This window comes from Erinaceus europaeus, chromosome 4 (assembly GCF_950295315.1).
Source record: "Erinaceus europaeus chromosome 4, mEriEur2.1, whole genome shotgun sequence".
Lineage (NCBI taxonomy): Eukaryota > Metazoa > Chordata > Mammalia > Eulipotyphla > Erinaceidae > Erinaceus > Erinaceus europaeus.
Window position 1 is genome coordinate 146,729,479 of NC_080165.1, and position 72,089 is coordinate 146,801,567.

A 72,089-nucleotide genomic window follows, 5' to 3' on the forward strand; every position below is an offset into this window, starting at 1 on the left:
TCTGCCCTGACTCTGCAGAGCTCTCTACCTCAGCATAGTTTCCTTCTGCCTCCCATGGTTACTGATTCTCCAGACCTTCCTTCTGTGTTTTTGCCCTCCTTTTCCAACCTCTACCTCACTTAAAATCATTTTTCTTTTTTTAATTTATATGTTCCTTCTCCAATAATGTTGCATTTTCATTTTTCTGTTGTTACTTTTAAAGTTTTACCTGTAATACCTTGTCTTGGAACCCAGATATACACCTCAGTGGACTAGAATTGCAAGTCCAGAAATAAGTCATCTCACCTACAAATAACTGGATTTTTACAAGAGGATCCAACTCATGAGGTGGAAAAAGGAGAATCTCTTCGACAAAGGATGTTGTCGGGGGAGAGGCAGGTGGTGGCTCACCTGGTTAAGGGCACACACTATAGAGCACAAAGACACGAGTTCAAGCCCCTGATCCTCACCTGCCGGGGGGAAAGCTTCATAAGTGATGCAGCAAGGCTGAGGTGTCTCTCTCCCTCTTTATCTCCTCCTCCCCTATCAGTTTCTTTCTGTCTCTATCCAATAATAAATAAAATTTAAAAATAAAAATAAACTTTAAAAATAATTTTAAAAAAACAACAAATGATGTTGGGAAAATGAGGTTGAAACATTTGGACAAATGAAACTAAAACACCAGATATCATTGTGCACAAAAGTCAACTCTAAGTGGACTCAAGCCATGACCATTAAACTAGAAACTATAAAAATAGATAGAAGAAAACTTTTACAGAACATTTCATGGTCTATGCTTCAGAATTGTCTTCAAAAACTCAAGTTCAAAAGCAAGGAAAAAAAATAAAGCAGTGGGTGACATCAGACTGAAAAGCTTCTGCATAGCAAAGGAAATCATCACCCCAACAGAAAGACACTCTACAGAAAGGGAGAAAATTATTATATTACATACATAGTAAGGGACTAGTAGCTAATACAGTGCCTGACTAAACTTAGCAGGAAAAAAGAAAAAAAAAGATAAAATAAGAGAAGAAAGAAAGAGAAAGAAAGAAAGAGAGAGAGAGAGAGAGAGAGAGAGAGAGAGAGAGAAAGAAAGAAAGAAAGAAAGAAAGAAAGAAAGAAAGAAAGAAAGAAAGAAAGAAAGAAAGAAAAAACTTTGAAAATGGGCTAAGGGTGGCCAGGTGGTGGTGCATACTCTACAGTGCTTAAGGACTTGGGTTCAAGCCCCCAGTCCTCACCTATAAGAAAAAGAGCTTCACAGTAGTGAAGCAATGACATGTCAGAAGTGGTCAGAATGTATTACACCAATACAGAAGACTCTGGGAACAGGTGGGGATGGAGGGGATGGAGAGAATGGAGAGGACAGAGAGGGCATTGAGATCCTGGAACCTGATGGCGTAAAGAACCTACGTTGGTAGTCAGAGCGTTTGCAGACATCTATCACAAGATGAGAAGTTGTGACAGTGTGTCAGCAACTGTGCTGTAAAGCATTAACCATCCTTCCCAAATGAAAGAAACAAACATTTTCTATGTGACAGCCTAGCAGGAATTTGAAGACATCATATCTAAGTAAAGACAGCCAAACGTAGAAGGATGGATACTGTATGATCTCACTCATAGGTGGGACTTAAGAAATCAAGAAAGGAAAAATGCAATATAAAATTTAACTGGATATCATCTGTGAAGCAAATCCAAGAACTATAAAGGAAGGCAGTAAAAATGGATGAAAAATGTGTGAGTATTCTCTGGTAGAGGTATGATGTGCCGATACTTATTATAGGGAGATAAAAAACATGGTGTGCTTCTGACAACCAAGGTCTTGTAGATTATCGTTTCCCAATAGCATAAACTATGAAAAAGAGATACACAGGAGCAGGCACTGGCACACCCAGTTAAGTGCACATATGACTAAGTGCAAGGACTTGCGCATGGATCCAGGTTCAAGTCCCAGTTCCCCACCTGCAGGTGGTATATTTCACAAGCAGTGAAGTGGGTCTGCAAATGTCTAGCATTCTCTCTCCTTCTCCCCTCTCAATTTCTCTCTGTTCTATCCAATAAAATGTTAAAAATGGCAGCCAGGAGCAGGGGTTTATAGTGGAGCATTGAGCCCCAGAGATAACCCTGAAGACAAAAATAAATAAGTAAATAAATAAAATAGAAATGTGTCATTCACCAATGAAAGGGAAAAAAATCACACAAAATCTGTAGCTTCTGCTGTGTGAATTTATAACAAATATGTAAATATAGGAAGCTTTCCTCAGTGGGGAAAATCAGTCATGCCTGAGATTCTATATTTCAGTATGAAATAGATCCCATACTTACTTTTGCTCTTGAACATTTGACAACAATCTTATTTACTGGAAGAATGACATTAAGGAGCAATACAGAACTCTAAACTTGAACTAAGATATATATATATATATATATATATATATATATATATATATATATTCTTTCCAAAGCCTATAATCCCAAAGTTTTATATAAAATTGCCCATAGTTAAAGGATCTTTGTGTTTATCAACTGTTATTTTTACTTATACTTCAAAACTAGGAGATGATATTTCACAAATAATGAAAAGTGATGTGCATATCGTATCCACTTACATCACAGAAATTTGATCCTGAAAGTGAAGTTGCACCCGCTTTCACAGAGTATATGAGTACTTGTTTGTTCTTTGTAGAAAGCTTTCATGGTTGTAACTGAATAGCCACATAGTAATTTTGACCTTAGAACTTCTTTTATGGTCTTTATGAAACATGAAGTGATTTACACAGTTAAAATTGGCATGTCTTGACTTAGTTTTATCTATAAAATAGGAAGTTTGATCAGAAATGTTTTCCTACATTCTACTTCCAATTGTATTAGGTATTTTTTTCTAAGAGTTTATTTATAAGTTAATGAGAAAGAGGAGAAGAGAAAGAAAATACCAGATATCACTCTGGTACATGTGGTTCTGGGGATTGAACTTAGGACCTCATGCTTGAGAGTCCAATGCTTTATCCACTGTGCCACCTCCCAGAGCACACTATTCACTTTTTTCTTTTCTTTTTTAAATTTTTTAATTTATTTTAAAAAAGAGACATTAAAAAAACCATAGGATAAGAGGGGTACAACTCCACACAATTCCCACCACCAGATCTCCATATCCCATCCCCTCCCCAGATAGTTTTCCTATTCTTTATCCCTCTGGGAGTCTGAACCCAAGTCATTGTGGGATGCAGAAGGTGGAAGGTCTGGCTTCTGTAATTGTTTCCCTGTTGAACATGGTCATTGACTGGTTGATCCATACTCTCATCCTGTCCCTTTCTCTCCCTAGTAGGGTGGGGCTCTGGGGAAGTGGAGCTCCAGGACACATTGGTTGGGTCATCTGTCCAGGGAAGTCTGCTCGGCATCATGCTAGCATCTGGAACCTGGTAGGTGAAGACAGAGTTAACGTACAAAGCCAAACAAATTGTTGACCAATCATGGACCTAAAGGCTGGAATAGTGCAGATGAAGTGTTGGGGGGTACTCACTACAGACTATTGTGTCCTTTTGCTTTCAGGTATATATTTAGCCCTAGTTTATGGATACATGTGAACATATGTTCTATCTTACAGGACCTATTCTATATCTAGGTTTTGGGACTTTGTTAGGAAGTGAACCACCTGGAATGAAATTAGAGAATACTATGAAAGGAAAGGTCTCACCCGAGTAATGGAGCTGAAGGGTTGTCATTCCACAACTGAAGTCTCTGGACACAGTCTGAAGTGAAGCATGCTGAGGTGGTACTTGTTGTGTTGATTAGGCTGGGATCTGCGGATGCAAAATTGTTGGTATGCTTCTAGTTCTGCTTCTGGGATCTAGTTCTGCTTCTGTTCCATTGCTTGACATTGTGGTCTATTTACATGGTCTTTTCTGTTTCATTGGTTTGGTCTCACTACCCCCATCTCCGGGAGATTTGGTTTAGCCCTTGCTAGTTTCGTGCTTCTTCCTTCTCCCCGCCCCCTACCGTACATACTTCCTGAGTTCCTCTCTGCTGCTGGAGGAGAAAGATGGAGGAGCATATTGTGTCCTACGTACTTCCTGAGTTCCTGACACTGCCGCTGGAGGAGAAGGATGGAGGAGCACATTGTGTGGTGATTAGGTGTTGGACTGTTTGCCCGCTCGTGAATAAAGATTAGACTGCGTTCTCTGCTCAGTTGTGTGTCCCTGTGGTCTCTGTCTACCTCCACAAAGCTAGCCCGGCATACTGGTGCCCCAAACTCTGATGACACAAAATTATTTGTTATGAGTTAAGAGAAGCATGCAGGAAAGTGTGCCCCACCCTAAGGTTCCAGGACTGGGGGAAATATAGGCTCTACAGTGGAAATGTGAGGTTCCTGCTGTTTTAGGGTTCAAGAAGACAATAGGTAGTTATTGTTATAATAACATTATTTGGTAATTGGGTTAACTTTGAAAAATCCCTTTGTTAGGATTTGCTGTATAATACCCAACATCAGCATAATTATGTCCTTTGACATTATTTGTATATAGCTGTGACACCGGTTGCTTCTGTTCTCCCTTGTCTGGGCTTTTGAGAGAGTCACCATTTAAATTACTCAGCCTATGTATTAAAAAGACTCAATCTGTGCTTTAAAAAGTTTGAGACATACAATCAATTTTACCCTCTCATATTAATTAAATAGTGATTTATATGACTACAAATTAGTAGGAGTGTACACCAACAACATTCCCACCACCAAAAGACTGTGTCCCATCCCCCCATCTTCCCACCTCACCCCCTGCCATCACCCCAGGAAGCTGAATATCCACCCTCAATCTCACCCCAGGGTTTTTACTTTGGTGCCCTACTCCAGGTTTAGTCAAATACTGCTTTTAATTTCCCTTTCTGTTCTTCTTTCTCAATGTCTGTTGATGAGTGGGATCATCCCATACACATCTTTATCTTTCTGACTTAGCTCACTTAACATAATTCCTTCTAGCTCTATCCAAGATGGGTCAGAGAAGTTGGGTTCATTGTTCTTGATAGCTGTATAGTATTCCATTGTGTATATGTACCACAGCTTTCTAAACCACTCATCTGTTGTTGGGCACCTAGGTTGCTTCCAGGTTTTAGCTATTATGAATTGTGCTTATGAACATAGGTGTACAAATATCTTTTTGGTTGGGTGTTATGGAGTCCTTGGGGTATATCCCCAAGAGAGGAAATACTGGGTCATATTGTAGGTCCATGTCTAGCATTGTGAGAGTTCTCCAGACTGATTTCCACAGAGGTTGGACTAGTTTACATTCCCACCAGCAGTGCAGAAGGGTTCCTCTGTCACCACAGCCTCTCCTGTATTTGTTGCTGCTGTACTTTTTGATGTATGTATTCTCACTGGAGTGAGGTGGTATCTCAATGTTGTCTTTATTTGCATTTCTCTGACAATCAACAACCTGGAGTAAATTTTCATGTGTTTTCTAACCTTTGGGATCTCTTCTATCATGAATGTTCTGGTCATATCTATCCTCTGCTCATTTGTGGATGGGGTCATTTGTTTTTTTGTTGCTAAGTTTGCTGAACTCTGTATATTTTAATGATTAGTCTCTTGTCTAATGTGTGGCATGTGAAGATCTTCTCCCATTCTGTGAGGGGTCTCCTTTTTGTGTGACAGTTTCTTTGGCTGTGCAGAAGCTTTTCAATTTCATGTATTCCCATTGATTTGTTTCTGCTTTAGTCGTCCTTGCAATTGGGTTTGTATTGTCAAAGATGTCCTTGAGATTTAGGTGGGAAAGTGTTCCACCAATATTTTCCTCTAAGTATTTGATAGTTTCTGGTCTAATATCCAGGTCCTTGATCCATTTGGAGTTGATTTTTGTTTCTGGTGAGATAAGGTGGTTCAGTTTCATTCTTCTGCATGTTTCAACACAGTTTTCCCAGTACCATTTATTGAAGAGAGTCTCCTTTCTCCATTTAATACTTTGGCCCCCTTATCAAAGAGTAGATGTGCATAGGTGTTGGAGTACATTGAGTATGGTGTTGGCTGTAAGTTTTCTATATATGGACTCCACTATCTTAAGGAATTTCCCATCTATTCCCATTTTTTGTAGAATTTTGAGCATGATTGGGTGTTGGGTTTTGTCAAAGGCTTTCTCTGCATCTATTGACATAATCATGTGGTGTTTGCTTTTGTTTTTATTGATGTGGTACATGACATTGATGGACTTATGTATGTTGAACCAGTCTTGCATTCCTGGGATAAATCACACTCGGTCATGATGAACAATCTTTTTTTTTTTTTTTTTTAATTTTTTGTTTAAGAAAGGATTAGTGAACAAAAGCATAAGGTAGGAGGGGTACAACTCCACACAATTCCCACCACCCAATCCCCATAACCCACCCCCTCCCATGGTAGCTTTCCCATTCTCTAGCCCTCTGGGAGCATGGACCCAGGGTCATTGAGGGTTGCAGAAGGTAGAAGGTCTGGCTTCTGTAATTGCTTCCCCGCTGAACATGGGCGTTGACTGGTCGGTCCATACCCACAGTCTGCCTCTCTCTTTCCCTAGTAGGGTGGGTCTCTGGGGAAGCTGAGCTCCAGGACACATTGGTGGGGTCTTCAATCCAGGGAAGCCTAGCCAGCATCCTGGTGGCATCTGGAACCTGGTGATTGAAAAGAGAGTTAACATATGAAGCCAAACAATTTGTTGAGCAATCATGGATCCCAAGCTTGGAATAGTGGAGAGGAAGTGTTAGGGAGGTACTCACTGCAAACTCTAGTGTAATCCTGCTTTCAGGTATATATTTTGCAGTAGTTTATGGATACGTGTGCACATAAGCTCTCTCTCACAGAAACTGGTGTATATCTAGGTTATGGGACTTTGTTAGAAAGTGAACTACCTGAGATGAAATTAGAGTGTACTATTAAAGGAAAGGTCTCACCCGAGTAATGAAGCTGAAGGGTTGTCATTCCACACGTGAAGTCTCTGGATACAGTCTGAGGTGAAGCATGTTGAGATGGCAATATACAAGATACTGGGTACTGTACAGCAAACCATAACAAAGGGACTTTTCAAAGTTAACCCAATTAACAAATAATGTGATGATAATATTAACTATTGATTGTCTTTTTGAACCCTAAGACAGCAGGAACCTCACATCTTCACTATAGAGCCCCTACTTCCCCCAGTCCTGGAACCCTTGGATAGGGCCCACTTTCCCATATACATCTCCCAATCCAAACCAAATAATATTGCATCCGCCGATCACAACCTAACCAAAGAACAATCTTTTTGATATGCTGCTATATCTGGTTGGTGAGGATCTTGTCTAATATTTTGGCATCTATGTTTATCAGAGATATTGGTCTGTAGTTTTCCTTTTTTGTGTGTCCCTATTGCTTTTGGTATCAGAGTGATATTCAGGGTCATAGAAGGTGGAAAGGAGTGTTCCTGTTTTTTTCGATCTTGTGGAAGAGCTTTACAAGTATAGGTATTAGTATAGGTATTATACTGTTTCCTGAAAGTTTTGTAGAACTCGTTTGTGAAGCCATCCATTACAGGACCTTGTTATTGGGAAGATTCTTAATAACTATTTTGATTTCTTTTTCTGTGATTTTGAATTTAGGTTTTGTAGCTCTTCTTGGTTTAGTTTTGGAAGGGTATATGTTTTCAGAAATTCTACCATTTCTTCTAGATTCTCTAGCTTGGTGGCAACCAAACAAAAGAAAAAGAAAGAGACAGGAAAAAAGGGAGAGCAAGAATAGACAATTATGCAATGCTACTGTCTACTATAAATTCTAGGGATAAAAAGGTGAGAAAGGGAAGTAGAAAAGACCCACACACAGAGTCCACTCCGAGTCAGATTTCTTCCCCTAAATAATTCACAAGCGAGTATCAGTGAATTCAGAAAGCTAAAGAAGGAGGAAGGAAGAAAAGAATAAAAAATAAAAAAGGAAGGAAGGAAGAAAGAAGAAAAGGGAAGAGCAGTGAAAGGAAAGATTTTTTTTAATTAGCTAGGAGGAGGGAAAAAGGAGAATAGAGAGAAGGGGTAGAGAAAAACAAGTTCCTCTCACAATGGATAGAGCAGATAGTCCCCTAGCATTGGAAAAATAAAAGGTTAATTTTGGTCAACTTGAAGAAGGTGGATGGAAAAGGGATACATGTATATAATAATAGTAGTAATAAAATAAAATAAAATAGAGTAGAAAACCCCTAACAGTCAGTCTGTAGCTTGGACTGCTCGATTGGCTGCAGATAGCCTGAGCAAAGACAGCCAATTGTGAGAAGAATCCAAAATAATAATAATAATAATAATAATAACCCTCCAGGTAGTCTTTCCCAGGCAGGGATGAAGTTCTGATTGGTCAGGTATTTTGTCACTCAGAGCTCCAGCCACTTAAAAGAGAGAGAGAGAAAGAGAGAGAGAGAGAGAGAGAGAGAGAGAGAGAGAGAGAGGAGTTAAAGGAAGAGGGTTGGATGACACCCCTGGTGAGCCAGGAATCTTGGTAAAGAAAATAGCTCAGCAGGGAGTCTGCTAGGAGTGGCTGAGCTGCCCCTGTGGGCTAGTACTGGGGTAGGAGGGTGAGCTCAGAAATAATCAAAGGACTTTCCTTTGTCCCCCTGACCTCTGTTTGTCAGCCCAAGAGAAAGTTATGGGACTGTATTTTGGTGTCACTCTGACCAGCCTGTGTTCCCCCTTCTACAGACTGCCCATTATCCTGCAAGATCCAGTGGATTCCAGCTTGCAAGCTGCTGCCTCTTGGCAGTTGTGGCCCCAAAGTTGCCATCTTGGCTCCCTTTTTTTCTTTTTTTAATTGTTCACCCAATTAAGGCACTTAGAAATTATTAACCTGTTAAAAATCTATTGGAAACAACTAATTCAGTTTTGGATATAATATTGCTCAAAGCTAAAATATATAGTTATTGAAAAATAATTTCATGCTAAAGATTTAATTATGCAGAAATGGATCTAGAAAGTGAGTATTGAATAATTGACATTTGCTAATGATATAAATGCATCATGGGCATGTTCTATAGTGATACAATTTATTGTATAATCATCCTTTGCCTTTTCTGTGTGAAAATAGAGCTTGGAGATAGAAATGTCTATGTTCTGAGAGATTTCACAACATAGTGAGTTTGAAATTAGACCTATGAATACATCCAGTTGCTTATGAAATCCTAATGTAACACATATAAAAAATTTCAAAGCAACTCATCTGGTGGAGGCAAATCTATAAGGGAGATATACAGCATCAATAGAAAAGTCTCAAAACTGAAAGAAAAAAGCAAAACTAGTGACTTCTTGATGACATAACACGTGACTTATTGCATGCCCAGTCCTATCTACTTTAAAGCAGAATTTTTTTTCACTAGAGCTGTGGAAAAGTCAATTCTTTCCACGTTAATATAAATGATCTGACTTTTACAAAGAAAATTGTAGATTAACAGTTACTTTTAACATCAGTCAGAGACAACTTTGTTATATATTTTTTTAACATAGCAGTGAAAGAATAGGAGAAAAGAGGTGCTGCTTAGGTCCTGGTATCTGCTCTTCTGTCACTTTGCTGAGCACTATCGCTTTAGTTTGATTTTGTCGATTATAGTTGACAGCTGACTAAAGAGAAGTGAATGTTCATGGCAGCTACTTATCAATAAGATTTCTCAGTCAGAAAATTGGGTCTTCTGGTAAATGAGAAATTTATCTCACAAGCAATTTTAGCACTAGAAGTGGCAAGTGTTATTGGAGAAAACTTTGGGAAATAGACTAGAGTGTAGAGGTGTGGTATTTTTAAATGCTACACTTAATTAATTTTGGTTATACTTATCTTCATTAAGTGCTTTAATACTTAGCCAACTAAACTTTTGAGAACAAAATATGTAAATTAAATTCAATAACAATAAATCCAGAGTGTAAAATACATATCTTAACATAGTCTTTTGAGCCTAAATAGCGTTTGTTTTGTATTATCTGTATTCTCACAATGAATTAGTATGATACATGAAAATTTAAAACTACAAATTTGAATTTATTTATATCCTTTGATCCTTCAACGTTGCTGTTCTTTTTTTTTAAATCTGAAAATATATGGCAAGCTATACACTCTGTCACTTGTAGAATATTTCCTAGCTTGCGCCAGATGAGCCATTTTACAGCATTTATCACAAAAATAGAATTTATATTTTAAAATTACTAAAATTCACTTAGCATAGGCAGAGTCTGTCTCCTGTTTGATACAATGACAATTGTAAGTAAAAACATGGAGCACCCTGGTATCAGCATACATTTTGTTAGATATGATAATAACAGATATAGAGGACAAAGGACCTACCATCTCCTTTATATTGTCGATTATACTCCCGGGACACACTGTTCATCTTTCCTTTATCCATTTAAAAAAATCACATCTGTCAAGAAAAATAGTTCTTATATCATCATTTATTGATTCATAACTGTGAGGAAGCCATTGAAACAAAAAGAGAGGGAGCATAAAATATGGGTACATAGTAAAATGTGAGCAACATCTAGAGATAAACAGAAAATTCATCATAAATTCTAAAGAAAAGAAAGTATCTTTGATTTGGATATAACGAAATTATTTGGGATTTGACCAGGTCAAAATATAGCAACTATTAAGATGTTTAATCTTGTATTTACAAAGTCTGTCTGTATGTATAACTATATATACTTAGTTGAAAATATTATTATGAAAATGAAAAAATTAAAAATTATTTTAATCATTTAAAATGCTAAACAGTTTATCTGTTTCATCAACTGATTTTTTATAGCTGATGTTTATGCTGCTGGAAGCAATCCTGGTGAACTCTATAGGAATGTAAAGGCTGCGTCTGGATTCACTTTGTGGACTTATTGCTTAATTTAATCCTGATGCCTAACTTAGTTTTGAGTAAAGAACTCAGTGAATACACTTGTATCAGTGAATGGAAAAAAAACAATACTCAATTTTGATAAAATATTATAATAAAAGTACTCAGGCTATTTGGAAAGGTTCTTTAAACAGGCTAAGTTATTAGGCTGGATTTCAGGTTACAACAATATGTTTGATTTTTATTTTTTTAACTTTATATTTATAAAAAGGAAACATTGACAAAACAATAGGATAAGAGGGGTACAACTCCACACAATTCCCACCACCAGAACTGCATATCCCATCCCCTCCCCTGATAGCTTTCCTATTCTTTATCCCTCTGGGAGTATGGACCCAAAGTCATTGTGGGATGTAGAAGGTGGAAGGTCTGGCTTCTGTAATTGCTTCCCAGCTGAACATGGGCTTTGACAGGTCAATCCATACTCCCAGCCTGTCTCTCTCTTTCCCTAGTGGGGTGGGGCTCTGGGGAAGCAGGGCTCCAGGACAAGTTGGTGGGGTCATCTGTCCAGGGAAGTTTGGTTGGCATCATGCTAGCATCTGGAACCTGGTGGCTGAAAAGAGAGTTAACATGTAAAACCAAATAAGTTATTGACTAATCCTGAACCTAATGGCTGGAATAGTGCCGATGAAGAGTTGGGGCGGGGGGTCTGATTTATAGATAGATAATAGGCCTATTCTAGTTATATTCCAAAGGGCCCATGACTATACTATTTTATTTTATTTTATTTTATTTTATTTTATTTTTCCTGAGCCTGAAATTTGATATGCAGGTGGATCCAAGTTATTTTCTGGGGAGATGATGTTATCATGGCTGACAAAAGGACCAGAAAGCTGGATCAGGGAAGAGAGAAGCTCCCAAATATGGGAAAGTGTAGGGAATTGTGAGGATATGGTAGAGCCCTGAACATAAAGAAATGACCAACCTCATAAGCAGATATGCCTCCACAGAAACATATATACCAGGGATAAGGTGCACTGTGGCAACACCTTCCCTCTAGCTGATAATGCAGGAGGAACATTGCAGAACAAATGAAGTAGTGCTGCAAGTGTCTCTCTGTCTCTCTCCCTTTTTAATTTCTCTCTGTCATATATATAAAGAAAAAAAAAAGGCCAGCAAAGTGGTGGATTTGTGGTGAAACTCCTATTCATGCAGGTAGTTTTACAACTTTCTGCCCATATTTGTTTACTTTACTAATTTGCAGAATTATTTTTCTCACTGAGGATTATGACAAGTCATCCCAATCTTTAATTTTTGTTCTAATAACTAAGTTAAACCACTTAGTTCTTGGATTTAATTTGAGTGGGCTTGGAAACTCCATATAGGTTATCATTTGATATTTCCATTACTGTTAGGAGCTTGGCTACTTCTACTATAGATTGTTTGTCTAAATCTAATCTCCAAGTGTTTGGGTGTATTTGGAGGTGCGGTCTTTGGGAGGTGATTAGGATAGGAAGGTAAAAGAATTAATATAAATAATATTAATGTTAATCTCATAATTAGGATTAATATTCTCTTAAAAGAGACCCCAAAGAACTCTTTTGCCCCATCTGTCAAGTATGGACATAGGAAAAAGGATAGATTCTTATTAGACACCAAATATGGTACCTTGAGTGTGGTCTTCCTAATCTCCACACTATAATAAATTAATTAATGCTTGCTGTTAATTACCCATTCTATTCTAACAGCCCAAACTCACATGCAAACCCCCTAATATTAGGTCAGAACAAGCAAAAGTTACTTTCTCTGTGAAACTTGATCACTGAATATTGATAAATGTTGGTTTTCTTTTTTGTTCAATTTATGGAACTTTATAATGTATTTTCTCCAAATATTTGCAATTTATTTACTCTCTTTTTTAAATGCTGAATTTTAATCTGATGGAAATGGAGACAAAGTTTATCTCTTTTAACCTCCCTCCCTCCCCTCTCTCAATTTCCACAACTAATACTGAAATTAAGCGAGATAAACACCAGAGAACTAGGTGTCCTCAGGTTCACCTGACTTGGCCCAAAAGAACCCCATCCTCATTTTACAAATAAAAAGCATAGAGTGGTGGTAGATAGCATAATGGTTTTGCAAAAGAGATTCTCATATCTGAGACTCTAAAGTCCCAGTATCAGTCTCCAGCACCACCACAAGCCAGAGTTGAACAGTGCTGTGGTCAAAATAAAGAAACAAAAATAAGAAAACAGGCATTAGACAGCATGAAGGTGGGCACAAAGATATTCTATTCCACATTCACTTCCTCCAGGGTCATTTGTTCCCCAGTGTCAATTTAAAACCACTTGTGCTAGGTTTCAGTTTTCTGCTTCTTGCTATCCTGCAAGCACTCTCTGGTGACCTGGTGTAAATGGCTTTGATGTTTTCACCTGTGGAGATTGGTGGGGTGGAGCCCCATTGCTGGAGGTTCTTTTAATCCTCTTCATCTGTTGGTATGCTTCCAATTCTGCTTCTAAAACCCCTTCTGTTTCATTGGTTTCATCCCCCCTGCTTAACAGCAGTATTCTATTTACATAACCACTGTTAACTAAGCACCGCCCTGCCTGCAGGACATTGGTTTAATCCCCACTGGTTCAGGATGTCTTTTTGCTCCACCCCCTCCCCTAGTAAACCCTGATTTCCACCAGTCTTTTTTTGCTCCACCCTCTCTATGTCACATCCTTTTTCTACCCTACTTGGCGAGTATATATAGGACAGGATTGTGATTAGAGATGGCTTAGAGTGTGCTGTGTTCCACATGAATAAAGTAATACTGCTTCCCAGCTCAGCCATGAGTCCCTGGTTGTATGTCTTCTGCCTGTGGAGCTAGCCAGCCTGGCATAATGGCGCCCTGAACAGGGATTGGCACCTCGGATCCACACACATGCAGCAGACCAAAGAAGACCAGATAAATAAAGCCGCCATGGCCTTTCTACTTATGAAGAGGTTTTCCAAAGCCTCTACTGTTTCATTATGAGACAGTTTCTCTGTCTCTGGAACATTTTGCTCTGGGCCACACTTTGGTTCCCTGACCAGGAACTTTGGTTCCTTATGACCGTGATCACAGAGTTTGGAAAATGCACGGAGATATCCCCTGGGACTTTCTGGACTTCTTCTTACATGTTTCCCGCCGAGAAGGACTACTCTAACTTGAAAAGCATTATCCAGTACCTTGGCAGTCCCCAAGAATGGAGACACGTGGTTAGTTCTACCCTCCTGATTGGATTCTTTCTTTGATGGGAAGACACTTTTAAAAATGGGTGCCTACAGCAATCCAGCAGGAACCGTCAGAAGCACCCTAAACGGAATTTTGAGGAGATCTTTGGACTAGGACGCCCTCCAGAGACTCATGACGCTACATATGTATATCTTCTCCCTTTATATGGTGCCAAAAAAAAAAAAAGGGAATAAGAGGAATCCTTCACCACCTTCACCAAGTGCATCTCAGCTTCACACACGCAAATCCAGTGAGTACAAAGTATATACTAGGAATGTGTTAGGCTGCATCCCCACTGCTCCATGTGTGCAAACCTAGCAAAAAACCCGCATGTGCTCCCCGGGACTCCAGGTGTCCTGAGTTTTCCCTCTGCAGTTGTGTCACTGATTTCAAAAGAAAAAAAATCACTGTGGCACAGGCACTGCTACCCTGCTTGGGTTTTCTCTAACCTAGGCAGCATCTGTGAATTTCTGTCAGAGAAGTGCCTCAGGCTACCCCCACTCAGTCTGAGTATCCCTGGAGCCAGAAGTGCTGGTCTGTCCCTAGATTCCAACCCTTATCCAATGAGTTAAGACCTGGGAGCAGAAAAATGCCCCAGGCTTCTCTGATGTGTTTCCTACAGTGTCTCCAGGGCTCCCTGCGAATGCGCCAAGGCCATGCCCTGTTGGACTTGTTTGATGTCTCAGGGTTGCTGAGTTCCATGTCTTTCTGGTCCCACTTTTCTACTTCACCTGTTTTTTGTTGTTGTTGTTGTTGTTTTTTCCCCTAGGAGCATTTCTTAATAAATCTCATTTTTACAAATCTTTTAATATATTTCTGGGAATCTAAAAAAACTGTGGCAGATGTGTCTATATTATACCTGCACTTACTAGGACACTGAATAATAGTTCACCAGCATTCAGAAACTTGATATAGCTCCAGAATTATATGGCCAGCTCAAAGTTGTTAACATAGGGAAAAAAAAACCCAGAGATAAAACAAAACAACAACAAAAAAACCCACTAAGTTATCTAATAGTAGTTTTATTTATATTTATTTAATTATGTATTTTATCTATACAGTCCTTCACTTGAGAATCTTTTTTTTTTCCCCAAAGACCATCTCTGTCTCTGTCTCTCTCTCTCTTTTGGTTCCTCTTAAACATCCTTTAGACATTCTAAATAATTTTAAAACATCTAGTAGAGCAACATATTTAACTCTTAAATTTACAAATCTTAGCATCTCAGGCAGGGGAGATAGCCCAATGGTTATGCAAAGAGACCTGGTTTAAGGCTTTGAAAGTCCCAGGTTTAATCCTCTCCCTGTACCACCATAAACCAGAGCTGAGCAGTGCTCTGCTAAAAAGAAAGGAAGAAGGAAAGAAAGAAAGAAAGAAAGAAAGAAAGAAAGAAAGAAAGAAAGAAAGGAAGGAAGGAAGGAAGGAAAAGATAGGAATGATTTCAGCAAAAGAAAGGATGCGTCTCACCACGTGAGCTATATCCTGGTCACTGGAATTCATCTAATGTAATGCATTATTAATAGGCATTGCTATATAACAATACCATACACTGTGGAGACACAAGAATGACTCCTACAAAAGCAACATCATTTTAAGTTTGAGATGGGCATGGTTTTAACTTCCTGTTTCTTTGTCATGCCCCAGTAATGCACGAAGGTATATTTTGCTTCTAATGCACAAGGGGATCCGGGAGAGTATAAACCAGCAACACATAAAAGGTTATAGGGAGTTTATTGGAATAACAAGTTAAGAAACAGTCACCCAGAGAAGGGGAGGGTGGGCAGTAAAAAGGATCCATCTGCCTCAGAGGCGAGAAAGAGGGAGGCACCCTCAAGGAGAGGCAGGAGTGCACTGGCTCCCTGCATGTCAGTGGAAACTGGGTCTGGCAGGTCTGGGAAGGGTTGTGCCAGTAGCCACCCTGGCTGGCACCGGGCAGATTTCTGGCCTATTGAGTTGGCAGGCGTGAAAGCCTTATCTTTGGGTATTCAGAGTGATTTTCTGCACTTGTAGATGTCTTAATTAAGCCTGAGATTATTCCCTGGCTGACCTCTGAACAATAATAAGCTTGCAAAAGGCTTATTATGACTTTATGCTACTGCAGTGCATAATAGTCTAGATGTCCTATGATCAAAAACATTTCTCAAAAGTTAAGATTATCAAGAGACAGATGGGGAAGTAATATTAGATTAAAATTCATTTGTTATTTTGATTTCACTGAAATACTTCCATGATTTATAGGCATCAACAAATATGTTTGTATTATTTTTTTCTCTCTTGAAATATATTAGGCATGTAGGAAAGTAAGTATGTCTTTAATATTTAATTCCATATGTTATTTTATACTCTGTGTCATTATGTAACAATACCTGCTTAAGAAACAGACATTTAAGATACTTTTTTGGCCTTCTCCCATTCATTACTTGCACCAAGAGAAATTTCTAAGTGAAAAAAATGTAGATAAGCTTTGCTTAGTTGTTGTACTTACTCAATATGAAATAATAAAGTGTAGGACAGAATGTGCTTAAAGTTATGTATATAGTATTTCATATTCTTGCATGCTGTTCAGGTTTGTCTATACAATTGCTGTGTAATTTCTATCATATTATTGTATTACCATTTATTGATTGATTAATTTTTTTTGAGAGAAAATGATACCAGGACATATTGTTTAACTATTTTATATGGCACTAGGGATCAAATTCAAGGCATTTACACTGGGACAACTCTGTGATCAACTATTCTATTGATGAAAACATTTGGACTGGTTTATTATTTTGAGTGAAATGATGTTGCTATTGTCTTAGTAACTTTATGTTTTAGGAGCTGGGGGTTTGAATCCCAGTACTCAGCACTGTAATTGCACTCAACTAGGTGTGCCACCACTGACCCCTGAAGATCTTAATTTTAAAATGAATATCTTCATAGTTTTAACTCATAAGCTAGAATGCAAAATGAGAGCATCTTATAAGTGTGTAAACTAAATATATTTATCTGAATGTTAAATTATAGTTTCCATGACTGATATATAGTAGTTAAAAGATTAGCAATAGAAACATGATTTTAAAGCAATTCATAGGCAATAACAATGCATTGTTTAATATCAACTTTATTTATAAATAACATTTTTTACCTGTATCCTGGTGTTTGTACAACTGCAGATTCTCCTTACTGTCTTCTTACTATTTAGAGAAAACATTTCATTGTAAGTCTTTTTTTTTTTTTTTTTTTTTGAGGACAAGGGTAAAGATCTAACTTAATGTGATGTTTCCATTCAAGTCTGAGCACGAGGAAAACTATCTTCCTAGAGATTCTCTGATATGCTAAATAGACTTTAATGTTTCCGAGGAGTTTTAGATTTCTGGCAAAATTGGGTAGAATATAGAGTGGAGTTGTGTAAAGTCCTTTGGCGTCCCTGCCATGTACACCTCCTCCACTGCCCAGCTGTGCCGAGTGGTACGTTTACTACAGTCGGTGAACCATGCGACTCATCACCGTCGCTCCGAGTTGATTATTTACTCATTACTTCATCTTCGTTATTTACTCTCAGTGGATTTTGACAATTGTGTAGTGACAAATATTCACCATTAGAATATTATATCGAGTATTTATTAATTTAGTTGTCACCAGGGTGATTACTAAGTGCTTGGTTTCTACACAACAACCCCCCCCACTCCTGGTGGACATTTTCTTCCCCTCCTTCCTTCCCTCCTTTCTCCCTTCCTTCCTTCCTTCCTTCCTTCCTTCCTTCCTTCCTTCCTTCCTTCCTTCCTTCCTTCCTCCCTTCCTCCCTCCCTTCCTTCTTTTATTTCTTTTTATTTAATAGGACAGGTATAGTTATTGTTATTATTATTATTACCTTTATTTGATAGACATAGCCAGATATTGAGAAGGAAGGGAAAGATAGGGAGAGAGACAGAGAGACACCTGCAGACCTGCTTCACCATTCATGAAGTTTTTTCCTTGCTGCTGGGGACTGGGTTTTGACCTGGGTCCTTGCACCTTGTAACATGTGTACTCAGCCAGGTGCACCACTAGCCAGCTCCCTAGACAGAGACACTTAGAGGGGAAGATACATGAAATAGATAGATAGATAGATAGATAGATAGATAGATAGATAGATAGATAGATAAATAGGTAGGTAGATAGAGACCGACCTGAAGTACCACTTCACTACTTACGAAGCTGTCCCTATGGCTGTGGTGGTGGTGTGGGGAAGGGGGAGTTTGATCCTAAGTCCTTACACATGATGAGCTGTGTACTCAGCTGGGGGCTCTGTGGCCTGGCCCCTATGTAGAGCAGTTTTACTGCTCTGAATATCTTTGTGATTCATGTATTCATTCTACCTTCACCTTAAATCTTAGAGATCACTAATCTTTATAATAGACTTCACAGATATTTTTTTTATGTGATCTTTGGCCATTTTATTTTGACACTTGAATATTTGACACTTGAGTACAGCTATCGAAATCTTTCATAATCTGGTATGGGAAACAGCTGAGTCAAAGAATCGGCCATCAGAAAGGTCAGCTATTTCCTGGGAGTTTTCTTGGTATTTAGAACATCTTCCTGCCAGTAGTGGTTTTGGGGCAAACTTAGTGTACAACCATAAGCTGGCGAATATTACATTAAAAACACCTTCATTGCTGTTGTTATTTAACTTAAAAAAGGGGTTGGTGTTGGCGGCTGCTATGGCGCATAAAAGGATTCACAGTGGGAAGCTGGGAACTGGTTTAAACAATCCACGGTTTATTAGGGTGAAACAGGTAAAAGGCAAAATAAGCACTTAGCATCAAGGGTTACGTGTACGCTAGGCCCATAAAGTCTGAGTATAGGTATAAAAAGTTTAGTTCCATAAGATAAACCATTATAACCTCTGGTAAAGGTTGCTCATGGCTGTAGAGGGGTCTAAAAGTCAGTCACACGTGTTCAGTTCCCAGGAGAAGTAGCCATGGCCGATACCTGGCGCACCTCTGGTAGATGCTTCTGACCAGGAGACGCAGCATTAGCCGAAGAGCCCCAGGTGCTCAAAGTCCCTGGTTTTTATACAGTCCTTTCTCTGAAGCACCTCCTCAGGGTGGCAGGGGGACATCATTTGTATGCTAATAGTCCCAACTCCTGCTGGGGTCATCACACTTTGTTTTGTCCAGTGTTTTTTTTTTTTTTATGGAAACATAAACTAATACATACAATGAAACTTAAATAATACTATATAGGTATTTTCCATGTGCTTTCAAATGTTATAGTTTTGTGTAGAGATAGAAAATTAAATTCAGGGTGGGGGTGACAGCATAACGGTTATGCAAACAGACTCTTATGCCTGAGGCTCCTAAGTCCCAGGTTCAATCCCCCACACCACCATAAGCCAGAGCTGAGCAGTGCGCTGGTGTTTCTCTGTGTCTCTCTCTCTGTATCTCTCTCAAAAATAAAAAAAATTAATAAAAAAATTAAAAAAAAAAGAAAATTAAATTCATTTTAAAAGGATTTATTTGTTAACAAGAGAAAAAATAGAGAGCTAGAACTTTACTCTGGCTTTATCTGATCCTGGGTATCGAACTCATGACCTCATGCTTACAAACTGGGGCCTCTGTCCACTGTGCAAACTTGAGGGCTATTACACTGGTCTCTCCAAGAGTAAGATACATCCACATCTTTCAACCTGTGCTCCTTTTTCTTCAACTAGTTATCATGCTCACTTATAGATGAGGGACTGGTCACTGAGAGAAGAGAAAAACAAACCAGCTTACTATAAATTTGGGGCCAGGATGGTAGTCCCTTCCTGCCTATCCCCATTTCCTTCATGTAATTGTGCTGTTTCTGATTTCAAGGAACGTGGGCGCTTCTTTGAATCAAAAGGACTATGAATGCAGGTTATGCTAGTTGTGTACAACTGAATGTTCAGAGTTTTAGTTATTAGATTTGACAAAATATAAAAGATACCTTTCTTTCTCTCTCCCTTTCTTTCTTTCTTTCTTTCTTTCTTCTTTCTTTCCCTGCAGGGTTATCACTGAGGCTTGGTGCCTACACTACGAATCCACTGCTCTTGGCAGACATTTTTTTTTTTTTAATTGGATAGACCAAAGAGAAATTGAGAGGAGAGAGGGAGAGAGATAGAGAGACACCTGCAGATCTGCTTCACTGCTTATAAAGTGACGCCCTGTGCAGGTGGGAAGCTGGGGGGCTCAAACTAGGATCCTTGCATGTGTCCTTGTGCTTCCTACTACGTGCTCTTAACTGGCACACCACAGCTACTCCCCTAAAAGATAGCTTTGTATCAGTGTTAATGTAGGAATGAACAAACCTAGCACCTCTCACATAGAAGTTCTGTGTGCTACTGCAGACACCATCTCACTAATTGTTTTTTTAGTAGAGAAAAAGGTGTTTTTTTTTTCTTTTTCACAAGACTACATATGTTTTAGTGGTACAGCTTTACCTCTCATCAGGTGGTATGTGATCACATCACATGCCCATGGCCAGTGTGCCAGTCTCCTTGACCCAATATCCATTTGACCTCTTCTCTCTCCTCCCACATTGGTGAAAGTCACTCTGTTCAACAGATCAGATTCTCAAGGCGATCAAATGCTCTCCTGCAACCCAATCTGTCATTATGCTTCCTCACAGTGTTAGAATTGCCCTGCACACTATCTTTAACACCAGTGGCCATGTGGGAGGCAGCATGTTCTGACTTCAAATTGACATTGCAGTCATGGACTCTGGGATACAAAATTTAACATCTCTGAATTCTGAGTGCCTTGTCTGAACAAAAAAAATACAGGACAGCAATATTTTACGGTCTTCTCAAGAAGCTTTAATAAGATAAACATGAAATGTTTTTTTGCAGTTATTTATTCCTCAGTAAATACCAGCAATTCCCCAATCCTCAGACGAATGAATGATTTCAGGCACTTGTCACCTACAAAAGTGGTATATTCTAAATTTAGATGCATTATAACACAATCAACTACTTGTGCTTTTTAGATGAGTTTCTGTGAACATTATAAATTAAGGGGGGGTGACTGGTTTGTAATACCAGTATAATTGATAGGCTCAGTTATAAAAGTAATAAATGTTTTGTTGACAGTGGGGTAAGGAGAACAGTTAAACTGCTAGAATTTTGACTTTTAAAATATGCTGACCTCATTTAGCAGTAGCATAAAAATCAAGTGGTTTTTATGAAACCTGATTGTGTAGTATAGGAGCATAACTCTGACAGTATGTGTGATAAAGGGCCCATTTGTCAGCAGACCATGGTTCTTATCAGGTCTACATGACTGGAAGCCCCTGGCTCTTATCATGCCTGCAGGATTGCAGGCCCTGACCTTGACAGGCATAAGTGCAGCCATGTCTCCTTTTACTTCAAAGTTAACCTAACTCACCCAGCCCACACTTCACTTACATCTATTCTTTCCCACCTTCCCAAATACTGTTAGATTGTGAGTCCACTCCCATTCACCAATGGGAAGGGGACAACTCCAGACTACCTCCTAGTAATGTATAAAAAAACCCAGAGGGACCAGGCCATGGCGCACCTGGTTAAGTGCTAATATTACAATTTGCAAGGACCCAAGTTCAAACCCCGGTCCCTGCCTGCAGGGGAAAAGCTTCACAACTGGTGAAGCAGTGCTGCCAGTGTCTCTCTCTCTCTCTCTCTATCTTCCTGTTCCCTCTCAATTTATCTCTGTCTCTATCCAATAATAAATAAAAATGTTTTAAAAGAATATGTTAAAAAAGAATAATTAAAAAAGAGAGCCCCAAAATATTGTGGCTTAGACCCCTGTACCCTTATATTTATCTATCTATCTATCTATCTATCTATCTATATCTATTTATCTATGTCAAGTTTTTTTTTCTTGTTCATGACTGCAGGATGTCTTAGTCCTTTTCTAAGACTTAGATGAGGCATGCTTCTCACAGTATACATGATATATTTCTTCAAAGTTAAATCACACCAAAATTACAAAGCATTTTAGTATAAACTGGATGTCCTCTAAATCACTGTGCTCATCAAGGAAGTCTGTAATCTGTAAACTGACCAGGATTATGTGATGTGAGTCTTGGGCATTTGCTGTCCTTTTCTATTTATCTTATTGCTACTGAAGTATAAACCTTTCCTTTCATACAAAACTCCCCCCCAAATGCCTTTTACATATCATTTGCAATGAAGAAATGGGATTGACTTAGCAATTTGATTAAGCTGACTTAATACTGACTTAAAACACGGTTGTACTGCCGTAACCGTGTAGTGATGCATATATCATCACTATTTGTTGACGTTGGACCTGCTCAGTTGTACTGAGATCTACTTTTTAATGTTCCCTTTACTACGAGAGAACAATTTTTATACTTTTGTAGACAATAGAACAGATCAGATCACTGTTTTTTTTTCCCCTTTGGTGCTTTGACTCTTTCCCTGAAAAGAGCTTGATTTCTTTTAGTCTCTTTAATAAGAACAATCTCAGCCCCATAAAATAAGGAGGTGGTATCCTGTTGGGCAAAAAACAATGAATACATAAATAAAATACATAACAGGTCTAGAAAATGATGTTTCAATTATTTTCTGGTCTTCATGATATCTGTATTTCCTAGTATCTCTCTGGTTGTATTTTTAAAATGAATATCATTAAACAAAATATCAAAATCAAGATAGTGAAAATGTCTTATTTAAAGTTAAATCAGAGAAATTGCTGTTACTTTCCTTAAATATTCTCTTCTTGAAATTTGAAAATAGATTTTTGCTTTACATTTTATACTTTTATGATATTTCCTAAATACTGAAAGAACGGAAATAGCTTTGTATACACTATTTTAAGGAATATTGTTACTTTATTATTACAAATGTAAATTATATTTACATGATAAATTGATCATTTTACTTTAGTCCAGTAAGGCAATTTTATTTTAACTTTTTAATAATGTGTCAAGATAATAAAAGCTTTCTGTATAAGTTTTCAGAGGACGTAAGTAATATAACAATAAATTCCACAATGTATCAAACATCTGAAGATAAATATACAGATTTGTATTCCAGATTATATTTCAAAAGAGCCTAATTTAATAATCTCTTGATAGCCTTGCCTTTTCATTTCTTTTTGTTTATTTACTTATTATTGCCATCAGGGTTATCCCTGGGGCTTGGTGCTTGCATAAGGAATTCACATCTTCTGGGATCTATATTTTATCTTTAATCTATTTGATTCTTTAAACTCTATTATTATTATTATTTTATATTTTCATTTATGTTTGGATAGGTACAGAAAGAAGTTGAGAGGGAAAAGGGAGAGAAGTGAGGAGAGAGAATAAAAGACATAAAATAAAAAGACATAATAAATATAATAATAATAAACATCTGCAACAAGGTGTCACCATTTCTCAAGCTTCCTCCCTTGTATGTGGGGGCTGGGGATTTGAGCTAGGGCCTTTGTAGATGGTAACATCTGCCGTCCACCACATGCACCATCGCCCAGTCCCCCTTTCTATCATTTGAGAGGATAGAGAGAAATTGAGAAAGGTAGGGAAGAGAGAGAAGGAGAGAGAAAGAGAGAGACCCCTGCAACACTATTTCAATACTGGTGAAGCTACTGTTTTGCAGGTGGGGACTGGGCACTTGAACCCAAGTCCTTGGTGTTGTTGTTGTTTTAAGCTTTATTTATTTATTATTGGATAGAGGCAGAGAGAAATTGAGAGGGCGGGGGAAGTAGAGAGGGAAAGAGACAGAGAGACGCCTGAAGCCCTGCTTTACCACTCATGAAGCTTTCCCCCTACACATGGGGACCAGGGGATTGAATCCGGTCCCCTGCACTGTAATATGAATACTTAACCAGGTGCGCCACCACCTGGCCCCAGAACCCAGGTCTTTGCACATGAAAATATGTGTGCTTAATTGGCCAAAGCCATTGCCTAGTGCCCTAACATTGCCTTTTAAACACACACACATCTCTGATCAAAGACTATCTTATTTTATCTGGTTTAGGTCATTACTTCAATCCCCTGAAACATTTTGAATCCTGCAAATAAAATAAAACTCAAGAGTGCAAATAATATGTCCAAAATGCTTTAGCTCATTGAAATTCCCATTGGAAGTCTTTCCTTGATATTATTTCTTAGCAAACTCTTGATATGTTCTATGGAGCATGAAAGCATTATTGAGAGGTAGTCTGGCTACACCAGTGAGTGGAGAGAAATAGCCAACCAGAATTACTGTAATAATTAGTGACTGCAGGGGTTTGGCACAGTTGAATTTTGATATGCATGAAAATAAAACCAGATCTGATGTGCACATTATTATTCCTAAATACCACTTCTTTATGAAAAGTGATATCCGATCATCTTTCTAGGAATGTGTAAGTGAACAGAATGATAATTTCCCACAGCTACAGGAATTCTTATAATACTTTTCATAAAATGACTGTTCCAGAGCTTTAAGCAATGAGGACATTAATCTTTTAAGATTGAACATAGTGGAAATGCAGTTGTCAACATGCACATTCATGTGCACTTGTGCAAGGTTCCATCAAAATATGCATTTGGGAGAGATATCACAACCTCAGTTCCTTGTAAAGACAGCAGGACTTAATGGGCCAGAAAGCAGGGGTGTAATCCAAAGAGAAATTGCTCTGTAATGGTACAGTGCCATAGATGGACAGAATCATGGTTTTGTTTTTCTTTCCAATATCATTTCACTATCTATTCAAATGCAATGATAAAATTATGCCGACTGGACCACATTTTGGATTGTGTCAGAGCGTATTACTAACAATAAATCAAACCCCTGTCAACATCAGTGAAGCTCTTTTATAATACTCAGTGTAGGGAGGCAAGGTAACATGTGTTTTATGAACTAATTATGCTGTACCAGAACCTACCCTGTAGTTCTGTGTGAGGGAGTGTTAGTGTACGTGTGTATAGAGAAAGAGTCAGAGAGAGGCACTCTGGCTCACCTGTATCATTGTATACAGATCTGTACATAAAAAGAGCATGTTTAGGAAGTTGGGAGATAGCGCAGCTAGTTAAGCGCATGTGGCGCAAAGTGCAAGGACCAGCATAAGGATCCCGGTTTGAGCCCCCGGTTCCCCACCTGCAGGAGAGTTGCTTCACAGGTGGTGAAGCAGGTCTGCAGGTGTCTATCTTTCTCTCCCCATCTCTGTCTTCCCCTTCTCTCTCCATTTCTCTCTGTCCTATCCAGCATCGACGACATCAACAACAACCACAGCAAAAATAAAAACACAATAAGGAAAACAAAAGGGAAAATATTTTTTTAAATAGCATGTCTAAATTGACATTATTTTATGTCCAGAATGTGTCAGTATTATTTAAAAATATATTGTATATTTGTATTTTTAGTTACAGCACAAACCATTTAAAATAACATTTCCTTACTTGGGATATCTGCTTTATACATCTCTAAATATCATAAATATGTAATGTCATCATTTAATTCAGACATTTCTTACTGATATCCTACTTCTTCACTGTGATTCAGTCTCTGAAATAGCAACCGAAAAGCATTACAATGAAGGCTAAGTCTTGATAGTTGCAGAATTGTAAGTAAAAATAGTATGATGTATAGCACTTACAAGTTGAATTCTATAGCAGTAATTTATTATGTGCTTTAATCTAGCTGATTCTACTGCATAAAGCAATCAACATACTATAAACAATAAGATGTCTTTTATGTAAAATGGCTTTTAAAAATTGTATTAGCTGATATCAATTAAGGTAAGTGTGGAAATGAAAATGGTGTCTACCTACCTACCTATCTACCTAGCTACTGGATCAAAGTAAACAGGTATTTGACTAAATGGTAAGTATCTGTACATCACTGTGAAGGTATTTTAGGTGATAATGAGTGTCTGATATTGAAGACTTGTAGTTATAATAAAAATGAGAGTTGGCCAAGTTTCCATGGGAGGACCACCAGGACAGCTGTGTTGATAATCTGCAGGCACTGAACATCCAATGGTTTCTTGTGTCCCCCTGGTGCACAGTTCCATGCAATCCTGTCTTTAGTTTTAGTATACATGCTCAAGAATTGTATGCATAAGGCTCTGAGTTCACAGACTCAGTCTATGACACTGTCATAAGACAGAGCTCGGAAGGGCTCAGATTTAACAAAAAGCATTTCAGTACAGCATTTCAGTTGGGGATTTCAACACCCCTTGGATGTTAGACCAGAAAGTATCAAATACTTAGAGGAAAAGATTGGTAGAATTCTTTCTCATCTAAAATTTAAAGGCATTTTTATGAAACGAATAGATTGCAAAAAAGTTTTTTTTTGAATAAACACAAAGCAGAACTTGGACTGGGTCTGGTGTATTGCACCAAAGTAAAGGACTCTGAGGGGAGAGAGGGTTTCAGGTTCTGGAACATGATGGCAGAGGAGGACCCTAGTGTGTTGGATAGTATGCCAGCTCCCCCTGGCTTCTGCTTAACCATATGCCTATATAGGGATAGATTTAATCCCATTCAAAGCTTTGGTCTATTTACATAAATCACTTTTACATTTACATAAAGCACCACACTCCCTCCAGGGCATTGGTGGTTTAGTGGTAGAATTCTCACCTGCTCCACCCCCTCTCCTTGTCACACCCTGATCCTCTCCTCATCACACCCTGATCTTCCACCAGTCACTTTTTGCTCCACCTTCTCTATATCACATCCTGTTTCCACCCTACTTGGAGAGTATAAAAACAGCTGCTCTTCTGATTAAAGACATTTGGAAATTGCTTTCCGGCTCCGAGAGTTCCAGAGTGTATCTCCTGCGAAATTAGTGTGGCACGAGTTCCTGATCCCTCTCCCACGCAGCAGCCTAGATCGGCTCCAGTTGAGTTCTCTCCAACCCAGAGAGCACTAGCTCAGGAAGAAGTACCCTCAGGCTCTCCCGGCACTAGTGGGGGGGGGGGGGATCAAATTGTTATGTGGGAAACTGAGAAATGTGAACAGGGGTAGATGACATGATGGTTATGCAAAGATACTCTTATTCCTGAGGCTCCAAAGTCTCAGGTTCAACATGAACTCGCCTTCTTTACCCCATGTTGGATGGAGCTCAAGATATCATGTTAAGTGAGATAAGTCAGAAACAAAAGGATAAATATGGGATGATCTCACTCATAGACAGATGTGATAAACAAGGTCAGAAGGGAAAACTCTAAGCAGAACTTGAACTAGAGTTGGTGTACTGCACCAAAATAAAAGACTCTGTGGTGGGGGTGGGGGTTCAGGTCCTGAAGCATGATAGCAGAGGAGGACCTAGTGGGTGTTGTATTGTTATGTGGAAATGTTATGCATGTACAAACTATTGTATTTTACTGTTGACTGTAAAGCATTAATCCCCCAATAAAGAAATTTTAAAAATCTATTAAAAAATTCATTTTGGAATCACCAAGGAAATATTCATATTTAATGAGTCAAGACTAAGAGTTACACCACAGACTAAAGAATTTGCAGTTTCTGAGTAGAACTCATCTAGACTTCTTACTCTATCTTTAAGCTCCTATAACCAAAGTTGGCAATATGACCCAAATTAAGAATTGAGGTATTTGAGTCCCTCTTTTGTTTACTACAACATCTTTATCATGTAGATGATAGGATTATTGATAAATTATACATATTCAACAACTATATCCTGATTATAAGTCAAAATAAATTTTTGGAACAAATATTGAAATTTATCCTGCTTAGGGCCAAGTAAAAATATGAATGGTGGTTATAGCAACATTAATACACGAGAAAGGTTAATTAAAGATATTGTTTCATTTTATTAGAAACTAGACAATTTTTTTGGTAATGACAATTCTTTTTTATTATTTATTTAGTAATGATTGACAAGACCATAAGACAATTCCCACCACCAGAGTTCTGTATCCCATCCCTCCATTGGAGGCATTAGCATTCTTTATCCCTCTGGGAAAATGAACCCAAGATCATTCTGGGGTATAAAAAGTGGAAGTTCTGGCTTCTGTAACTGCTTCTATGCTGGGCATGGACATTGGCAGGTGGATCCATACTCCCAGCTTGCTTCTGTCTTTCCTTAGTGGGGCACGGCTCTGGAGAGGTGAAGTTCTAGGACACACTGGTGAGGTCATCTTCCCAGGGAAGTCAGGTTTGCATCATGTTAGCACCTGCAACTTGGTGGCTGAAAAGCATTAAGATAGAAAGAACAAATTGCAGGAGTCGGGCAGTAGTGCAGCAGGTTAAGCGCACGTGGTACAAAGTGCAAGGACTGGCGTTAAGGATCCCAGTTCGAGCCCCGGCTCCCCACTTGCAGGGGAGTCACTTCACAGGCGGTGAAGCAGGTCTGCAGGTGTCTGTCTTTGCTCCGCCTCTCTGTCTTCCCCTCCTCTCTCCATTTCTCTCTGTCCTATCCAACAATGATGACATCAACAACAATAATAACTACAACAACAATAAAAAGCAAGGGCAACAAAAAGGAAATAAATAAATAAATAAATAAATAAAAAGGAAAGAAAGAAAGAAAAAAAGAACAAATTGTTCAATAGTCAAGAACCTAAAAGTAAGAATATAGCAGATGAAATCTGGTGCCTCCATTTTTTGGAAAAGCTAGAAAGTCTATTTTAAGTATATTCCAAGGGGCCCACAGCTTTAGTAATTTCTGCCTGAGCCCAACACCTAACATGCAGGTAAGCTAAAGGTATTGTCTGGGGAGATGGTGTCAGAGTTGGAAATAGGACTAGAAAGCTGGATCAGGGAAGAGAGTAGCTCCAAATTATGGGAAAATCATATATATAGCATTAACTGTAAACTCCATCAGTTTCATCTGGGGCCGATATTCTGGACAGGAGCCTGTGTAACCTCTGCATCCCTGTACGGCTGAGCTCGCATTCCGTGGTCGTAGCTGGGAACATTCTAGTAATGACAACTTTTATGTGAAAACAAGTGTGTTTCAAGACAGACTGTGTTGAGAAATAAATTGGTGTCTGTAGTTCTCTAATTATAGAAGATGGAAGATAGTTACTTGCAGACTTAAGTACTCACGCTTGGGTGAAGAAACCCAACTAAGATGTCAACTCCTGGGTTTGTGCTATGTAATGGACAGTGTATCTAAAAGCTGCAGAAATTTCAGATCTGATCCAAGAAAGTTTGATCATGTGAGAAGCTTAACGTTGCTGTAGTTGTTATCATTGGAAGAAGCAGATTCTAAAAACCACCTCATGATTATTTTTATAGCAAGGTGAACCAGGGAACTAACTTCAAGAATACTATGACAAGTATCAAAAAGTTCACAAATAACCTAGAAAATATAGCTAAAGGAGGTAAGGCAGATTAATAAACAAGAGGTTTAGGGAATATGATAGAAACCCTGGAATTTTATAATTGGGATAAGTGAGACATAGAAAAGATAAAGATATAGAAATGATTTGAAAGGGCCCACTGTCTCAGGAAGTCCAGGCCAATGTTTCTATGAGGTTCAAGTGGATTGACCCCCAACTCTCCCTTTAGGTCAAGAGAAGGGCAGGTTCCCCTGACCTCTTGAACTAATGATGGATGGCTTCCCCAGAAAGGGGGCTACCTTTCTGCACATGCCTCTCCTCTCCCCTTAAAACAAAGGCCATGAATTACTGTGCATTGTGTTTGGCCTAACTTGAAAGCCACCACATACGTGTTTGCTCAGCTGCCCCTCCCCCCTTCCTCTGAAGTGCCTGTAATTTACCCCAGGGAAATATGCATTGTGAAGCTTGTGATCAAACCTTGTATGGTAACTCTTCATTTGTGATCAAATAGTTTGTAGGTCAACATGCGGCTATGCATTGTGCTGCTCTGTGCTTGGGTTTATGATGACCTTGACCTTCTACGGGGCAATGGGTATCTGTACTTGCTTTCTCTTCCAAATAAATGAATTGTCCTCTGAGGCTTTTCCCAGGTCTAACTATTTGTCTCCCTGCCCTTGACACGCTGAGCTGCTCAGAGACCTGTGGGGGCCTCCCTTGACCTTCTTCCAATGGCCATAGAGATGGGCGGATCCAGGGATGTACCTGTGCGTAAATATCCCAGACTCGGTACTTGCTGCAGTAGGACTTTGGAGAGTTTTAAAAAGGAAATTGAGAAATTCAGCATTCATGGATAAACCATTAATCCCAGACTAGAGAATAGAATGCAGTAGATGATGGGACTCTCGCTCTGAAGTTTATGCTTGGCTTACAGATCTTAACTTCAGCTTTCTCAGTTCTGTCTCACTCTGCAGTGCCATGATATTCATATTTGACTCTTAGTTGGCAAGGTTGGCCAAATGTCAGGATTCTGAGTTATAAGAAGGATGAGAGAAACAAAGAAGACAAAGAAACAGTTTATACAGTGAAGATTTAGAAGTTCTAGAGAGAAAATAACATGACTCAAAAAAACTTAGAGGACTATATGCATATATAAAGCTATTATATATTTAATTTATATAGAAACGTATTGTGTAAAATATATCTGAGAGAGACTTTGCTAAATTGACTGTCTCATCATTCTTTGCCTAAATAGTGTCTATCCATTTCTTCCTTCCATTCCAGACTTTAAAGTCATCTCATGTTTCTGCGGCTTGTGTTTCTGAGTCTGTTCATCACCCTGCTGATGGAAATGTTCCTTGTTTTTTTTCCTGCAGAATGCCTTTCAGTAACTCTTACAAAGCAGGGCTAGTAATGGAAAACTCCTGTAGTTTTTGTATTTCTGGGACTGTTTTCATTTCTCACTGATTTTTTCAGTCATGGTATTTTCTCTCTAGTACTTTTTAATCATTCCTATCTCATTTTTCATGGTTTTTCTCATTGTTCTTATCATATGTAACACATTGATTTTTTTTTTTTGGTATTTATTGTTGAAGTTATCTGTCCATTATTTTGGTTATAGTTTGTTTGCTTTTTGCTATTTCTTTACAGGGTTCTACCAGTACCATTTCTTTTTAAAATAAATTTATTTATTTATTTCCTTTTGTTGCCCTTGGTTTTTATTGTTATTGTTGTCATTATTGTTGGATAGGACAGAGAGAAATGGAGAGAGGAGGGGAAAATAGAGAGGGGGAGAGAAAGACAGACACCTGCAGACCTGCTTCACCACTTGTGAAGCGACTCCCCTGCAGGTGGGGAACTGGGGGCTTGAACAGGGATCCTTAGGCCGGTCCTTGTGCTTTGCACCAACTGCACTTAACCTGCTGCACTACCGCCTGACTCATTTCTTATTTACCTCTTTTGATTAATATTCATGTCCAGATAGCTGCCTATTTATTCCTTTAGCATGAATTACTTTTATTTGCCATATTTCTTTTAAATAAGTTGAAATTCATTTTGAAATATTGTGTACTATATTTCATTCACTTGGTAGTAGCTTTTTAATAGTTTATTTATTCTTCATGTGTTGGCGATTATTGTTATTTTTTTTAAATACATAACATATTGCCTGAATTTTACATATTCTACTTTTGTCTTATTACATTTGAATGAGATATTTTTTTCTGTGGCAAACAATTATAAGAATGACCTTGGGGGTCGGGCGGTGGCGCAGTGGGTTAAGTGCATGTGGCGCAAAGCGCAGGGACCGGCGTAAGGATCCCGGTTCGAGCCCCCGGATCCCCACCTGCAGGGGAGTCGCTTCAAGGCGGTGAAGCAGGTCTGCAGGTGTCTATCTCTCTCCCCCTCTCTGTCTTCCCCTCCTCTCTCCATTTCTCTCTGTCCTATCCAACAACGAATTGTGTCAACAAGGGCAATAATAATAACCACAACGAAGCTACAACAAGGGCAACAAAAGGGGGAAAAAATGGCCTCCAGGAGCGCTGGATTCATGGTGCAGGCACCGAGCCCAGCAATAACCCTGGAGGAGGAAAAAAAAAAAAAAAAGAATGACCTGGATGGGGTAAGAGACAGCTTAACCAGTAAAAAATTTGCTTTGCCATATGTGAGAGTCTTGGTCTGAGCCCTGGAACTACAAGGGACCAGCATGGAAGGTGCTGTGTGTTTCATCTGTAGTGGACCTGTGCTATGATACCTCTACCCTTTTTGCTTCCTCTCTCTCTTCCACTCCCTTATGCAATAAATATAAAAAATATGGAAAGGAAAAATTGGTTCTGTGAGACAGCTTAGTGACATCCTGTATGCAGAAGGCCTTGAATATATCCCTTGACTACATTTTTTATTCTTGTTCCTTTTGCTTGCCTTTTTTTCCCTAATTTTTTTTATCAGACACCTTTTAAGTTCTGATTTATGGTGGTTCCTGAGATTGAACATGGAACCCTTTTGCATAAAAATTATGCTACTTCCTATCCGTTGCAATTAAAAAAAAGTATGGAGGAAAAGGGAAGAAACAAAGTCAAGGAGTTTTATCTTTCAGATCTTTGTTTTCAAAGATTCACTATTGTAGTTTTATTTACTACCAAATGACCCGCATTTCTCTGAAAGATAACTACATGATGGTTTTGATCATGTATGCAATATGAAGACTTGAAACACATGAATAAGAAGAAAGGACAAAAGAAAGAAAGAAAGAAAGAAAGAAAGAAAGAAAGAAAGGAAGGAAGGAAGGAAGGAAGGAAGGAAGGAAGGAAGGAATAAAGAACCTGATATGTAGCTAAGACTTTGTGAAAGTTATGGTGTTTGGGGCTAAGGGCTAAGGGGCACCGGACTATGGTGGGAGGTATGATGTAATCTTATGATTTTGTAAACCATTCTTAAATCACTAATACATAATTTTTTTGAATGGAGGAAGAGAAGTTTACTAGACAGGAGACAGAGTTGGTCATATGTATTACCTGGCTCTTGGCATGATGTTACTCCAAAGACAAAGTTAGGATACACTGCTGGATGGTTGGAACTGTTCATACTCATCTTTTAATAGTTACTTCTTAGGTTTTACAGTGAACATACGCACAGGATGACATGATGTGAGGGTGTGATTCCTGGCATTCAAAATCAATCGAATTTAAAATGCTGGTAAAAACAGCTCATTTGCATGGTGTGACTGTTTGTCCTTTTGTGTGACCCAGGTTTGCACTTGGCCCCACCATCTCGGAGGAAGCTTTGGTACTGCCTTTACCTCTCTTCATGTATTTCTGTTCTTTTCTTTCTATCTGAAAAGGTTATCTTGGAGTAGTGAAGCCTCAGCAATGACCAAAAAAGAAGAACGGGAGAGAGAATAAATAAAAATAGAAAGGAAGAAAGGAAGGAAGAAAGAAAGAAAGAAAGAAAGAAGGAAAAAAAGAAAGAAGGAAGAAAGGAAGCAGAGAGTTTCTTTTCAAAGCATTATTTCACTTTGTATGTCTAGTAGACCAAAATGCACATAACCTCCCAGGCATAAATAACCCCTTTTTCTAATCCCTGTAGGGTGTTTTTAGCCCAGTTTCAATATGTGTTTGTTAAAATAAACTCCCTGTGGTCACAGCCTAAAGTATTTACAGATTATATAATTTGGTTATCTATTTGTTCTTTCAAGAAAACATATCAGAAACTACCATGGGAAATTATTTCTGGCTATTTTCTGAGGTCTCTGACTTCTTTCTAAAGGCTTATTTGCTTCACACCAATGTGATATAGATTTCTCACAACATTCCTATGCCCTAGACCTTCTAAGGTCTCTTTATGTGCTATAGACTCAATCCCCTGTTACTTCTTCAGATGCAGAGATAAGTAATAGCCAGTCAATCAATAGGGTTACTCCTCCTTTATCCACCTTTCCCATTATATGGTTTACTGAAGGTGTGGTTAATGAAATTCTGATACAGAATGAGAAGAACATAGAGACAATGAACATAATCCAGGAAGAATCCATAACCCTGCATAAGAATTCCAGGATCAAGGTAATATAACAGCAAGTGTATGGGAATGAAACAAGTTATGAATGAGTCAGATTTTATGGTCAAACCAAGCAGTGACGATGATACATGTAACCTCCCAGTGACAGCGACACCTAGGAAAATACAAGTTTGCATAGCTTGAGTTAGAACATAAAGGTCCATAGACATTTGTATGCAGAGTCTACTGGGTATGCTTAGCCAGGGGTGCCATCACATGCCCCTCTCCAGAGTCTAAAAGAGATTCTAAATGTTCACAAAACTGAGAGAAACAACACCCAAAGTAAAATCCAAGGATACATATTCCACTAAGTGCCAAAAGGTGTCTACTAGTAGAAGAAAGGAGCGAACAACATGCTGCCTTCTAAGCACCTGTATGTAAATATAATAAAATTATTATATATGTCTAGAATTCTTTATATTGGCTTAACATTAAGGCATTGGAAATTTTCATTTTGGATTATTTTTCTGGTCAGGTCCTGGTTTTATACATGCGTATGGAACATGCCATGGTATTGTTCAGTAGTCCATGCTACAAATTATTTTAAAAATGTTTTATTTCATTTTATTTATTTATTTTCCCTTTTGTTGCCCTTTTTTTTTTATTGTTGTTGTAGTTATTATCGTTGTTGTTACTGATGTCGTTGTTGTTGGATAGGACAGAGAGAAATGGAGAGAGGAGGGGAAGACAGAGAGGGGGAGAGAAAGACAGACACCTGCAGACCTGCGCCACCGCCTGTGAAGCGACTCCCCACTCAAACCGGGATCCTTATGCTGGTCCTTGTGCTTTGCGCCACATGCGCTTAAGCCACTGCAGTAACCCCCGACTCCAAAAACAAATTATATATATATATTTAAAACTACTTTTTATTTTATTTATTTTGGATAGGCAGAGAGAAATTGAGAGAAAAGGGAAGACCGAGAATGAGTGAGAGAGAGACACCTACAGCACTGACTCACCCACTCATGAAACTGCGCCCTTTCAAGTGAGGACTGGGGGCTTGAACTGGGGTCCTTGTGTATTGTAATGTGTGCATTTTAACATAAGAGCCACCATCTGGACCCCATAAGATTATTTTTACTTAAGGGTTAGAATATATATTTTTTTATTTTATTTATTCCCTTTTGTTGCCCTTGTTGTTTTATTGTTGTAGTTATTATTATTGTTGTTGTCGTCGTTGTTGGATAGGACAGAGAGAAATGGAGAGAGGAGGGGAAGACAGAGAGGAGGAGAGAAAGACAGACACCTGCAGACCTGCTTCACCGCCTGTGAAGTGACTCCCCTGCAGATGGGGAGACGGGGCTCGAACCGGGATCCTTATGCCGGTCCTTGTGCTTTGCGCCACCTGCGCTTAACCCGCTGCGCTACAGCTCGACTCCCAAGGGTTAGAATATATACACACTCTGGTGAAAATGGAAACTCATGATCATAATGCTTTATAGACTTGAAAATTTTCTGTTTCACATTTTTTTTTCCTTTCTAAAACTGATGGAGAAAAAACATAATCTATTACTTTTGCCTGAAAGATTTTTTTTTTTTCTCGGGCAATTTTGAAAGGCTCCTTTGTGGCTGCCTCTAGGGAGTCTGTTCCACAGTCACATAGTCTTAACTCATTTAGGTTTTTTTTTTTTATATCCTATCAATCTTTCTTCTGTTTAATTTAACCTTAATAAGGACAATTCAGCAAATTTTTACTTTGCATCTTATAACTTTTCAACATCAGGATTTAACAAATTAGATAACTTTCTGGAAGTCTAAGTACAGAAAAAAATAACAGAACTAATACCTTTGCTTTGTATTAAAATGGGACAATATAAGAATGTACCAAAGTAATTGCATTTTGACGTTATTTTTTTAATATTGGAAAGGCGACTGACTATACCTAAAAATCAATATAGTGTTGTTTTGATTATATTTGGAAGACATTCAACAAAAGAAAAGTTGAAAGTAATAAATATTGATCAATATTTGGATTTTGACTCCTTTCTTCTGTTAGATTATTGGACATGGGATCATTACTGAAATGCTTTCCAGTGTCATAATACTACTTTTGAAACATTCCTACATCGGGCTTAACATGAGCACACAAGTTTGGAATTTAAGAAATGATGCTCTGTAAATTCATATAAAAATGAAGACTGTCAAAAATGTATTCATGGGAGTTGGGTGGTAGCGCAGCAGGTTATGTGCATATGGCACAAAGCGCAAGGACCGGCAATAAGGATCCTGGTTAGAGACCCCTGGCTCCCCACCTGCAGGTGAGTCACTTCACAGGCGGTGAAGCAGGTCTGCAGGTGTCTGTCTTTCTGTCCCCCTCTCTGTTTTCCCCTCCTCTCTCCATTTCTCTCTGTCCTATCTAACAACAACGACAACAATAAAACACCAAGGGCAACAAAAGGGAATAAATAAAGAAATATTTTAAAAATGCATTCATAATAATGAAGGAAACTTGCTTTGTATAGCTATGTTCCTGTCAAGCTAATACACTTTTTTTTACATCTCTGTCCTTTCTGTCATCTCCTTTCTTTTTCTCTCTCATGCATCCTATTAAGCAATATAAATGCATTCTTCTGAACTGAGACAGATGTTTGACCCATTTTAAGCCATACAAAGTCCTTTACAAAACTTTGTTTTCAAAGTGGAACGGAAAAGGAGAACCTGTATATTAGAAGGCGGCATATTATTTATTTATTTGTTTGCCTGTTTATTCATTTGCATGATCAAACTGTCTTCAGTTTCTCAAACCATCTTACAGACCATCTGTGTATTTCCTTGTAAAATATAGTTTGGCCAAGATGCTGCTTAAATGAGTTTAATGACCACCACCACATTACCTAACCTGCTTCTTATGGTCTTGTCAGGTCATTTCTCCTCTGTCACTGTTCTCCATGGAATGTCTACATACTCTCACCAAGAATTCAGACAGGGTCAGTTTATCCTGAGTTATAGCCCTCTATCCCTTATCCTGGATAATTTAGCATAGTCATTTTCCATCCGCTGGTCTTCACAGTGCTTTATGGCTATAATGCTCCTGTTGTAGTTAAACTTGAGCTCAGTCGAGTTAGTGATTTCACTCCCCTTGGATGTGTATCCAAAAGCTGAATGACTGATCGGCTGATAATTTCTCTTTTTTTTTTTGAGAAACTTTCATGTTGTTTATCTTTTTTAAAACAATATATTTTATTTTTAAAATTTATTTTATTTGATAGGACAGAGTGAACTTTATAAGGAAGAGGAAGATATGGAGGTATAGAGAGACAGAGAGAGAGACCTGCTTCACCACTTGTGAAGTGTTCCCCTGCAAGTGAGGACTGAGGGCTTGAACCGGGTCCTTGCATGCTGTGATGTGTGCACTTACCCAGGCGCAGTAAGATATAAAGCAGAGCAAATTGTTTACCAGGCAGGAACCCAAACATAAGAATAGAGCAGATGAAACTAGGGGTCTTCACGTGGAAAGAAGCCATAAATCTATTTTAGGTATTTCAAGGGGTCCATGATTTTAATAATTTTTGCCTAAACCCTACCGCTAACATGCAGGTGGACTAAACCTTTTGTTTGGGAAGATGGTGCCAGAGTTGAGACAAGAAAGCTGGATCAGGGCTGAGAGTAGCTTCCAAATATGAGGGAAGTATATAAATACCATTAACTGTTTGCTCCATCAGTCAGTTACCCCCTTTCATAATGGTTCACTTTTTTTTTTTTGAGTTGCATGATTTCTTCATATACTTTAGATATACATCCTTTTCATGTGTAATAGGCAAATGTCCTCTTCCATTTATTAGGTTGTCTTTTTTTTTTTTTTTGTGGTAGTTTTTTATGTGTGAAAGTTAGAAATTAAATTACTTAAAAATTATTTATTTATTTATTTATTTATTTATTCCCTTTTGTTGCCCTTGTTGTTTTATTGTTGTAGTTATTACTGTTGTTGTTATTGATGTCATCATTGTTGGATAGGACAGAAAGACATGGAGAGAGAAGGGGAAGACAGAGAGGGGGAGAGAAAGACAGACACCTGCAGACCTGCTTCACTACCCTTTAAGGGACTCCCCTGCAGGTAGGGAGTGGGGGCTAGAACAGGGATTCTTAAGCTGGTCCTTTTGCTTTGTCCACTTGCACTTAACCCGCTGTGCTACTGCCCGACTCCCGAAATTAAATTACTTAAATTAAAAAATATAGTCACAATTATTTATTCTTGCTTTGGTTTTCCCTTGTAAATGGTGTTGAATCTCCAAAAGTATCTCTGATATTAAAGTCCTGAGTATTTCTCCTAATTCATATATATATATATATATATATATATATATATATATATATATATATTTGTCCCACATGATTATAGAAACACAAGGAAGACTCAGGAGAGCCTGTAGTGTAGTTCTTGCCAAAAGATAAATCTGATATTTCTGTTCCTGTCTGAGGCAGGTAAAAGCCAATGCCCCACTTTGAAAGCAGTCAGGCAGGAAAATCTTCACCTGAATGTATGATGCCCACCACATTAGGGAGAACAATCAACTCAGCTTAGTCCAGCTATTTAAATGTTAATTTTTGACCAATAATTCCTTACAGAATCACCTAGAAAGATGTTTACCCTGCATTTGTAATATCCGCTGTATTTTTGTTTAGCATAATTAGGCTATAATCTTATAGACAGAACATATTCACATTTGATACAATAGCAATATACAAAAAGCTCAGAAGCTGCATTTGGGGATTTAATTTTCTATAGTGATGAAGAAACAAAAGAATGTCACAAAATGTTGTTTGTCTCAAATATCTATTCTATGAAGGGCCTTAAAAGTGACATCCAAGGTATTTACTTCCATTATTTCTTCTCAAAGAAGACCTCAGACAAGAAGCAATCTCACTAATTTAGATGCATCGGTAGCTCTCTGATTTCCATAAGAATTGCAAGATTAAGAGGTAAGCTTTGTGCCAAGAGTCTCAAGGATGGATAAAAGCAAGCATCACCTATGTCAGAAGAAAGCATCTTCATAAAGTCTAAGCTTTGGGAAGACAGGTAGACTGTGGAGCATAAACATCTTAGAGTTTTTCTTCCCCTCAAACATGGTGCTGTACATTTTGAAAGTGAGTTTTCTCTTTGATGGATGAACGTCAGTAGTGAAGCAGATGCATCCTCTTGCTCATTGCTAAAGAAAGATGATTTTGTGTGTTGTGTTGTGTTGTGTTGTGTTGGGGTCCTGCAGTGCACCGTGAAGCATAATTTGCAGACAAATCCCACAGCAGTTGTAAGGTGGACAAATTGCCTTTATATATTTTAAGGCATAAAAGTTAACAGCAAAAATTCATATGCGCTCAGGGGCCAAATTGTAGTTGGTATGGCAACTATCACTTTGAATTTTCTCACCTTTGTGCAAAATAAATCCTAGCTACACATTTTCCATTAATGGAAACACATAATAAGCTGTTTGGTGCACATAAGATCTGTGTAAGAGGCCAGCCTTTGAGTCCATGTGAATGAAATACTAAGGATGTAAGATGAGACAGTTATATTTCTCATTAAATATTTTCTCTCCAGGGATAATGGGTGAAAACAAAAATTTAATAAATTATTAAACTTATTGGACTATTTCCTTCCAATTAAATTTTCTTATGACAGTTCCTTCATTCAGTAGTAAATTTAACCAGTACTCATTAAAGAAATATTATAGACTTGATGTCATCTTAAGAGTTATGCAGACAATGGTGAACAAAATAGACCAAAAACTCTGTTCTCAGGCAGACATTCTGTTGAACTATATCAATTAAAAGCAAAAATCACAGAATAAAATATAAAGCTCAAATAGCATGAGATAAGGCAGTCAAGAAATATATGGCATATTGGTAGGAGATTGTAATTTTAGGTCAAGAAAGACTTTCCTGGGAAAATGATTAAAGAGAAAACACCCAAAGAATGACAAAATTACCTATGTAAATACCTAGGTAACTTTTCTTTTGGTCCAGGGGATCCAAGAGAAAAATTTTTCTGCAGATCATGACTGGTTAATTGAGGGATCACTCTGAAGGAGCCTAATTAGTAGACTAGAGCAGTAGTTGGAATTGCTAGAAAAAAAGGACTGAGGTGCACAGACTACCTGGAAGTGTTCAGGCTTTGTTGTGAAGGAAACCCAGGTTCAAACACTGCCTCCCGGTCGCCTACACACACACACACACACACACACACACACACACACACACACACACATCATACTAGTGGAATCTTTAGTATTTTGTTATCACTATATAGATGGTATGAAAAGTCAGAAGACTTGGTGATACTGTCCAAGAAAAATTGTCCATGAATTCAGACTCAGGTATAGATTCATCCTCCATGATTGATATGATTAGCTACATGACATTTTTATAACCCCTTCTCTCTCTGTTTTATTATTGTATTATCTTTATTTATTTACTGAGATAGAGACAGCCAGAAATCAAGAAGAGAGGAGGAGATAAAGAAGGATAGAGACAGAGCCACTTGTAGCACTGCTTCAACACTCACAAAGCTTTCTCCTGAATCAAAGCAAATTAGGCCCAGGGGCTCAAACTCGGGTCTTTGAGCACACTCATTCACGTGCTCTCAACCACATACACCAACCACCACTTGCCCCCCAGCCACCTCCTTCTCCCTCTGCATCTATCACTGTCTCTGTCTTCCTATCTGAAATTGTCTGCCCAGAATGATGAGGTCATGATGAAAACAGCAAACAGACAAAAAGGAAAATGTTGGTGGAGGAGAACGAACTTTCTTAGGCTTTATAGATTAAGGAGACTATAAGAAGTTGGTTTTTACTCTAAGTTGGGAAGTCATCAGAGGATTCTGAATAAAAATATAATAGGCCCCACCCAAGGTCAGTGAAGACTATTTAGACATTGAACTGGGAAATGACTGTAGTGAGGGCAGGAACTGATGTGTTAAGACCAGGCTATGGCACTGCTCTGTGCAAGTTATGGTCAAACCTGTAACAAGAGAGCTGGTGAGATAGTGAAGCTATGAGATTCTGGCTTGTGTTTTCATGTTTTGATGAAATTTGTTTGTTTTGGGGAATGATATAGACAGAGAGACATCCAGATAAGGTCTAGTTTTTAGACTTAGTATTGTTTTTACCTAATAACTAAAAGAATGCATTTTTCATTTTCTTATAAGGCAAAATTATAATAATAACAGATTTGGAAGCATCTATGGGGTGTAGATGATATTCAGCATCTAAATTTGGATGTAATGAATTCAAAGTGAGAATTCTGATTGGAGAGGTTGAGGTGGAAACACATTCTGCAATCACCACTATATAGATGGTATGAAAAGGCAGTAGACTTGGTGAGACTGTCCAAGAAAAATTGTCTATGGATTCAGACTTGGGTTTCTGGAAGGGTATAGATTCATATTTCATGGTACTGATATTTTTATAACCTTGGATTATATTCACAGTATAATTTACTGCAAGTAAATTAGAACAAAATTATTTGGAAAAAGCACGTTATTCACCAGGGAGAGTGCCAATCTTCCGAGTTTATGGTATTGTTGTTGTCAAGCTATCTACCCCTTGGGATTGTTTCCTGCTGTGTCCACAGACCCTCCTCAATATCTTTCTCTGTTCTTATACATTTTTATTGAACATATTATATTCTGTAGTGATTCACATATTTACTTGCTTATTTATTTATATAAGTCTTAATTACAAGATAAAGTCCTTGATGATGGCGACCATCTGTCTTTCTTTCAGTTATAACCTCTCCACCTAAAAAAATGCCTGGCACATAACTAGTAATTAATATATTTTTTTGCAAATCACACTATGAAGGAGACCCTGTAGTACTCTAGAGAGAGCATACACCATTAAAAATAGCCCTTTTACCCAGAATGCTAAATTCTCTCTCTCTCTTTTTTTTAATTTATAAAAAGGATACACTGATAAAACCATAGGATAAGAGGGGTACAACTCCACACAATTCCCACCACCAGATCTCCATATCCTATCCCCTCCCCTGATAGCTTTCCTATTCTTTAACCCTCTGGGTATGGACCCAGGGTCATTGTGACATGCAGAAGGTGGAAGGTCTGGCTTCTGTAATTGCTTCCCCACTGAACATGGGCATTGACAAGTTGATCCATACTTCCAGTCTGTCCCTCTCTTTCCCTAGTGGGGTGGGGTTCTGGGGAATTGGAGCTCCAGGACACATTGGTGGGGTTGTCTGAATAGGGAAGTCTGGTTGGCATCATTCTAGAATCTGGAACCTGGTGACTGAAAAGAGAGTTAACATACAAAGCCAAACAAATTGTTGAACAATCATGAACCTAAAGGTTGGAATAATGCAGAGGAAGAGTTAGAAAGGTGGGGGTACTCCATTTTGTAGATAGGTAGTAGGTATATTTTATTTATATTCCAAAGGGCCTGTAGCTGTACTATTTTTTTCCCCCTGAACCTGAAATCTCATATGCAGGTGGATCCAAGTTATTGTCTGGGGAGATGATGTCATGGCTGGAAAAGGGTCCTATTCGGGGAGGCCTGAGATTCTCAAACAGACATGGTGGGCCTAGACCTCAAATAGATCCCTCTCTCCATTGTTACCATTATGTCTATCAGGAACAACAAAATAGGCCCCTTTTGTGGGCCCCCATAAGACCTTGCCCTCAACTTGGATCAACAACAGTAGAGAATGTTCCATCCTCCAAAGGGAGAATGGACAACATACTCTATGCTCCACCTGAGGAAGATGGGTCCTGATATTGGGGCAGCTTGGAATGTTCCTACTCATGACCATAGAATGTGAGCTCAGATCTACAGGGATGCAGAGGTCACACAGGCTCATAAGCTTATTATGGGCCCCAGATCAGATCAAATCGATGGAGTTTACAGTCAATATTTATACACCTTTCCTGTTCCAGCTGATTTCTCTCTTATATACCCCTAGAGATTTTGTTCGTCTTTCATTTCCTTATATTCAGGCAATTGGAAATTATTCCTAAAATAAATTTAACTGTAATTTCCATGGAAGATAAAATGCATTAAGAGCTCATCCCTACTGTTAGTAAACACATCTTTAAATAATATTATAATGCAGATATAGTTGGATAATTTATTTCATAAAATGAGGTCTTCATCTCATGGATAGTGAAAATGATTTTTGGACTATAAACCAGAGCAATTCACTTCAAATCATTTAGGGCATATTGAATATGATCCTGGACATGACATGTGGAGTTTGTTTCTTTATTGCGAACATGAGCACAGTAACACTTAGCTTACACAATGACAGAGATAATGACTGTCAAAATGGTTTACCTGAATGATACACCTGTTTTGGCATATGCACAACCCAGGTTTGAGCCCACAAGGGTTCTGTGCTATCTTTTTAAAAATATTTATTTATTTATTTATTTATTTATTTATTCCCTTTTGTTGCCCTTGTTGTTTTATTGTTGTAGTTGTTGTTGTTGATGTCGTCATTGTTGGATAGGACAGAGAGAAATAGAGAGAGGAGGAGTGTTGGGTAGTATGCCAGCTCCCCCTGGCTTCTGCTTAACCAAGTACCAGTGTGCCTGTATAGGGATTGGTTTGATCCCACTCAAAGCTGCGGTCTATTTACATAAAGCACTTTTACATTTACATAAAGAACCACCTTCCCTCTAGGGCATTGGTGGTTCAGTGGTAGAATTCTTACCTGCTCTGCCCCCTCTCCTTGTCACACCTTGATTTTCACCAGTCACTTTTCTCTGCACCCTCTCTATGTCACATCCTGTCCACACCCTACTTGGGAAGTATATATAAAGACAGCATTGTTAGTTTTAGTTTTTAGTTTAGCTTAGCTCGGCTTAGATTGTGCTGCGTTCTGCATGAATAAAGAGATACTGCCTACAGCTCAACCATGAGTCCCGGGTCGTTTGTCTCCCATCAATGAAGCTCAGCCCAACAGAGGAGAAGACAGAGAAGGGAGAGAAAGACAGACACCTGCAGACCTGCTTCAGCACTTGTGAAGTGACTCCCCTGCTGGGGAGCCTGGGGCTCGGACTGGGATCCTTATACTGGTCATTGTGCTTTGCGCCACCTGCACTTAACCTACTGTGCTACCACCCTACTCCCAAGGTTCTGTGCTATCTTTTCCTCTGACTCTCTCTTTTGGCTGTTGTCCTTTTATTTGAAAAAGTCATTCCAAAACAGTGAAGTTCTGGTCATGACATATCAAATTAAATCAAATCAAATCAAATCATGGTGATAGTATGAATTTGGTGAAGGTATGAATTCTCTCTCTGCCACATCCACATGCCAGCTTTACTGCAGTGGCAAGAAGCTCAGCCATCAGTTCAGAACTATCAGCCAGCACGTCACTATGGAGTTAGAAACTAATGTGACACCCAGAGGGCTGGGAGTCTCCCAAGCTTTTCCTTAAAGACTTGCTACCATGAGGCCTCAGGATGTGCTCAAAGACAAATTTGTGCCTCTACTAAGTGGCAAAGAGATCTCTGAGTTCTTGAACTTTTGAGGACCAGACTGCAGATCTACCTGGGAATTGGAGGTCTTTAGGGTCCACAGAAAGTCTAGGATGAGGGGACTACTAATGGGCAAATATTTTCATCCCCTAAAACTGAGAACCTGTACATTCTTACAATCATTTCCAGATCTTCTCATTTTAAAAGAGAAACTAGAACGTGTGTAAAAATATTCATGAGTTAAAAATATTGCAAGTTATTAATTTTTTTAAAATTATGCCAGCTAAATCAGTGTATCTGTAGGTGGTGGGTTGCAATTTTTTTTATGTAAAACTAGAAAAGAACATGAGCCTTTTTTTCTCCTTGCATTTTGCCTCCTGCCGGGAGGTGAAGTACATTCATTGATCCAACTGTGTATGTGGTCACTTCTGGTCCATTGGCTACTCTATTTGTCTCTTAATGGACATTATGTTTTCTTAGCATTTTAAAAAATGTTTTATTTATTTATTTATTCCCTTTTCTTGCCCTTGTTGTTTTATTGTTGTAGTTATTGATGTCATCATGTTGGATAGGGCAGAGAGAAATGGAGAGAGGATGGGAAGACAGAGGGGGAGAGAAAGACAGACACCTGCAGACCTGCTTCACCACCTGTGAAGCGACTCCCCTGCAGGTGGGGAGCTGGGACCTCGAACCGGGATCCTTATGCCGGTCCTTGCACTTTGCGCCATGTGAACTTAACCCACTGAGCTATTGCACAATTCCTTTTCTTAGCATTTTATATGTAGTCATCTTCTGTATTCTTCATGGAAGTCCTAGTCCTGATGATCAATGTGTATCCATTCTATTATCCCTTCCATTGTCTAGTTTCATCCCATCCACCCCTCACAGAAAGAGCACAATGAAGATATATTGAATTAACTCCTCTCCCTCCATAGTATTAAAATTAGATTCAGCTGTCAACAATATTTACATACCTTTCATATATTTTGGAACTACTCTCTTCCCTGGTCCAAATAGTTATCTGAATAAAGTCAGTCAAAAATAATGAAGGAAAAATTATAAACTTTAGCCTCAGGAGCATTGGCATGGAAAAGACCATCCTAAGCTAGTCTAGACGGTGAAGGATCACATCATTGGTGTCTCTGCTTCTTTTGTCACTGACTCCATGTTCATCTGGAGGCAATACACACATGCCTGTTGTCTTGTCTAAAATTTCCAAGCTTCTGAAGAGGCTACTTTATGGTTACTCCAGAAACTGAAGAAGAGAGGACAACCTGTACGTCTCCCCTCAGAGTTTTTGGCTTCTACGTTAAATTTGAGAATAACAATTTCATAGTTGCTACTGTAACTGAACGGTTTGTTTATTTATTTCATCATATTGTAAAGGAGATTATGCAAAACATTGTTTTTATTTGATGGTTGTATGCATTTAGTCTATGTGGTCTTAAGATACTATAAGGTTTTTTTTTTTGTTTTTTTTTTTAGCATGTAGCTCTACTTCATTGATGTATAAAATGACTATCACAAGTGCATGTGGTGCAAAGTGCAAGGACCGGCATAAGGATCCTGGTTCGAGCCCCCAGTCGCTTTACAGGTGGTGAAGCAGGTCTGCAGGTGTCTGTCTTTCTTTCTCCCTCTGTGTCTTCCCCTCCTCTCTCCATTTCTCTCTGTGCTACCCAACAACAATGACAACAATAATAACTACAACAATAAAACAACAAGTGCAATAAAAAGGAATAAATAAATATTAAATACAAATGATTATCACTGTTAGGGTAAACTAAGAAGAGTCATATCTTTTTCTTTTAAATTGTGCCTGAAACCTTAACTTACACTTTCTTATTTTTAAAAATGCTTATTTGTTATTGGATGGATATAGAAACTGGGAAGGGAGAGGGAAGGAGAGAGGGAGAGAGATAGAGACATACCTGCAGCCCTGCCAGTAAAGCTTCCCCCTGCCAGGGGGGACAAGGGGCTTGAACCTGTCTCCTTGTGCACTGTAATGTGAGTGCTTCCCTAGCTGTGTCACTACCTGCCCCCATTTTTTTTTTCAAAGTTTTGTTCATTGACTAATGATAGGAGTGTTGGGTGGTGGCATACCTGGTAGAACACACATGTTATTAATGACAGAGAGATCTGGCCCATCTGGTGATCAAAGTTGGTACCTCAACTCATGAGTTCAATGCCTTATCCTCTATACCACCTTCCAAGTCAAAAAGGGTCAGGTTTGTCATAAAATTCTTGCCTATGTGAAAGAAAAAGTTATACATTTCAACAAGGATGGTAGTAACCATAATTATAATTTTTTAAAATATTTATTTATTGGATAGACACAGCCAGAAATTGAGAGGGGGGAGATAGACAGGGAGAGAGACAGAGAGACACCTGCAGCCCTGCTTCACCACTTGTGAAGCTTTCCCCCTGCAGGTGGGGACAGGGGACTCGAACCTGAGTCCTTGTGCACTGTAACATGTGTGCTCAACCAGGTGTGCCACCACCTGGCTGTCGGGCTAGCTTTGCAGGTGGGAGAGAGAGACGACCAGGGACTCATGGCTGAGTGGTATGCAGTTCAGTCTTTATTCATGTGGAATGCAGTGCAATCTAAGCTATCTCTAATCACAATCTTGTCCTTATCTATCCTGAGGCGGAAGTGTCAGGTCCGAAGAGGATGTACATAGGATAGGGGGTGGGGAGAAGGAAAAAGCACTTGAACCAGTGAGGATTAAACCAATGCCCTGGAGGCAGGGCAGTGCTTAGTTAACAGTGGCTATGTAAATAGAATACAGTGTTAAGCAGGGGGATTAAACCAATGAAACAGAAGGGGTTTTAGAAGCAGAATTTAGGAGCATACCAACACCCAGCCCCCCATAATTATAATTTAATGAGCTCCTCTATATAGAAAAACTTTAAAAAAGTAGTATATCAGGGGGTTGGGCAGTAGCACAGCAGATTAAGTGCACATGGCACGAAGTGCAAGGACCTGTGTAAGGATCCTGGTTAGAGCTCTCAGCTCCCCACCTGCAGGGGGATCACTTTACAGGCGGTGAATCAGGTCTGCAGGTGTCCATCTTTCTCTCCCCCTCTCTGTCTCCCCTCCTCTCTGGATTTCTCTCTGTCCTATCCAACAATAGCAATGGCAACAATAATAATGACAATAAGAAGGGTAACAACAAAGGCAACAAAATGAGAAAAATGGCCTCCAGGAGCAGCGGGTTGGTAGTGCAGGCACCGAGCCCCAGCAATAACCCTGGAGGCAAAAAAAAAAGTAGTATATTCCTATTTTACTATAAAATTAAGGCACACGAACTCAACTTGTGGAAGCATACAGAGCCTACATGTGGAAGATGCAAGATTATGACTGAGACCTCTAGAACCCCTAACCATGTAAGGTGCTGGAAATGGTAAGGAGAACACATTATTTGAAGTGTCAGAAAAGATGCATTGTATCAACTCACTTAACTTTGTTAATAAGTACATAAAAGCGATGTGATTTGAGGTGTTGATTTAAATATAGAATTATCAAGTTCATACTGAGAATGCATAGCTTATCTCCTAGAGTTCTAAAGGAGTTATGATGAAACAATAAGATATTCTTCATATACCATGCAGCAAAGATAAACTGCTCCAATAACCCATTTTATTCTAGAGAACTTAAAAGATGTCTTGTCTCTTTAGAAAATCCTTTTATCGTATTTAGGTAATGTTCGATCTAAGTTTTATGAAGCTTTGTAAGATCCTGGGGGCCACATTTCTAGCCCAGTTATAGCTGTTCCCCTCTGTCCGCTGGAGAATTCAGTATTGTTCTTTACAACAGAATTCTGTCCTTACTTAAAGACATTTCTGGTGTCCTCTTATATTATTGAAATACCCTCATGGGGTACCAGCTTTGCAATAACTGTAAGAAAGTTTAGATTCCCAGTGTAGAAAGCATAGTACTCTTCTGGACGGAAGAGTGTGGCTCGAGTATGGGAGGCTGATGCAGAAGAAAACAACTGAAAACATGAACAGCTTCAGTCAGAAAATAAGTTCCAGGATGTAGTGTAGTGATTTGCTGAAGCTTTCTTTTCTTTCTTTCTTTTTTCCTTTCCTTCTTTCTTTCTTTTTTTTTAACTAGAATATTGGAATCTGCAAATAAAACCATGAAAAATGTGAAATCTGAATTTTACTCTTATTAAATGTTTGAGTCTGGGTTTCTGTAACTCATACGAGGACTCTGAAGTGAGTGCAATAGAGATAAACAATGCTAATTTCAAGTAACATCCATGAAGAAGTGCTCAGGGAGTGAAGAATTATTAGTGTAAAACAGAGAAGATTGGGGGATAAGTTAAACACTGTTCATAGATATGAAGAAAAATGATTCATCTTCTTCCTATTGAGAACTAACAGCAGGAAATGGGCTTTTACTGCTACCTGAGGAATTTATGTTATTATAGAGAATAGTTTCCTCAGGCAAAAGTTTTAGGTTTTTTTTTTTTTTATCCTGGGAATGCATGATCGAAAGAGGTTTCTGGATCTATCTTTCTGAAGGTCTTAAACACAAGATAATTCCTAAAAAAGTTTTGTATTGTTTTGAAGTAATTTTTTTGTTAAAATGTAAGGATCTAAATGACAACATATTTAATAGCTAAAAGTGAAGTCAGGGTTTCTGTAAAATTAGGGAGATGGGGCCAGGAGGTTGCACACTTGGATAAGCACACACATAATAGTGTGCAAGGACCCAGGTTCAAGCCCCTGGTCCCCACCTGCAGGGGCAAAGTTTCTTAACAAATGAAGCAGGGCTGCAAGTGTTTCTCTGTCTCTCTCCCTCTCTATCTCACCTTCTCCTCTCAATTTCTCTCTGTCTCTATCAAATAATAAAGAAATAAAAATAAAATAAATAAAATTATGGAGATAGTTGATAATAAAGCTTCTAAGTCTTTATCCATAGATGAAGAATATTTGTATGCACAAAAATTTAATATATACACAGAAATACCAGGATGATTAAATTATATAAATAAAACATGCTGTAAAAATATCATGTCATATTTTGTGATGTAACTTGACCTACAAACATTTCAATCCCAGTCCTCAAATATAATGAAAGCTCTTCTTCTTCTTTGTTCAAATAAAGTGAACTTTGATTTCTGCTTTCTTCTCTTTCTCCTCCTCCTCCTCCTTCTTTTATGTTCTTCTCTGTGGAACTGCCTGCCTATACTCTTACTTGTTCACATTGTTTGTCTTGGGGATCACTGTTCAGTTTCATCCTTAGCAAAAAAAGCATGTGGATTTTTCCAGAACCATTCTAAGGGTGGTCAGTGTTAGCGCACTCTCTGAATCCAGGCTGCTCTATGACAAGAATGATGCCCAACTTACATGCTATGGCAGCTTGTTTTAAAAATGTCATTTTCAGGGAATCGGGCAGTATAGTGCAGTGGGTTAAGTACTGGTGGCTCAAAGCACAAGAATCCCGGTTCAAGCCCCTGGCTCCCCGCCTGCAGGGGAGTCACTTCACAGGCGGTGAAGCAGGTCTGCAGGTGTCTTTCTCTCCCCCTCTCTGTCTTCCCCTCCTCTCTCCATTTTTCTCTCTGTCCTATCCAATGACAACATCAATAACAATAATAACTACAACAATAAAACGAGGGCAACAAAACAGAATAAATATTTATTTTTTTAAATAAATAAATAAAAATGTCATTTGCTAGTGTTGACTTTTTTTGGTTTTGTTTTGTTTTCCTGTGACTCTGAAATTATATTTAAAAAAAAACACATGCTTACTCTTTTGTAGTTTATACCACTCAGGACCAAAGACTTTATTTTAATAACTTCAAAGATATTGAAGTTAATAATTAAGACAGCTAATATTAGTAAAATTCATAATAATTTGGAAAAAGTGTTCTGATTGAAAATTATTTTTACTTTGCAAATCTTAGCCTCAAATTGCTCTAAATTGCAGCTTGAGCTAAATTGCAGGAGAATGCTTAAAATACTTAAGCAAATGGGTGATTTTGAAACACTTTCAGAACGCCCACATGCTTACAATTTACATGCAAGCTTGAAAGCATTTCTTTTTTTTTTTCAGAATGAGTTTCTTAGCATCTCTACTAAAAGTTTGTCAGTCTAATCTGGAAGATTTGACTTAACATAAAACAATTGCATTCATTTTTTAAAATCATACTATGATTTATTCATTTCATCCTGACTTTTTTTTTGCATTATTTCCTTGCCTACATTATTTCCTGTAAGTGTCCATACAGTGACATTCTTTTCCTGATCTTCTTCTGATCATAATTATTGAATATCTACTATATATCAGGTATTGTGTTTGGTTTTGGAGTGGGGATGGGGGACTAACGGCTTGAGGTAGGTGTGCCTTAATTATCTTCAGAGAGAGGCAGGCTGGGAGTATGGATCGACCTCTCAATGCCCATGTTTAGGGGGGAAGCAATGACAGAAGCCAGACCTTCCACCTTCTGCATCCCACAATGACCCTGGGTCCATACTCCCAGAGGGATAAAGAATAGGAAAGCTATCAGGGGAGGAGATGGGATATGGAGATCTGGTGGTGGGAATTGTGTGAAGCTGTACCCCTCTTATCCTATGGTTTTGTCAATGTTTACTTTTTAAAATTACAAAAAAAAATTAAAAAATAGTCTTCATAGGAGGGCTGAGATCAAGGTAACTGTGAACCTCCGAGGATGTAGAAGGAGTGGCAGGGGGAGAAGTCCTGGGTGGTGGTGTGATTTCAAGTGAAGACGTCTGAGAGGAAGGACATGTCTATGGTGAAACATTAGAGTTTACAAGACTGATGACAGATGAGAATGAGAATCTACTAGGTGAGAGGAACCATTTGTGTCTGGGTCTCTAGAGGATGAACAGCAGATGTGTCTGACTAAATTGTGTGGGAGGAGGTAGTACCCAGTAATGAACTTAACTAAAGGCCTCACATCACAAAAGAACATGCTGCTAAGAACAGAATCTGTTAAGAAAATAATAGTCTGCGGGTAATGAGGCATCTTTGATATATTTTAGAAATTATAAACATAATCAACTTTAAAAAATATTGCTCATCTAGTGAGGAATTGATTGGAAGGAACAAGAATGGCTTTGAAAATGCAAAGTAGACTAGCTATAGCCTATTGCAGCGAAGCCAAGGACTTTAAAGTGGGGAGGAAGGTTGAGGTGGGGAGGGTTAAGGATCCATCCCATGATGGAGGAGGAAGATTTTCTTAGTGGTGTGTGTGATGTGCAGATACTTGTCGTGAGGAGATAAGAAACTGGACTCCAGTGACAACTGCCTTACAGACTGTTACTTTTCCCCAGTAGAGTGATTTGAATATGAAAGAAAAAGGTAAATAAGGAGATTGACTTTACTATCACCTGGGCAGTTTGGGGAGACTTAGATATTCATCTTAACCTGGTGTAATTGCATAGGTTGGTGTTGTTAACTGGTTGAATAAAGAATATTAAAGAATACCAATTCAACAAATGCCGATTCCAGTTTTGAAAGCATTTAGTTTTATGTATAAGTAGGAAATCAAATATTTATAAAGAGAGGGACTTAACAGTTTCATTTACTTATTTCTTCTTTTGCCAGAATACTGCTCAGCTTTGGTTTATGGTAGTGGTGGGGACTGAACAGAGCCTTAGGCTTATGAGTCATTTTGCTGCTTCTCTAACCCCTAATTTATTCTTTAAAAAAAAATATGTATGGAGTTGGGTGGTATAGTACAGCGGGTTAAGCGCACGTGGCACAAAGTGCAAGGACCAGTGTAATGATCCAGCTTCAAACCTCTGGCTCCCCACCTACAGGGGAGTCGCTTCACAGGCAGTGAAGCAGGTCTGCAAGTGTCTATCTTTCTCTCCCCCTCTCTGTCTTCCCCTCCTCTCTCCATTTCTCTCTCCTATCCAACAACAATGGCATCAATAATAACAATAATAACTACAATAATCAAACAACAAAGGCAACAAAAGGGAATATATGTATATATATATATATATATACACACACACACATATCTATATTTATGTGTGTATGTGTATGTATATATTGTGGGGGTAGATAGCATAATGGGTATGCAAAGAGAAACTCATGCCTGAGGCTCCAAAGTCCCAGGTTCAAGCCCCCGCACTACCATAAGTCATAGCTGATCAGTACTGTGGTTAAACACACACACACACACATGCACACACACACACACACAAACACACACACACACACACACACACACACACACACACACACACACACACACACGGAGAGGATGAGGGGACTAGGGGAGTAAGAGGTAGAGAGAGAACCGAAGTACAGCACTTTTCTGACATATGTGGTACCAGGGATCAAACTTGTGACTGTAACTGATCAAGTCCTGTGCTCTACCACTGGTTTACCTCCCTGGCTGGGAATAGTTCACGTTATTAAATGAGCACATGAAGTTCCAGAGTGATCACTCTAACCATGGACTGTGATGCACCCCCCAAGAGAGGAGAGCAATAACACGAGACTGATACTAGCTTTGTTCAAGAACTAGAGAGAAGAGACTTGTACAATTTTTGTTTTATCACTGACATATAACTCATTCCTCAGCTAATAATCATGTCTGTAGCGCAAGAATTGAACAACTTGAAAGTGGAAATTCTGAGTGTAAACATTTTTCATGATAATTAAGAAATTGAAAATGTTAACAATTTGGAGATGCATTTTTTTTAAGTAAAAGAGAGGGGGGTGTTTTAACATTGATAAGAAAGAGGGATTATGCTCTTGGTTATACGTGGTAAAGAGGGCTTTGTAAAAATTTTATTATCTATCTTTATTTATTTGATAGAGACAGCTAGAAATTTATAGGAAGGGGTAGAGAGGGAAACAGACAGAGAGACACCTGCAACCCTGCTTCACCACTTGTGAAGCTTTCCCCCTGCAGGAAGGGACTGGGGGCTTGAACCCTGGTCCTTGCACAATATAATGTGTGCGTTCAACCTGGTGTGCCACCACCTGGCCCTGGTAAAGAGGGCTTTTATCTCAGCAGGATGGATATAGAACAGAATGGAGGCAGATGCTAGTCACTCTTCCTAACTTCTCCAGTGATCTTTGGCAAACAACTCAATTTAACTTTTTATAGAGGACATACTTCTACTAGCTGATTTTATTTTATTTATTTATTTTTACTTATTTTTCAGCTATATATTTCTTTTCTTCTTTTTCTTTTTTTATTTAAGAAAGGATTAATTAACAAAACCATAAGGTAGGGGTATAACTCCATACAATTCCCACCACACAATCTCCATAACCCACCCCCTCCCCTGATAGCTTTCCCATTCTCTATCCCTCTGGGAGCATGGACCCAGGGTCATGGAGGGTTGCAGAAGGTAGAAGGTCTGGCTTCTGTAATTGCTTCCCCGCTGAACATGGGCGTTGACTGGTCGGTCCATACTCCCAGCCTGCCTCTCTCTTTCCCTAGTAGAGTGTGTCTCTGGGGAAGCTGAGCTCCAGGACACATTGGTGGGGTCTTCAATCCAGGGAAGCCTGGCCAACATCCTGGTGGCATCTGGAACCTGGTGATTGAAAAGAGAGTTAACATACGAGGCCAAACAAATTGTTGAGCAATCATGGACCCAAAGCTTGGAATAGTGGAGAGGAAGTATTAGGGAGGTACTCACTGCAAACTCTAGTGTACTTCTGCTTTCAGGTATATATTTTGCAGTAGTTTATGGATACGTGTGAACATAAGCTCTCTCTCACAGAAACTGGTGTATATCTAGGTTATAGGACTTTGTTAGAAAGTGAACTACCTGAGATGAAATTAGAGTGTACTATAAAAGGAAAGGTCTCACCCGAGTAATGAAGCTGAAGGGCTGTCATTCCACACGTGAAGTCTCTGGACACAGTCTGAGGTGAAGCATGTTGAGGTGGCAATCGTTGCGTTGGTTAGGTTGTGATCGGCAGATGCAATATTGTTTGGTATGGATTGGGAGAGGCATACGGGAAAGTGGGCCCTATCCAAGGGTTCCAGGACTGGGGGAAGTAGGGGCTCTATAGTGGAGATGTGAGGTTCCTGCTGTCTTAGGGTTCAAAAAGACAATCGATAGTTAATGTTATCATCACATTATTTGGTAATTGGGTTAACTTTGAAAAGTCCTTTTGTTATGATTTGCTGTACAGTATCCAGTATCTTGTATATAGCTGTGCTATTGGATGCTTCTAATCTACTTGGTCTAGGCTTTTGAGAGAGTCCACATATCAAATGCACAGCCTATATATTAAAAAGATTCAGTTTGTGTTTTGAAAAACTTTGAGACATACAATTGATTTTCCCCCTCTCATATTGATTAACTACTGATTTATATGTCTACATTTTGCTAGGAGTGTACATAAACACCATTGATTGTCAGAGAAATGCAAATTAAGACAACACTAAGATACCACCTCACTCCTGTAAGAATGGCATACATCAAAAAGGACAGCAGCAACAAATGCTGGAGAGGATGTGGGGACAGAGGAACCATTTTACATTGATGGTGGGAATGTAAATTGGTACAGCCTCTGTGGAGAGCAGTCTGGAAAACTCTCAGAAGGGTAGACATGGACCTTCCATATGATCCAGTAATTCCTCTCCTGGGGTTATACCCCAAGGACTCCATAACACCCAACCAAAAAGAGGTGTGTACTCCTATGTTCATAGCAGCACAATTCATAATAGCTAAAACCTGGAAGCAACCCAGGTGCCCAACAACAGATGAGTGGCTGAGAAAGCTGTGGTCTATACACAATGGAATACTTTGCAGCTATCAAGAACAATGAACCCACCTTCTCTGACCCATCTTGGACAGAGCTAGAAGGAATTATGTTAAGTGAACTAAGTCAGAAAGATAAAGATGAGTATGGGATGATCCCACTCATCAACAGAAGCTGAGAAAGAAGATCTGAAAGTGAAACTAAAGCAGGATCTGACCAAATTGTAAGTAGGGCACCAAAGTAAAAACCCAGTGGTGAGGGGTAGACATGCAGCTTCCTGGGACAGTGGGGGGTGGGAATGGATGGGAGGGATGGGTCACAATCTTTTGGTGGTGGGAATGGTGTTTACGTACTAGCTGATTTTAATGTTGGTCTTGTCTGTTAATTTTTCTTTTTTTAAATTTGTTTATTTGTTATTGGATAGAGACAGAGAGAAATTGAGAGAAGGGGGAGATAGAGAGGAAGAGAGATGTAGAGACACCTGTAGACCTGCTTCACCGCCTGTGAAGCGACTCCTTGCAGGTGGGGATGAGGGGGCTTGAACCTGGATCCTTTTGCCAGTCCTTGTGCTTTATGCCACATGCACTTAACCCACTGCGCTACTGCCAGACTCCTGACTGTTGATTTTTCTAAGTGCCTTGCCAACAAGTGTCAAAGTCTGCACCATTTCCAATTGTGAAGTCAGATGTTGCTCAGGTTTGTCCCCCCAAAGGAGTTTTTGAGAATTTCAGGGTAATATACTTAACAGATTTTTCCTTCTCAAAGAAGGAATTAATACCAACAAATCATCAGAACTCAGCATCAATCAAAGTGCTTGTGCCTTTTATTTTTTCTCCCTGGAATAAAAGCTGAATAGTTGCATTGTGGGGAAATAAAAAAAAATCACTGATAGTAATGATTAATCTTCTTAGATCATGAGGTAGAGAAATGGACAGAGAGATAGACAGACATAGATGTAGTTTAAGGAGACACTGGTCTTTTATTTATCCAAAAGAAAGCAAAAGTAAGGTTCATTTTACTTAATCCAAAGTTTGTCCTTTCTGACTAGCAACCACTTTCCATGGCTGTTTTCTGATCTAATAAACAATGTTGGTCAGTGGTGGGCATCTCTGCCCCATAAAGCCAACCTTGAAATCCATGGTATTTTTTTTTTTTTGCCTCTAGAGTTATTGCTGGGGCTCATTGGCTGCACTACCAATCCACTGCTCCTGGAGGTCATTTTATTTCATTTTGTTGTTGTCATTATTGTTATTGTTGACATTGATGTTATTGTTATTGGATAGGACAGAGAGAAATCAAGAGAGGAAGGGACACAGAGAAGGGGAGAGAATGATAGACACCTGCAGACCTGCTTCAGCGCTTGTGAGGTGATCCCCATGCAGGTAGGGAGCCGGGCTCTAACCAGGGCTCGAACCAGGGCTTGAACTGGGGCTCAAACCTAGATCCTTATGCCAGTCCTTGTGCTTTGTACCATGTGAATTTAACCCGCTGTGCTACTGCCTGACCCCCAGCCATAGCATTACATATGTACTTGTTGAGGCCTATCTCCATTATAAAGGGAAAAGACAGAAGGATCTTGGCTACTATTTGTAAGAAATATTGGTATGTAACAGTGCAGACTACTGCTTCATGTCTAATAGCGGTAATCCGACATTCTTCTCTCATTGTCAGTGCAAACATTCAAGGACAGCCATGACTAGTGCAGGATGTCAGCCAAAGGTTTGTTAGGGATTATTTTAGTGATATTAAGGCATCAAAAAAAACATATCAATGTATCATTTGTTGGTTGAGTTGTCACTTATTTTTTATTTTTATTTTATTTATAAAAAGGAAACACTGACAAAACCATAGGATAACAGGGATACAACTCCACACAATTTTCACCACCAGAACTCCATATCCCACTCCTTCCCTGATAGCTTTCCTATTCTTTTTTTTGATTTCTCAGTGAAATTTATTTTCATTAGTGATTTAATAATGGCTTACAGGATCATATGATTACAGGGAGATAGTTCCATACTTCACACACCATCATAGTTCTTTTTTTTTAAATGTTATTTATAAAATGGAAATATTGACAAGACTATAGGATAAGAGGAATACAATCCCACACAATTCCCGCCACCAGAACTCCATATCTAATCCCCTGCCTTGATAACTTTCTTATTCTTTTTTAAATTATTTATTTATAAAAAGGAAACATTGACAAAACCATAGGATAAGAGGGGTACAACTTCACACAATTCCCACCACCAGAATCCCATCCCCTCCCCTGCAGCTTTCCTATTCTTTATCCCTCTGGGAGTATGGACCCAGAGTCATTGTGGGATGCAGAAGGTGGGAGGTCTGGCTTCTGTAATTGCTTCCCCGCTGAACATGGGCGTTGACAGGTGGACCCACACTCCCAGTCTGTCTCTCTCTTTCCCTAGTGGGGAAGGGCTCTGGGGAAGCAGAGCTCCTGGACACATTGGTGGGGTTGTCTGTCCAGGGAAGTCTAGTTGGCATCATGTTAGCATCTGGAACCTGGTGGCTGAAAAGAGAATTAACATAAACAGAAGTTGAGAAAGAAGAATAGAAAGGGAAACTCAAAGAAGGATTTGACTGAATTTGGAGTAGAGCACCAAATTAAAAACCCTGGAGTGAGGGTGAGGGTGGATGTTCTTTGTGGGGGGTGGGGAGAGGGTGGGATGGGACACAGTCTTTAGGTGGTGGGAATGGTGTTTATGTACACTCCTATTAATTTGTAGTTGTAATAATCAGTATTTAATTAATATGAGAGGGGAAAAACTGATTGAATGTCTCAAACTTGTTAATGCACAGACCATAGGCTGAGTCTTTCGTATGCTGACTCTCTTAAAAGCTTAGACCAGTGAGAACAGAAGCAACCATTGGCATAGCTATATACAAATAATGTCAAAGGACATAAATTATGGTGCTGTTGTGTATGATACAGCAAATCCTAACAAAGGGGATATTTCAAAGTTAACTCAATTGCCAAATAATGTAATTATAACAATAACAATCTATTGCCTTCTTAAACCCTAAGACAGCAGGAACCTCCCACCTCCTCTATAGAACCTATATTTCCCCCAGTCCTGGAACCTCTAGTGTGGGTCTCACTTTCCTGCATGCTTCTCTCAATTCATACCAAATGATATTGCATCTTCCAATCCCAACCTAATCAATGCAATGAGTACCACCTCAGCATGCTTCACTTCAGACTGTGTCCAGAGATGTCAGGCATGGAATGTCAACCCTTCACCCTCATTATTTGGGTGAGACCTTTCCTTTCATACGATTCTCTAATTCCTTTGAAGGTGGTTAACTTCCTAACAAAGTCCAAAACCTAAATATAGACCAGGTCCTATGAGCTAGGGCATATGCTCACATGTATCCATAAATTAGGACAAAATATATACCTGAAAGCACACAATATACTGAATATATACTGAAAAGCACACAATATACAATAGATACTGAAAAGTACCCAATAGTCTGCTGTGAGTCAGTATAAAGTTCCTAATGAAATAGTATCTAATTAGACTTAGATACCCTCCTCACCTACTTTCTATTACAGTTCCCTCACTCACTCCAAAGCTAGCCTCATCAAAGCAAGGACTGCAAAAGCTGAGTAAGGGCAAGAGACTGGCATACTTTAACAATGACTCTTTAGAGTCACTATCAGGCCATCCCATCAGCTGGGGCCCTAGTCAGGGAGTGCTGAGATCCCCAAACAGACATGATGGGCCTAGACCTCAAATAAATCCCTCTCTCCATTATAACTGGTCATCTCTAACAGGAACAACAAAATAGACCCCTTTTTTGTGTCCCCCATAGGACCTTGCACTCAACTAGGATTGAAGGGAGGCTGGACAATATACTCTGTCTACCACCCGAGGAAGGTAGGTCCTGAAATTAGGGCAGCTCCTACTCATGACCACAGAATGTGAGCTCAGATCTACAGGGATGCAGAGGTCACATAGGCTCCTAAATTGAATATGGGCCCCAGACCAAATCAAATCGATGGTGTTTACATCAACAATATTTATACACCTTTCACATATTGGGGAGCTACTTTCTCCCCTGATCCAGCTTTCTGATCCTTTTTCCAGCCATGACATCATCTCCCTAGACAATAACTTGGATCCACCTGCATTTCAGCTTTCAGGCTCAGGGAAAACCAACCAACCAAACACCAACTAGTATAGCCACAGGCCCTTTAGAATATAACTAAAATATGCCTACTTGCTAGACCCCCCCAACTCTTTATCTGCACTATTCCAGCCTTTAGGTGCATGACTACTAAACCATTTATTTGGCTTTATATGAATTGTCGCTTATTAATAGCTAACAAGTATAAAGCTAGAATCGGTACAGTCAGAATTAGCAGAAACACCACTGCTGAACTATGCCAGCTGCACAGATTTGCTTTCCTTTAAGGAAGTACCATGTGTAAATGATTCACCATGGCAAAGTTCAAATCCTCTCAGAGCAGAGTATTTCATTTTTTTTTTCTCCCAGTTGAGATTATTTTTTTCTCCTTGTTGAGGTCTGACAGGCAACGAGACTCTTTATTTCCTCTGTCTCTCTTTTTGTCTTACATCTATAGCTCCACAAACTAGGTTTAAATAAAAGTCTCTGGAATGGTATCCTTGTCTTTCTTTGTCACTTTCTTACCTGGTAAACATATTCACACCTCCCTCTCCCGCCCTCCAACCATCATTTCCTAAAGGACAGACACGTAACATAAATTGTCTCTGTATTTCTGGCTTCTCCTGTCATAAATAATTAATTGGTATTTGACTTTTCTCTTTGACAGGAGAGAGAAATAAAAGAAAGGTAGCCTGCGAAGAATAGTATTTTATTTATGTCAAGCAAATTTCGATTCCCACATCTTCCTTTTTTTTACACTGCAGTTCCACCATTGGAAAATGGTGTGCTGTGCAAATGAATCAGCCAGCACACAGACACATGCTGCTCTGTCTGTGGAATCTGGCTCAGAGGTGCTGTTTGACAGCTTGTATTTGCTCGCTAGCCATCTCACAGCAGGGAGATGTTGGGTCTGGAATCAGACTTGTTTATTGATATTGTGACCATGTGTGTAAATATTTCAAATTGCACAGAGCCTGGTCACATGAGACATTATTCAAACATTTTTCCCCATCCAGTCATAACTATTTCTTTCAGTCTTTTTCAACAAAGTTATTTGTTCATCTTCCCATTTTTCCACCATGCCTAAACATAATGAAACTCAGATTGAGCCAAAAAAAAAATTGGGGGGTCGGGCGGTGGTTCAGTGGGTTAAGCGCACGTGGCAAAGGCAAGGACCGGCTTAAGGACCCAGGTTTAGCCCCCGGCTCCCCACCTATAGGGGAGTCACTTCACAGGCGGTGACGCAGGTCTGCAGGTGTCTGTCTTTCTCTCCCCCCTCTCTGTCATTCCTTCCTCTCTCCATTTCTCTCTGTCTTATCCAACAACTAGGACATCAATAACAACGATAAAAATAATCACAACAGTGATAAAACAACAAGGGCAACAAAAGGAAAAAAACTGGCCTCCAGGAGCAGTGGATTCATGGTGCAGGCACTGAGCCCCGGCAATAACCCTGGAGGCAAAAAAAAAAAAAAAATCATACGGGTAACTTACTCTGTATCCTTGCAACCGTTATTTCATTTTTTTCCATAGGACATGTTTTTTCCCTTTAAAATCTTCAAAGAAACTGATTAGCTAATGATTTTTATATTTTCCTTTTCTTTGTTTTCTGAGTAGCACTTGATTTATTGAAAGACATTGTGAGCCACAAGCAATGTCCACCAGACAGAGAATTCAGGCTATATACGTGCTTTCTTGTCTTTGCATTTTTCCATTGGTCATGTACTTAGCAGCCCAGACTGTTGCTTCACATACTAGTATCAGTGGGCAAAGCTGAACAGTGAAGAGCTATAGGTCATTCTTGTTCAAGAGTGTTTCCAGACATCATGGTGAATGTTCTAGCAAAGCAGTCTTTCAACATTTTATTAAAATTTAACATTCTACTAAAATCCTTTACAATGGATTCTCTTTATTAATTATCTTTTCTTCTGTTGGGGGGCCTATTTTTTTTAATTATGCTTATTCAATATCTTTAGGAAATTTATTTCTCAGAAAAAAATGGGCTTATTTATTATAGATTTGATCACAACACATATGAAAACTTAAGTCTCTTACCATCAATCAAGTTGTACTTTAAAAATACTCAGTAAAGACCTACATAGTAATTTATATTTATCATAAAATTGCAGTTTCTTTTAATGCCAAATTGCACAGCAATTCAAAAAATATATTTTACATTTGCTTATTTATTTTTGATATTTCTCTGAAGAATTTCATTTCATTCTTCTTAGAATATAAGCCTTGATCCCTACCTAACAAGGTACATAATATTTCAATTTCAGTCCTTTGGTTTAGCTGGTAAAATGTTTCCCCAAAATGTGTAAGACTTGAAATACCCCAATAAGCAGAATAAATCTTCATGGCACCAGGAAAAAATGGAGACAAGCACTGCTTTAAATGTTTGTATATTAATTTGTTTATGGTCATCTTTAGGGTTTAATTGCTCTGGGCTGGACTTTTTCAGAGAGAGAGAGACTGACTTCTGGGGCCTGGATCGTGCACCTAGCAAAGTAACATACTATCCCAGTGAGATATTTTGTGGGCCTTGGTGTTTTATTTCTAATTAGATACATTTGGGTATTTCAGATTCATCCTTTTCTTCTGTTTGTCCTTTTTTACTGCCATAAGAATGAAAATTTTGCATCTACATTGGTGGCACAAAATCCTAGTGCTACTGGTTTATTTTCCCACTGTCCATCCTAATTTCTTTCCTCACCTTGATTTGATTCCAACTACATTTGTTTCACCTAAAACCAACTCCCATTACGTCCATTTTGCTTAACTCATTTGTCAAATTTTTGGGCTTCATCTAGACATAAAGACACCTGCAGACCTGCTTCACTGCCTGTGAAGTGACTCCCCTATAGGTGGGGAGCCGGGGGCTGGAACCGGGGTCCTTATGCCACTGCTTGTGCTTTGTGCTACATGTACTTAACTCGCTGTGCTACTGCCTGACTCCCACCCCAACTTGATTCTTAGCAGTTGTCTCCACTGTTGTAATTTAACTTAATCGGGGCTTAGCTTTAGGGCTTCAGTGTATAAAAAGCATTCACAGCGGGGGAGCTGGTAATGGCTTTAAACAATACAAAGTTTATTAGGGTGAAACAGGTAAAAGGCAAAATAAGCACTTATCATCAGGGGTTAGGTCCATAAAGTCTGAGTTGTCAAAAGTTTAGTCACACTAGATAAACAATTATCAGCTGAGGTAGAGGTTCCTCAGGGCTGTAGGGGGTCTTAAAAGTTCACTGGCTAGCAGAGTGACACGTGTTCAGTTCCCTGGTGAAGTGCAAACCTGGGGCACCTCTGCGAAGATGCCTGTGACCAGGAAAAGAAGCAGCAGCCAAAGAGGGTGACAGGCTCCAAGCCTGTGTTTTTATACCTTCCCTGCAACACCTCCTCCAGCGGATGTCATTGTCATTCCTCTGCTAATAGTCCTAAACTCCTGTTGGGGTCCCACACTCCACTGCTTCCTCCTTATTAAACACATATATTCCTGAGGTTTTACTAATCTCTCTCTGTAAAGACTTCATAAGGAATCCTAGCAACTTTCATTGAACTTTACATTTTAACTTTTAAAATAGTTCTTTCTTGTTTCTCCCTATGACTAAAACTTCTAAGCTAGAACTACTTCCTTAATTTATCATTTAGAGCTGAAACTTATCACATTTAAAATAATTTCCCCGAGCTTTAAAAATGATTAGTAGCAGGGCCAGGTGGGAGTACCCCTGGTGAGCCGAGTGCCACCAAGGTGCAGACGCTATTATGATTCTATCCTGAGCTCTCTAGGCAGATGATTTCACCCATGTGTCCTGGAACCTCACCTCCCCAGACCCCTGCCCCACTAGGGAAAGATAGAAACAGTTTGGGGTTTGGGAGCCACCTGCCAATAACTGTGTCCAGAGGAGAAGTAACTACAGAAGCCAGAACTCCCACCTTCTTCTCCCATAAAAACTTTGGTCCATACCCTCTCTCCCTCCCCAGAGGGGAGAAATGTTAGAGGAAGATGACCAGAGGACTCTGAACTCCAATTCCATCAAGATTTGGAGAGAGAAGGGGGGGGAGGAGAAAGGACATTCAGAAGTAGTAACAGGTGTAGGTGTGACATAGAAAGGAAGAAAAGGCTGAACCATGGAAAACATAGTTATAGCAATAATAGTGAACCCATATCTGTGACATTGGGAGAAGTACTGCAGTTTCCACTAGAGGGACTGGGGGCACAGAACTCTGGTGGTAGGAATGGTAAGGAATCAAACTCCTGTTATCTTACAATTTTTTAAAAGATTATTTATTTATTTATTTATTTATTTATGAGAAAGATAGGAGAGAGAGAGAGAAAGAACCAGACATCACTCTGGTACATGTGCTGCTGGGGAGTGAATTCGGAACCTCATGCTTGAGAGTCTAGTGCCTTAGCCACTGTGCCACCTCTGGGACCACTCATATTTTTTAAATCAATATTAAGTCACAAACAAAATTTAAGAAGAAAATAAATAAAATATTTAAAATGAGAAACATCTTTAAAATGATTGTTGTAGATAAATCCAACTGGGCATTATTATAAGAATCTAAACTTCAACATGTTTCAAACTGGCTGTGTAAGTCTGTTTACTGACCTGTCCATCCCTGACCAAAACTTTTAATTTTTTTAAATTTTATTTATTTACTTTAGTGAAAGAGAAACACAGAGAAAGATACAGAGAGAGTGAGAAAGGGACAGAGATAAGAGACAGAGAAAGACATCAGGGCATAATTCAGCGCTGGCTGGCTTAGGGTGGCGCATGGAATTGAATTTAGGACTTTAAATCCTTGGTCATGAAAGTCTTTTGTATAATCATTATGCTCTCTCCTGGGCGCTTTTCTTTATGTTAATATTTATTTTAATGAGAGAGATACAGAGAGAAAGATACACATAGAGACTTTATCCTTCTGTACACCCATTAGAAAACTCAGGCACATGGCTACTTTTTCTTCATTTCCTTCCATAACTGGCCTATCACTAAGTGATTTCTACCCTGTCTGTAAAATACATCTCCTTAAATTTACATTATCTTCTTTTCTATAATCCATACTGAGTCTTGCTTGTGCCTCAGCTGAAATAGTGCCACATCCTTAGAACTTACATTCTTAACTTTCATTCTTTCTTTTTCTCTTTCCTTTCTTTCTTTCTTCCCTTCTTTGTTCTTCTTCTTCTTCTTTTTACAGCAGTCATTTTGTTCATACAAAGAATGCATAATTGTCACCACTGTGTTTCAGAATGTGTTAAATATTGTCCAGTCTTACTGGTCTACAAGACTATAATTTCTGAAGCAACCCACCTCTCCTGTTCGTTCACTTACTGTGCTTTGCCGCACTCATTCCTAGAGCAATACTGACTTTGCCTCATCTCTTCCAAGTTGTTCTCCTTACTGCCGCAGATCTTTCTTATAATGTTCTCTTTTTTACCATATGACCTCCTCCCCCTTATTTTTAATGATCTGGGAGCTTGCACATGTATGATTTCAGTCCTCCTGAGTCTTTTTTTTTTTTTTTTGGGCCATCTAGGGAAAGAGGGAAGAGAGAAAGGAAGAGATACCACAGTTACTCTAGGTGCTATGCCACTCCAGTGTGTTATTGGGACTCGAACCTAGGCAATACATATGCTGAGGCAGCCACCCTATGTCCTTAGCTGTCCCTCTGGTCCCACCTATTGCACTTTTTCTGACTGCCCCTTCCCTCCCCCGCCCTGAACCTTGAGAAGATAATTTTATATTGTTTAACTCATCTAATATACAGTGTTATTATAGCAGCAAGGGCATACTAACACAGATCTTAAATGTTCTCTTTGTATCGTTCCCTGCACCTTTAAATTATAAATTATCCAATTGGCCATCTTAGAATTACTTTCCCTCAAAGGATAGTGGCCTGCATAGGTGCTGAGATGGAGACTGTTGTCTTGCTGAACACACAAAGTGTTTGAGCCATAGATAATCAACAAAGATTGAGTATGTGTCCCAAAAGAAACTGTACTGAAAAGGCAAATTCTTGAAAACAAAAATATAGAAAAGAGATTACAGACAGAAGAACCTTCCAAAGGCAAAAGTGAGGAACAGAAAAGATGATTTAAATATCAAAAACCGGTAGCAGGATGATAGAATAGAAATATTGCTGCTTTGACACCCTGGAAATCCATCAGAAGTTCCAGCCAGACTTCAAATAAATAAACAAAGATAGAAAATTCTACATTCATCAAAGTTTCATCATCGTGTCAACATCCTTTATCCATTTCTTTATCCTCCCAATCCCCCCACAAAACCTGGCATTTTGAAATAAATAAAAAACTTGTTGACAGTGCCCAAATATTGCAAGTGGAGCCTATGGCAGGAAGAAACTATTTATTGCATATCTCCCTTATCTGCCTGATGCAGTGTCCTCCCTTTCAACTTCTATCTATTGGGCAAGATGTTTGTTAAACCACTGATTCTTAATTAGGACTTTTGAATAAGCTTCAGAATATCCATTAACCATCAACAATTACATTTTCCATTCGCAAAAATTCAACAATAAAACTTTTTATGAGAAAAATGCAAGAAGGTCTGGGTAGCACATCAGATAATTTGGGGGTAGTCTCAAAAATAAACTCTAGGAAAAGATCATTATGAGGTAGATTACTGATGCAACAAAGAGGAGAAGTGCATCACACATAGAGAACACCGTCTAAAGTATTACCTGGACTTAACGTTGTCACTACCTGCCCACCACCAGCATTTTCTGTATGCTATTTATTGCCTCACTTCCTCTGGCCTTTGTAATGTTAAATATTTCAATATTCACATTAGCCATTCACTGCCTTGAGCTCTCAGAGTAACAAAGTTCCATAGTAATCAGATAAATAAATTTCTAGCTCTGAAGCTAGAAGCTGAATGACAGCTATACTACTAGTTAGAAATTTCTAGTCAGTGGTAAAATATTGAGTGATTCAAGTAGAAAGGCATATATCAAAGCTATTATTAGAGCTGTTAGGTTAAAATACAGTTATTTAACATCAAAAAGTATCCCAGTGCATGCATGACAGAAACATTTACAGTGATTTGACTTCTCTGGCTCATGCAGTTATTCAGATTTATGTTTTTTTTTAATTTGCCATATTTTGTTGAGTTAATACCTTTCGATTATGAAGTTAAGCTAATACATAACAGTAGAAAATATGACTCATGCATGTGCAGATTTAAAATGAGTTAGTTAACTGAGCTAAATCTAACTGCTATTCATTTTTTCTACACAATCATTCAGGCTAATGGACGCTGAGAAATATACATTTATTAGTAATAGAGGTAAACCAAACCACCCATATTATCCAAAGACTTCATTTCTTTATTTTATTACTATGTTTATTTTATTATTGGATAGAGACATTAAGGAATGGAGAAGGGAGGTGAAAATAGAGAGAGGGAAAGAGACAGAGAGACACCTTCATTTCTGTTTCACTACTCCTGAAACATTCCTCCTGCAGGTGGGAACAGGAGCTTCAACCCAGGTCCTTGTGCACTATAACATGTGTGTTTAGCCAGGTGCACCACTGCCTGGCCCCTTCATTTCTTATAGTAGAAACTTGCAGTAAGTATCAAGTACCCATTCTCGCTTCACCTTAGTATTAAGAACAGTGATGTTATTGGGGCTATCAGGATGCCTCAGTAAATCACTGTTTCCCTTCTTTGCAGGTAGTGGTGATTTATAAGCTATAAACATTCCTTAAATTCCTATATAGGGAAGCTGGTTCATCTGGGTGAATGTTCACTAATTTTAAAAAAATTTTACTTATAGAATGCTATGAAAGGAAAGGTCTCACCCGAGTAATGAAGCTGAAGAGTTGTCATTCCACACGTGAAGTCTCTGGACACAGGCTGAGCTGAAGCATATTGAGGTGGCAATCGTTGCGTTGATTAGGTTGTGATCGGCAGATGCAATATTATTTGATATGGATTGGGAGAGGCATGTGGGAAAGTGGGCCGTATCCTAAGGTTCCAGGACTGGGGGAAATATAGGCTGTATAGTGGAGATGTGAGGTTCCTGCTGTCTTAGGGTTCAAAAAGACAATCGATAGTTAATATTATCATCACATTATTTGGTAATTGGGTTAACTTTGAAAAATCCTTTTGTTAGGGCTTGCTGTATAGTACCCAGTATCTTGTAAATAGCTGTGGTATTGGTTGCTTCTGATCTACTTGGTCTAGGCTTTTGAGAGAGTCTGCATATCAAATACACAGCCTATATATTAAGAAGATTCAGTCTGTGTTTTAAAAACTTCGAGACATACAATTAATTTTCCCCCTCTCATATTAATTAACTAGTGATTTATATGACTACACTTTACTAGCAGTGTACATAAACACTATTCCCACCACCAAAAGACTGTGACCCATCCCACCCACCTACCCCCACCCCCCACCGGCCCAGGAAGCTGCATGTCTACCCCTCACCACAGGGTTTTTACTTTGGTGCCCTACTTACAATTTAGTCAGATTCTGCTTTTAGTTTCCCTTTCAGATCTTCTTTCTCAACTTCTGTTGATGATTGGGATCATTCCATAAAAAGGAAACACTGACAAAAAACATAGGATAAGAGGGGTACAATAATTCCCATCAGCAGAACTCCATATCCCGTCCCCTCCCCTGACAGCTTTCCCATTCTCTATCCCTCTGGGAGTATGGACCCAGGGTCATTGTGGGATGCAGAAGGTGGAAGGTCTGGCTTCTGTAATTGCTTCCCCTATGAACATGGGCATTGGTAGGTTGATACATACATACTCCCAGCCTGTCTCTCTCTTTCCTTAGTGTGGCAGGGCTGTGGGTAATTGGGACTCCAGGACACATTGGTGGGGTTGTCTGATCAGAGAAGTAAGGTTGGCATCATGTTAGTATCTGGAACCTGGTGGCTGAAAAAAGAATTAACATGGGGGGTCGGGTGGTAGCGCAGCAGGTTAAGTGCACCTGGTGCAAAATACAGGGACCAGTGTAAGGCTCCAGGTTGAGCCCCCGGCTCCCCACCTGCAGGGGAGTCACTTCACAGGCGGTGAAGCAGGTCTGCAGGTGTCTTTCTTTCTCTCCCCCTCTCTGTCTCCCCCTCCTCTCTCCATTTCTCTCTGTCCTATCCAACAATGAACGACATCAACAATAACAATAATAACCACAATAAGATGACAAAAACAAGGGCAATAAAAGGGGGGAAAATGACCTCCAGAAGCAGTAGATTAATGTTGAAGGCTCTGAGCTCCTGAAATAACCCTGGGGGCAAAAAAAAAAAAAAAGAGTTAACATATAAAGCCAAACAAATTGTTGACTAATCATTAACTTAAAGGTTGGAATATTGCAGATGAAGATTTGGGGGGTCTATTTTGTTGATAGCTAATAGGCCTATTTTAGTTATATTCCAAATGGCCCATGACTATCCTAGTTTGTTCGGTTTTTTTTCTGAGCCTGCCATCTGATCAGCAGGTGGATCCAAGTTATTGTCTGGGGAGATGATATCATAGCTGGAAAAAGGGCTAAGAAGCTGGATCAGGGAAGAGAGTAGCTCCCTAATAAGGGAAAAGTGTATACATATTGACAATGGTAGAGAATGTTCCATCCCCTGAAGGGAGGCTGGGCAACATACTCTATGCTATACCTGAGGGAGATGGCTCCTGATATTGGGTCAGCTTGTGACCTCTGCATCCCTAGATATGAGCTCACATTCTGGGGGATCAGGCTTCTTTTTGATGTCATGGCTGGAAAAGGGTCCTATTTGGGGAGGCCTGAGATTCTCAAACAGACATGATGGGCCTAGACCTCAAATAGATCCCTCTCACCATTGTTACCATTATTTCTATCAGGAACAACAAAATAGACCCCATTTGTGGGCCCCCATAGGACCTTGCCCTCAACCTGGATCAACAACGGTAGAGAATGTTCCGTCCTCCAAAGGGAGGCTGGACAGCATACTCTATGCTACACCTGAGGAAGATGGGTCCTGATATTGGGGCAGCTTGGGTTGTTCCTACTCATGACCACAGAATGTGTGCTCAGATCTACTGGGATGCAGAGGTCACATAGGCACCTAAGCTGAATATGGGCCCCAGATCAGATCAAATCGATGGGGTTTCCAGTCATCAATATTTATACCCCTCCCACATATTAGGTGGCTACTCTCTTCCCTGAATGTTCACTATTTTATCCTTCATTCTTTTTTATCTTTCATTTGGACACCATGAGTGTGGTGAGCGAGTCTTCAGCATCTTGCTTCACTGAGAAAGCAAAAAAAAAAAAAAAAAAAGGAAGCCAATTGCTAGCAAAGGAGATACAGAAAGACTAACGCATCCTGGGAGTAACTGTGACTTTCTACTGTAATCACAGTAGATGATCTTCCCTGAGATTTCCACAAGCAAGACTGAGGAACATCTTGCTAGTAGGCTTTCTAAAGCCTGAAAAATCATGTGCTCTGTCTGACACCACCAAGACAATGGCAGCATTTTCCACAGACACATTGTTTGCTTACTTTCGTTGTACCACCACTGAACAACCACCTCCCGGCCCATTTTGATCCTTTATTTCACTGAGAGGTAGATTGAGAGAGACACAGAGAGGAGAGACATACACTGCTGTGCTTGACCATACGTGGATCTCCCTGCACCAGAATCCAGTGCCAGTGACGGTGACGGTGCTCTCCTGTGGGCCTGATTCTTGGACCCCATGTTGTAAAGGTGTATGCTCTACTGAGTATGTTATTTCTTGTTTCCAAGTAAAGTCGATTTTATTACAGAGATGATTTGGATGATTTGTGGGCACTGTGATTGCACATAAAATAGAATGGGCAGGTTTCTAGAAAATTAAAATTAAGATAATATTTGTAATTACTTATAGTAATTATAGTCACTTTAAAAAAACTAATTTTACTTGGAGGTAATGTGTTTTTTTTTTTTTTTTTGTAAAGTTGTTAACGCATGGGCACAATTTCTTATTTCTCCATGAGAATTATCTACATAATACTCTCACCCTTAGGTAGCAATTTTTAAGTTGATACTTTTGTATGACCCACTATAAATCTTATAACTATCCAAATCACACTAGGTAGAAAAAAAGGCTTCCCTACCTCTACAATGGGAATAAAACAACTCCTGTTTATTTTAATTTTTATTAATATTTAAGGTTCTGTTTTGATAATCAACTACAACTCCTAAATGATGTCAGTGCATCCAGGTTTAGATTGTTCAAAATTGAATAGTTAACAGACTAGTATTATGCAAGAACAACAGTGTTATTCAGGCATTAGCAGACTCACAGCTCAAAAAATAAATCAATGAAAGAAAAGAAAAAAAGATTTTATGCTCAGTTTTGGGGTTGGGGTAAATTAAGTTTATTTGAGGAAGTAAGGATTTAGAAGGGTTTTGGGGAGAGGCATCTTGTTACATGGTCAACTGTCTGTTGTCAGTACCTTAAGAAGTTGTCAGGGAAGGGAGGCAGGTAGTAGCGCAGCGGGTTAAGCGCATGTGGCGCAAAGCTCTAGGACCATCGTAAGGATCCTGGTTCCAGCCCCCTGCTCCCCACCTGCAGGGAAGTCGCTTCACAGGCAGTGAAGCAGGTCTGCAGGTGTCTGTCTTTCTCTCCCCCTCTGTCTTCCCCTCCTCTCTCCATTTCTCTCTGTCCTATCCAACAACAACGACATCAATAACTACAACAATAAAACAACAAGGGCAACAAAAGGGAATAAATAAATAAATAATTTGTCAGGACATAACTATCTTTTCCTTATAAAATTTTTAAATCACATAACTGAATAATATATTTCCTCTCATGTCTATATGACTGGATGCTTGTTTAACATTAGGAGACAAGCAGAAAAGGAGACTGATAGGATATATGAACTATAAGCTTGGAGAACAAGGTACAACTAATTATTGACCACTTACAGTGATACAATTTTCAACTGAGGTATTGCTTAACTGTGAAAACTTAACATTAGTAGTAAATGATAATGGTGAAATTCCTAAACCTGAATATTTCACCAATTCCTCAAACTCTTATCAATCAACAAGAAAAGTTAAATAAATGTACTGTTTCCTTATCACCATTATGATCAGAAGAGAAAATATTTTAGGTATGAAAATCAACAGACTGTCCCTCAGGCTTTTGTAGTGCTTCCTTTGAACTTTTACATGAAATCACTAGAGGAAATCATCCCTTCAAGAGAACAACCCACCCTGACATTGAAAATGCTGAAAGATAATCCTGTATATCAAAGTACTGATTACTGGAAAAAGAACTAAAATATGGAACTTGAGCAAGAAGTGTTAAGTCAACCTAAGTTTTTTGGGAATAAGGTGGGAAAAAAGGAGAAAGAAGAAATATTTGGAGATTGAATGATGAAGTAAAAAGGAATCATAGAAAATTCATAAAGGAAAACAAATATTTTCCCAGAAACCTCCCCTGAACCTAAACATTTACAAACTACTTTTAATTTTACCCAAAGTAAAAGTGATACTAAAATAGAATATTTTATTTTCACCCTAAAACTTCAACTTTTATAGTGAAATATGAAGATAGAAGTAATACTTATTTATACAAAACTACTTTATCAGAAAAACAAAACAAAGAAAAATACAAATGCTTTCATCTCTAAAACTAAATATGAAAAGAGAGACATTATAATTCTCAAAACTACATCAAATACCTTCAAAGAAACGTTTGGGAATATGTAAACAATAAAAGCAACCAAATGTAATCATCTTTAATTAGAGATTTTTAAATGAACCTAAGAGCTGAAATGTATTAAGGAGAAAAGTAAGCTGAGAGCTTATTGAAATCAGAGAAGGCACAAGTCTATAGGGAAAGAAGTTTTCTTTTTCTTTTCTAAATTTTATTTATTTATTTATTGGGTTAAGACAGTCAAAAACTGAGAGGGAAGAGGGAGTTAGAGAGTTAAAGAGGGAGAGAGAGACAAAGAGACACCTGCAGCCCTACTTCACCACTTGTGAAGTTTTCCACTACAGGT